Consider the following 55,842-nt stretch of genomic DNA (forward strand, 5'->3'; position numbering starts at 1 on the left):
TCAAGGCCTGAAGTATTGACCTCATATTATGTTTTCCTGGCGAGGATGGGCTGCTGCACACTACACACTAAAGATGAGATAGCACAACCTCTAAGATCCTATAAAACACTCTATAGTGTTCAAATATCAATAAACACACTTTGTGGGATGTTAACATCATCACTTCATCTAACAGCTGCATCGTCAGCAGCTTGTTTTCCAACATTTTAGTTGGTCTTTTGTTGACGTTGTGGTTGTGTAATAGTTTTTTTCATGGTTTCCTGGACAAAGGATGTGACTCACTCAGATATAGAAATGTGTTTAATAAGCAGAAGAACAGTTCTGTCTCTGTGATACAATCTAAGCTATGTGAACACAGCTTAATATTGACAAATGATCAGAAATAACACAACACAAGTCAGAGGATGGTGGGAAAGCCAGTTTGATATAAATCATTTAGATGTAAAATGGAATAAAACAAATGGTAGAGGTCAGTAAGTGTCCTTCAGGTTTCTGTACTTATATCCAGTATTGAATTAAATCTTTGATTTTCAGGAGGGATGGGGGGGGATGGAGGGATTCTTGGCATTAAAACCAATTTTTATCAATCCATATATCTGTGCACAGCTTTGGTCAGTCAGATGTTTTTGACAAGTGAGTGCAGTTAGAAGACGCATCGGCTCCTTTTTTTCCTCACAGACCAGATGGTACTGATACACAGTCTCTCTATCTCACACATCAGCGTATTCAACAGTTATTGTCTGCAGGTTTAGTTCATGTAGATTGTATGTTTCTGGCTGTGACTTCTCATGTAACATTCTTTCGACACAGAGTGGGTGGTAGCTATTCCCAGCAAACAGGTGCTGCCACCATCATCATGTGGCATCAGGTGTCCTTCCAAAAGGTTAAACAGAGAGAGGAGAGGGTGGCTTGTCCTAGATATGCAGTTAGTTAGATCAGAGACGCTCTCGGAGGGGCAGTCTGAGTTTGGTAGCTACTGACGGCGAGGACAGTGGTGCTGTAAATCTGGGATACAACCTGATTTGCTTATGAAATCAGGTTAGCTCATTGGGCGCCCACTACTGTCATGTTAAACAGGTCATGCAGGGCTCACAAAGGGATGCATGAAAGCAGAGCCACTATGAATTTATGTTATCTTATTACAAGTGTATTCAATTTTAAAAAAAGAAACATCAGCCTGTCTAAATTAACAACTGCACATTTGCAGGATGGGTGTCAAAAATATTTCCATTGTTTGGTTTCAATGGCAACTGTAGCCTCTGGATATTAATTACTGAAACAGCAAACAGGAACAGATAATCTATTTATGAAGCTAATTGATGAGCTGCATGTGATTAGTGAAAATGAGAGAAAACAAACAGCTTAATAGAGGCCTGTCTCCGTCTATGGTGATTGATCCACTTTTTACCGTTACTTAATACAGTAAAGTGGAGCCTCACTGTGTCGAAAAGCAACAAGCTTTATGGGAGGGGTAGGGCAGAAAAATAGGTCCAGCTGACCATCTGGCAGGAAAGGCCTTTCAGCTGATTCATAGCCCTCTGCCTTTTCCCATGTTCTTCCTCTATTTTCAGGAACTACAAAGTTCCTGCAGTCACTTTTAAATTATGAATTCATTATTGATATGACATCACAGACAATTTAAAATTGAGATGCCTAACAAGCATTATTTAAACCAAAAACAAGAGTCATCAATCATTCAACACAGATTTCACTGAGGTGTTGAAAAAGGAAACAGGCGTTCGTGCTCTCCCTGCTCACACCTGACTCTGACCAGTGTCTCCTTGGTGCTATAAAATCCAGAGTGAAAGGTTCAGAGGCTCATTTATGCCTCAACACATGCTGTGTGTTTTGTACTGATGAGAGAAATTCCATTGCTCTCTCTTGAGCCATTAAAACCTCATCTGCTTCATTATCTATGATGTTCCATGTGGTCATTTTGATTTAGACAGCCAGGCATTGTCTTTATTGCTGTTATTTTTTGGTGTGATTTGTTGTTGCTTTATGGTTTTTTTTATATGAGACATTGATCTGTCATTAGTGCTTTTAGCCCTAACAGGAAGAGCACTCCTCTTGTCTGCTTCCTACACAGAATCTTGTTCATTTCCTCCCACAGCTGTCTCAGAGATCAGTGTATAGGCATCATTCCACCAGCAGCACTCCCAGTCCTAGAAAATAGAGGCCATTACCATGATGCAGACTTCAAGCTTTCTGCATTTTCACTCCAACAATTGTACTGAGCAGGCTTGTAAAAAAAGAGCTGAATAACTCATCAAGGTTTATGATAGGACACAGACTTTTCAATCACTCAAAAGAAAGAGGTTGATGCCTGTCAGCCTATCACCAATCGTATATAATTCACTATCTTAGAAGTCGTTTGTACATTTTATTGCTAAGGACAAAAACCTCCAACATGTGTGTGGTTTTACAAATGGCTTTTGCAGAACTCTCAGACAGATGAGGAAAATGTACCCGCAGACAAGAACGACAACAGCTTGTTCCGGTCATGAAAGTCAAATGCTGACAGGAACAGATGATTTGCATAAACAGGGAACAGGAGTGATAAACTGACAGAGGATCAAATTAATCTAATCACTGCATAATATTTGACTGAAAACCACCAAGAATGTCCATTACAGGCATTTTAACTCAAATGCAATAAATAGATATGAATAATATAAAAGCTATAGCACTTCAACACTAATTAAAAAAAAGACCTAATATCTGATTGTGATAACATTTTTTTAGGAAATAGAGATGACAAAGACATCTCTGGTCTTTTTATTGCAAAGCTGAGACTTTTCTGGGGTTTTAACACATAGCAGGAAGACTTTGCAGTAATTTAAATGATTCCTTTGCAGGTTCCTCAATTCTATTCTATTCTATTCTATTCTATTCTATTCTCAATGAATCTGAGTTATTTAGTATAACTGAATAAATCAATAGCTAAGTGCTGCATATTACTGTAAGCTTAGGGCAAATTTAAAGAATTTATTTATTTGCTTAGCTCAGATGTTACACCTTACTCATTATTTTTTACACTCTAAAAGAGTTACAATCTGTATTTGGGTGCTTTGTTAACGATGGATCTGAAGACCAGGTTGCCAGGTTTTGAAAAATCCCTCTCACAGGTAACACTTGGACAATCCTTGTATTAAAACAGAACAAAAACACACAATACAAAACTATACAACAAGAGCCATCATCATTCTAAAACACAAATTCATAACAATAAACACAATTGTAGGAGCAAGACTGCTCCTGTGGTGCAAAACCATTTTTGGTTGTCATCAAGTCCCAGAAAGAGAAACTCACGCATATGTTCTGTTTTTAAGGACTGAAATATCGACCTCATCCACCCATTTTTCTGGTCTGGTGAAGACAGGCTGCACCTAACAGCATCATAAAGGGAAACTTTAGAAAGTGGACTTCACTGAACCAGCTCTCCCTTAATGTTAACACTTTGATTTTTGAGTGTATGGGATTCAAAAAAGGCTTCGTCTTTGTACATATTCCCAAGGGCTTCACCTGAAAGGAAATGACCTGTCATAGTACTGTTTTTCCACCAGGAAGTTCAAATATGTTCACATGAATACTGGTAAATTACTATTTGCCAATTAAAAAAAGCATTTATGTGTATAATTAATGTTTATGAGTGACATGGTGCTGTCATTCCTTACAGTTTTGTTCGGCCCAGTCTCAGCAGACACAGTGCATTCTGCAGTACAGATTCAGGTTTTCACTTAAAATGTTCCCAAAAAAAGTTTGTTGTTAAAGCTGAAGGTAGCTGCTCCCTGTCGCCTTTTTTTATTCTGTTCCAAGCAAATTAAAGCAACCTCTATGGAAACGGAGGCACTGTACTGAGGGAACAGTGTGTGAGCATTTTGATTTGATCCAACTTATTTTAACTGTTTCTGTTTCAACATGGCAACAAACACTGAAGAAGGACACCGAGTTCCACTATTCTGGCCGACCTGTGAAGTGGATTATACTAAAGCAAACAAGGTGAAATGTAAATGTTCAAATCCAGGTTGCAGAAGGCTGCAGCTATGTGTTAGACTGAATATTTCTGTAAGAAAAATGTATACATTCTCTTCTCTCTTTTGCTGCCTTTGTTGTGCTTTCTGTCTTCCAACCCTGAAACTTGACACGATCTGGGAAGGCTGAGCCTATAATGACAGAAACTCTATCTAATATCAGTTATAACCACACAAACAGACAAAAAAAACATTTATACATTATTATACCTGTATACAGAGCGTTTGTAAACACACACGTGTCTCTGGTTTCACAACGTGGTGTATAAATAATGACTATGTGATCTCACCACTTTCTTTTACACAACAAAGACACGTATGAAAGGCCAAGAAGGGAAAGTGTATGTTGGTTGTGAGTTACATGTGTGTGTGTGTGTGTGTGTGTGTGTGTGAAAGTGACATTGTTCCTGCAATGGTGGCAGCTGTCTGAATTATTCAACAAGCCAATCAATGATTAAAGGTCTGTTGGGTGTCACACCAGCTCACAGCACAAGACTGCTGTGAATATGGACGCAAGATGGAAACTTCCAGAAACAACAAAGATGCAACTGAAGCGCTCAGTTCACAACGTTTGATCACAAAATGTGTATATTATACTATAATGACAGATTCTTTCAAAGTTTTGTTCAATTTATGCCCATTCCCAGCAACCATCACTCCCGTGTTCTAATGGTACAGTGTGTTAAAAGGCTAATTGATGATTAGAAAACACTAGTGTACATATTGTAATTTTATATATTTTCCTCATGTAATATAACACTGCTGTTGTTGGTAATAGCACAAGTCTAATGCTTCCAGGAAGGAAGAACACACAGGAAGCATCCAGTGTGGTTTATTTAGGCTAATAAGACTAACAGATGTGTTTTCCTCTTTATGCTTTACATGAATAGTTGGAGCAGCATTTTAAACTCTTTTTAAAAAGTTATTTCTGGATAATATAATTCATGAGATGTTGTATTTTTCATTTTAATGAAGAAGAGGGGAAAAGATGAACCATGGTCACCTGAGCCCCTTCCAACTACACAGAAAGGACTGAACCCACCCATTCATACTGTACTGAGATAAGATAAGTGAAAATGGATACAGGCTCAGTCCTATTTTTGTGTAACAATATCTTACTGTACATTAAGCTTGGAATTCTGTAAAGAATTGTACTTTTGTAAAAAAAAAAATAAAACTGTAGGAAGTAAGATATTTGTAAGTTGTGGCGAAGCACTGCTTTTGTCGCTTAGCAGCCTTGACTCCTGCAGCTGATACCTACATTTGATAGTCTATTCTCTTCAATTACCAAAGCTCCATCTGTTGCCTATTGTCACCAACATCTTTGATAAGCATTTGAATGGAGGCATCTTCAAGTGCAGTCTTCAAAGAATGCAAATTTCAGTGTATCCAGGGACCTACTGAACAGTAATGTCTTTAGCAAAACCTTGAAATTATTGTTGGCTGTCATAACGCGTAACTGTCAAATAGTTTGTTATTATGGTAATAATTACAGAAGGTTTATCACTAGGGGCACTGAACAAGGACCCCACAACCCATCACATCATGTTGAATAAAAAAACAGTCAGATTTAATATTCATAAATTAAAGCAGTAATAGTCTTCATTTAAATTGGCTTAGCTGTTCCTGTTTGCCCCATATGTGGACAGTATGTACACAGCGGGGTGAGGCATGTGATGACTCCTGTCTTCTTAGGAAACAGGAAAGATTATTGTCTCATCTCTGGTTAGCAACAAGTCTATTTGTTGCCCATGTTACTTAAGAAAAACACAGTTTAATGGTTTCATGTATGCAAGTGACGCATTTATGCCCTATACAGATAATGAATGTAAGTGACTGGTTTGCCGCTTTACCTTTAGTGTTCTCTTTCTAAGCTTGAACGCGTTGTTGTTCTCAGGGTGAAGTACTGTTTTTTTTGTAATCCAATACATAAGAGGAACTAAAGTACCTTTGTGTTTTTGTTGAGAATGTACCATGGAGGTGTTACCCATGATGTTTTCTGCTGGATTACATTACATAATGTAAGGTTTGGTTGTATTGTGAGCTGTGTATGTTCATTATGGGTCAATGGCAACAATTCATATTTAAGCCATAATCGACTCATACTGATGCCAATATTAAGCTCATTCACATCCCATATGTGTTGGACTCTATTTACCACACACTGTAATATCATACCTACTGTTGTATGTTATACCACTGATGATATTTTTAGGAAGTACACCATATCGAGCTCTCTCTGTTGCTCTGTTGTCTGTTCAACAGGTTGTTCATCCTACTTTAAATGTTAAAAATGAGCTTTGAGCTGTAGTCCAGCAGAGATTTATTACATGTTTGTGTGTTGATCATTGAAATTATAGTGTTAACTGCATTCTGGAGGAGGTTAAAAAAAGAAAAGAAAAAACCTTAGTCGTTTATTGAGAACTCTCATTTATAGACCAGACTGTGCGGAGGATGGCAAATGGATGGATGGGGAGAAAAAAAGTGAGGGATGTTAAAATGGGGAGGGGAGGTGGAGGTTAATAGTGCAGAGAGGATTGAGAGACAATAGGCCAGGCTAATGAGTCATGCGGCCGGCTTTACTGGTGCTGAGGCATTTCCGAGCTACACGCCGCTCCTCTCTGCCATCAGGTGCTTTTCGCCTTTGTCTGAACTTGTATTTTTGTAAGAGTGGCAGTGAATAACACACAGTAAGATTAAAGAGCCCTCTAATTGCATTGTTACTAGTTAGAATAGACTAAAATAACTTCCTGCCTTTTCAATATAATAAAATAAATAAAAAATATTTTGTTCTATTTTTAGGTTAACTTTATCAGCTGATATTTTTCTATGCTCTCCAGCTGCTGCAGAATTAAGCACTGGGACATCTTGACAGCATCAAGTAACAGCCAAAACCTGTTCAACTGCCTAATCACATTAACACTGTGGTCCCTCGGAGGCTCTCTGAGCTCATCTGTATTCCTCCCATAACTCAAAACTTTAGGCTAATATAACAAGTTTCTGTTTGCTTTTAGTGTGGCTTCTCTCCTCCTTGTCATGTAACTATTCAAATATTGTTCACATCAAATTGTTTTTTTTAATTCTATTCAGTCTCTCAGTGCTGCTCTGGCACTAATCCAGATGAGATCTACTGTATGGGGGGGACATCAGGGACTGCTGAGTCCAGCTCTGGCCTGCAGCTCGGCAGCTGCCTGTCTAGACTGCCTGGCAGCTTAGTAATGATGAACACAGCATCACCACACCCTTTAATTCCACAGAAAGATGATCTTATGCACATTTGGAGGAGAGAAGATCATCATAACTTAAGAGACATAAATTCCACAGGAAGGATCATTGCCAATAAAGAGAAACGGAATCAAACATACAGTTTTAATCTTTCATAATTTATTGTACATTGTCATTTCTTCCATTATCTTATACATAACTAATAAACAGTACAACATTTCCATTTATACAAAATATAAACTATAAGGGGGGAATATAAATCTGTCAACCCCTCCCATAAGGTTATCACTTCCTGGGTCTTACCCATGGATGAAGGGGAGGAAATGTGTCAATCAAACCCTCATTGTAAAAGACCACAACTCTTTAAAAATCACAAGGCAAAACTGACACAAGTTCAGTGTGGCGACTTATTTGCTACATACATCTCAATGACATTTCTAGTAAAAAGACCCAAAGAGCCAAATTCCTCTTTTTTTCCCCCAAAAAAACCAAACTAAACATGTCATGTGGCTCACACTTTTGTTAAACCTTCTGCTGCATGTGCCAAACTTCACAGACAAAAAAAGCCATTCTGATATTGTTTGCCAGGTGGATTTGAAGTCACAAAAAAAGAACCTCTGTACACTCAAAGTGGTCCACATTTCAATCAAGACATGTGACATGACAACCGCAGCCCTGAGCATCTCCAAAATGTGATGGCGTGACCATGGAAACGCAAAGCCAAGAGGAAAGCTGGGTGCACCACCGTTCCTTTTGAATCCGTGCATAAGCCGGTAGGAGTCGAGGGAGGAGGAGGAGGAGAAGGGCGAGCTTGGTGATGGTCTCCAGCTGAAGACTAAGCTCCTTTTATTATAAGAAAGTCTTGAATTACATATTTTTTAGCATTACTTATGGAGGATGAAGAAGGTTGTGGAGTCCATCCATGTTTGTTGTCTCTGAGAGAGAACAGAGACTGCTGGACTGGGTGGGATGATTGGAGGTCGAGGTGAGGAGGAGGAGGCGGAACAAGAGGGAGGAGAAGGAGAAGAAGAAGAAAGGGGTCGGGGGGCGTGCTGTGGGCTTCAACAGTAGCGCTGCAGGAGAGAGGCTGCCGTGATGATGGGGATTAGGAAGGAGAAGGAGCCTGCGTGCAGCGAGACGCCTGCTCCAGTAGGGGAGGTGGAGTTGGCCGAACTGTAGGTGTCTGTGGCCATGGTGGTGGTGGTGGAGTTTGAGGTGGAGGTGGAGTTTGCCCCTGCTGTGGTAGCTGTGTTGTTCTGAGAGACCACCTGCTGGAGGAAGAAGAAGAAGAGGATGAAGAGATTAATAACTGACCATTGAAAGCTGATTAAAACTAAAACACCAGTCACAGTTTACCAAGTTTTAAAACATCACCACGCGTTTATTTCTGGCTTCCATTTGGCCAACAGGCTACACAACACCTGACATGATGAAAAGTGAAAAGTTTCCGCGCGTGCGTGTCAGGTTTCGTTTGGCACAAGGGACCGAGAAGAAACTTTAGATCCTTCCTTCAGCGCAGGTAGACAATACGCCGCACCTGAATCATTAATTCACTGGGGTGGATTGTAAACTGGACTATAAGTAGGCTGCAAAATCAAATGTGGGAATAAAAATAGTTTCAATTGGAGACACGCCGCCGACATGTTGGATTTGACTGCCTGGATTATGTTAATTTCCCAGGAGAAGTTCACATCTAGCCAGCTGTCATCCATCCAGACCTCTAGATGCATCATTAAAATCACTGAAACTCCTCACTAACAGTTCATTTACTCAATAAATAAAATACAATTTATGACTAACTACTAAACAGTTTGGCATAAAAAAATAGTCCTCAGAAAAAAAGCATAGAAATGTCATCTTACCTGTGTTGATAAACATATGGCGAACACAACCACTCCTAGCTGAACGATGGTCATTTTGGACATGTTGGTTTATTTGATGTGTTTTGCAGTAATTTGGCCAGATGGAGGAGAATACCCGCGGAAGCTGCTTCTCTCAAATGTGAACGGAGCATCAGACGGAGCTTTTTATACCAGCTCCGCTCTGTGACGTAGACCACAGGGGTCCTAACAGAAGCGGTGGAAGCAGAATACAGAAAACACAGCCTGATAAACGAAAAGGGGTTTAACCTCAATTTATGAAACGATATCACACTTTCAGAGCTACACTAACTAAATGATATGAGTTATTAAAACGTTTGGGCAGGCAGCTGAACGCGCATGCTCCGTGTTTTCACTTTCTTGGCAATAACCTATGTTTCCATGCTCAGTGGCACCACTCCCAGTTTAAATCCACCTTCATCACCACTGTAGGGGCCAGGTAGGTCACATCATCTGCCTGCACACGTGCTCCTATACTGTTATGTTGTCATGGTGATGGCATCACTTAGTAAAGTAATGTTTTTTTCAGCTACTCCCAGAAAACATCTGCTGCTTTATGGAGACTTTTGATCACCTGTTGACCAGTCTGTACTGCAATTTAAATAGGTGGGACAACAGCGACGCCTAGTGTTAGTCGACGGCTGGTGTTAAATGAATTTTGTAATGTAATCAGGGCTCAACAGCAACAGCTTATACTGAATATATGCAACTAATTAGATATCACATAGGCCTATTTATTATTGTATGTATGTATGTATCTATCTATATGTTTATCTTTTCTGTGCTACACGTCAGTTATGTGTCCTTGTCATAATGACAATATTTGCATGTAACCTGATGCAGGGAAAACACCGGGCTATATTGACTTGCACAGTTGTCCATCACTAATGGACAGATAACGCCCTCTATCGGTGTCACACCACTTTCCACCACTATTCCTTAATGCTGCACACAGCCACCTCCATTCTCATCTTAACTGCAGCCGTCATGTAATCTTGTACAATAAAGCAAGTAATCGTGCACAAACTGGCCAATTTCTCTGATTCAGTCCAGATGTTGAGGATTGTAACTTAAACCTGGTTCTCTGTCATTTGTGTAAGTGGATTTCTTGGGGGAATAAGTGAGACGGTCAAAGGGAACCTAAAGGGACAGCGCTCCCTGCAGAGGCACCAGATGTGCGCTGTTATGGAGAGTATAGAGAGGGGCCTTTTGTGAGGCATCAGATAAGCCCTGTTCCCAAAGCCGGGCCGGATTGTGTATCATCAGCGGGTCTACGAGGGGGCGAAACACTAGCCCTGTGCAGTGGATCGGGTTTCTGTTTACACGAGCGTGGTCCCTGGATTCTTCCAACTAGAGCAGACCGAGGCAGGCTGGAGACAGGGAGGAAGGAGGCTCTGAAACAGCCCTGCTGTCCCGCCTGTCTGTCTACCTGTCTGTCTCCCTGCATGGGGTTTGGCGACCTGTAAGTCACGCAATAGAGAGAGAGAGAGAGAGAGAGATGCGTAAAACTAATTTTCGGTGACCTTTTAAATTCTGTGTGAGTAACCAGATGTTGTTCAATAGAAATAAAATACAAATCGAACAAGAAAATAACACATTTGTTTATGCCCTAAATGTAATTAGACCATCGCAGTTTCATCACCAGCGCAGGAACATGATCTGGCAATAAATTCTGTGACCTTTACCATCAAGAATAACCATGGGACAAATATTTATGCTCAAAGCACTTGTTTGTGCACGGAGATATGAACACACGCCTCCCTCAAAATCCTGCTCTCAGGCATGTGCTGCTTTGGCTCAGGGGGGATGAAGACAAATCTGGACATTTCAGGTGTTTTTAGCACGGTGCACGCGCGCACACAGCCTGCACACACTGATCAAACAGATGCCATTTGATTTGAGAAAGCTCCAAACATTCATGGCCATGGTATCATTTCACTCGCAGCACTCTTTTCATCTCTTTATTTTAAGACAAGAGTATACAGACAGTGTTTGTACTGTGTCCCCGTAGATAAAACACAGTCTTTGCATTCCTTATGAAATGTATCTGTTGAGATTTGGGAGGGGTGGGCGCCAGGTGTTGGGTTACATCAAATCAGAGGGCCCTCCCTTTGGAGAAAGAACACGAATTAGACCGGTAGCCAGGCGCATGACCTTTCACAATAAAAGCGTCACAAGTGTCACATGTTAAGTGGCTGTATTGATGTAAGCCACAGTAGGCTATAGTGTGTGTGTGTGTGTGTGTGTGTGTGTGTGTGTGTGTGTGTGTGTGTGTGTGTGAAACTCAGAGGGCAAAAGAACAAGGCCGAAAACACCATTGAAGGATCATGTTCAGGACAAAAACATCAACACAATAATATTATTAATTATATGATTTTATTTATACAAATAGTCATTTGAAATTAGTTTTAATGTAAATTGGTGCACGTTAGCTCCACTAACTTTAAAGGTAGTTTAATAAACTATTGATTTATCTTTGTTTACTTGACTTTACTTGACAGGTTGTCATGGATATGAACCTTTACTTTGAAAGGCCCAACCGGAAAACGTTTCTAAGGTGTCTGTATCAGCTTTACAGCTGTAAAGAAGAGAGAGTGGGGATTGTTCAGCTGCGGATCCTGCAACCCGGAGTGCACGCATGTTCAGTGGACTCGACTGGTGCGAAGCCCCAAATGTGGGACTCAGACGTCCGGGAATGACAGCGGCTGTCACCGGGAGTGACAGCTTTCACTCTTAGTAACTCCGCTAAAACTACTCCCTGCTGACATCCAACACACTGATCCGGATCGGATCCAGCCCAGATCAGGACTATGCCAGAGATGGAGAAAGGGAGACCACCGGAAAATAAACGCAGCAGGAAACCCGCGCACCCCGTAAAGAGGGAGATCAACCAGGAGATGAAGGTGAGAGTTAAACCAGGTCTTTATCCAGCGCCTTTACGCGCACTGCGCAGGCGAGCCAACGTGCGTAAATCAGTGCTGAAAATAACCACTCTGTTTGTTTTTAATGAATGCTCCCTTTGTGGGTTTTGGGTAACTTCATCACATTAAAAAAGTCGCTGAGGTTTTTGTCAGGCAGCAAACTAATCCGAGTTTGAACCGAAAACCTCACAGAGGAAGTTTTAATTAGATGTTAGTAGTGAGGAAGAAGAGGCTGACCTTCTTGTGACGCCATGTCAGACCAGCTGTGGCCGGACGCTCTCACTGTAATGTCCAGCGGAGATCCAGATGTGCGTCACTTCTTCCCTGCTCCTGGTGCGCTCACTTGCTGCACCACAGAGGAAAAGGGGGGAGAGAGAGAAAGAGATTTATGTTCTTTAAATAAACTGAGAAAAGTCTCACATTGCAACTTTGCCCATTGATGACTTTTAAATGTTTCTCCTCAGTCAGTGCACATCCAGCAGTAAGTTAAATCACAGTCACAGGCATGATTCCCTCCCACCATTATGAGCCTATTGCTGCATGGAAACTAATCCATGGATTGTCTGCTTTGTTTGGGTTTGGACACTGGCTATTTGAGACTGTTGACTGTGGTGGAAAGGGATACACAGAGACTTCATCAGGCCCAAGTTGAGAAATCTAAAAAGACAAGCCGTGTTCTTGGGGGAGATTTCATGAGAGAGAGGAAATGTGCTCTTTTTTTGTGTGTGTAAGTGGTTTGGATTGTAACGTTTGATATCCAGGGGAGGTGTAGTGTTACATCTTAACTAATTTTAATCAAAACATGTGAAACAAAATCCCTGCTTGATGTAAGCCTGCCTGGGCTGAATCTCAGGGTCGGCCCCAGTTTGTTGCCTTTGGCTGCAACTCTTTCTGTGGTTTGGGATATGGCTTGTCACTCTCACAAAGCAGATGTTTGTCTAAACTGCCAAAAAGAAACAAAAACAACATTGTGGGAAGTGGAGGGGTGGGTGAATGAAAAAAACAAAAATTGCCAGTTAACGAGGGGAAAAAAATGGGTGAATCGCCATCTTTCTGGAGAATACCGCAATACCAAAATTAGGCATGATGGGTAAATTATGGAGTCAAGTCCCAAAGATGTGCACCTTTAAAATGAGTCCAATGATTAAAAAAAGGCAAAAGCATAACAGTGAGAGAACGACAGGCAGGAAAGCAGGGGAACAGATTTCTCTCTCAGCTGAGGTCCATCCCCAGTGTTGTCTCTGTAATACATCTGTTTCAACACCACATTCGGACCTACTCCCTCCACGTCAGACCAGAGCGCAGCACCAGACACCGGATACTTAACTTTAATCATCGTTAGGCATATTTAGCTGGATATGATACCAATGCTTGCACTCACCCACACACTCTCTCTCCCAGACACACACACAGAGCAGAAAAGTGAGCAAGCAAGGGAGAGATCCATTTCTTTGAGGCCCTGGTGCAGAGCAGAGGTCGGAGTGAGGAAAGCAGGGGAAAGAATGTGCAGTCAGTACTACAGCACTACAACACCACGGCCACAGCCACAGCAGACTGGCTGTGCTGGAAAAGGGTGAAACCTGAGAGGCAGCGCTGTGTCGGGTGTCAGGGCTGGAAGGTGCTGGGATAGTGGAGGAGGATGGTGAAGATGGGAGGTGGAGGGGGCAAGAGGCGAGAAAAAGAGGCAAGGGGTGGGACAGGGTAAAGCTGGAGATAGAGAGAGAGAGAGAGAGAGAGTGGTGGACATCGAAGAGGAAGAGAGAGGAGTGGGGCATTTCCGAGAACCGTGGGACCTCGCTGTGGTGTAGGGTGTCCCACTCTGATTTCTGCCCGTTCCGGATCAGGTTTCTCCTCCAATCCGGTTCTTCCAAAAGCCACAGAGTGAGGTGGGTGGATAAAGAGAGAGACCTTTGTGTTTTTTTTTTTCATCTGGTCGTAATAAAAAAAAAGGGAGACCACACATCCCATCTGTGGAGAACAGTTTTCTTTTCGCCCTCTTTTTTCCAATTAAAAGAGATAAACAAAGGATGATTCATTGATTTCACACTGGTGTTAGGTTTTAAACCTTTCCGTCTCAGATTTAGCAAGAGTAAACAACTTGAATACATCATGGAAAAAGCGTCATACTGTACTCCACTGTGCCCCTATTCATTTCTCCAACAGGGCTGGGGCTGAGAAAGAATCCCTCACATTGATTCAGAGAAGGGAGGTCTGATTATGTTTAACATAGGATAAAAAGTTCCACTAATAACCCTGAGATGTATGCTTACAAGATCCCATTTGCAGGATTATGACTCTGTTACCTTATCCATGTACACGGAAGATTAATTTGTGATTTTTTTTTCTGTTGCAGACGTTTGCAGAAAGCACCATGAACGAGCTCCTGGGATGGTATGGGTACGACAAGGTAGATCTCAGAGACTCCGAGGCCAACGAGATCAGAAACTACAGAGAGAGGCGGCAGCATGTGTCTGTGCTAAAAGGTGAGGGCAGGTGTCGACAGTTCACTGCTGGTACAGACGTCTTGCATTTACACAAACCAACAGGTTCTGCAGGTTCATTGGTGCAGACACTGAGTCACTGCACAAATTTGCTAAACATAATCTCCTGTAGTTGCAGCTTCTCACATTTCATTCACTCAAATACATCTGTTGTTTGCGCAGAAGTTATTACAGTATCGTGTCAGCTATATTGTGGATTTGTCTGATTGTGTTACACAACCAAACTGTATTTTTTTTGTACGTTAACAGAAAACTCTTTGCCAAAACCTAAAAGTCTGGACACCAAAGTCAGTCACACAGTCCTGGCCCTAAAGAGTGGAGAGAGAGAGCCTGCCAGCGTTCCTTCTTCATCACCCTCCTCCTCTACAAGTTCATCCCTGGCCACCCCGAAGGAGCACAAGAGCGCTGCGCCGGTCATTGTCCCCCTCATAAAGCCATCAGCAGGTAGTGAGCTTTTGGGAGAACACAGTATAATTTTGAATAATGGAATTGCTTCGTTTTCACACACACTCACACAATCCATGATTGCTATTATATTTATGTGCTAAGAGGTCAGAGCGTGGGGTCAGCTGCAGGCGGTGCAGCATGTATTAGTTTCAACTTTTTCCTCATGAGCTCATGAGATGTAATAGAAGATCTGTAAAAAGTAAACGTGGCATGTCTCCTTCTCCTCCAATTACTTGGTGCCATCATTTTACTTCAGTATCCTTTTGGGGATTATTAATGTCATATATGTTATTACTGCTGCAAGCCCTAAAATAATGCCTGAACATAAATTAGTCAGCCACTTTATGTTGTTGTAAAGCCAAAGCCTAAAGTTATACTGTAGTGTGTCATTTTGTTATTTTATTATTTTTAACATTAAAACAACATTTGTGGTTGAAAAGTGGTGCCTAACTCTAATCCTAATCCTAATCCTAGGTTAGGGCATGGACTTGGTTGAAACCCAAATGTATGTATATCTGAGCAAAGTTAGTTTGGATGAAAAATGTCCTCAAATAAAACTGATATGAGTCAAAACAAAAAATCATTATTCCTATGCTGCCATACTACACCATGACAGTCTAAAGCAGGCAGGGATCCAGCAGTATGACCCTGACACTGTTTTAGAGCACAGGAGGTTTGGAGCACCTCCAGTTATGGGCTCTTTAAACATTATTCTGATCAGTATCTACATGATCATATGATTTGCTAGAGGATAACTTAAGTTGACTCATGTCTTGGTGGAAATAAACACTTCTTACAAATACTAAGCTGTAGTTTCACTTTCTTCTAACCCCAAGAGTGACACACGCCTCTTTGACACTAATTTATACACTTTTACAAATTGCACTCTCTAATGGTCTTTTCTTCTCTTCTGATTGTTTTCCCTCGCAGTGGAAGATGTACAGAATGTGCAGATAGTCTGTGTTTGGTGCCAGAAGGAAGGTGTAAAACGCTACTCTCTGTGTATGGGCTCAGAGCTGAAGAGCTTCTGCAGTGAAAAGTGTTTTGCAGCCTGCAGACGGGCCTACTTTAAACGCAACAAGGTGAGTGGTGTGTACTTGTTGTTTTGTTTATCAAGATCAGTAGAAATGCACATACCCACATTTTTTATGTAAAAAACTGTTAGCTGCTTCAATCTCCACACACAGACTTCAAATAGTTTCGGGCAGGTACACAGTCATCAGAATCAGATACTCCTGATCTTGTGAGGTCATAACTGATGGATTTATTTACAGGGATTTAAAAGGCGAGGGCTCTCTAAGAACAAAATTCCTAGTTAGTGTGGAGCAGCCAGTTTAGGAATGGTGGGAGGGAGGTCAAAGTTTGTACAGGACACTTAGTATCAGTTTCTCGTTAATGGAGAAGGGTCCGGCCATTAAGTGGCTTTGGTTTAGAGGGCAGAAAAGCTGCAGCTACGGTAAACCGCTCTGATGCACATGGCTGTGATTTTTCACTGTCCATTACGACATGGATATACCTTCTTTAGTGGTGCAGGGTGACGAGCAGCTGTATCGACTTTCACCCTCGCTGTTGTTTATACTATGGTAGGTTTATTCACACAACAACAGGGACACAAAGGAGGGCTGAACAGACTGTGCGCAACAAGCCCTCTAGTTTTTCGGAGGTGGGGAGAAAAGCATTTCTGTTGGCTTGTTGCTGCTTGTCTGAGAGGAAGGCCAGGAGGCCTGGGGCGAGGTGTCCACTTTCAGTGCATACCTTACCTTCAGCTGCCTCATGTTTCGTAACTCAACACGACTCAGTGGGTCACAGAGATGGGGGAGCACTTAGATCCATAGCAGATCAGTTTACACGAATCAAGAGGAATTTCCTATATTAATACTGGCAGGGGCATTAATAATATGACAACACATCACCTGCATTATGTCTCTGCTGGTTGTAGAATCATATCTGTTTCACAACATTTTCCCCCCCTTCGATGCACTGTCACAGGTTTATTGCTATGCTCGAAGTTTAAACTACATCATGACAAGACAGTTAATTGGAGAGCATTTTAAACTTGTTATGTAAGACATCTGGTGACCAGTAACCACAGAATAATTCCAGTAAAGCGTGTGAGGATGAACTCTCACAAGTTGCCTCACAGACATGTCTGTCACATTGTGGTTTTCCCCTGTCAGGCCAGAGATGAAGACCTCCATGGTGAGAGATCCCCACAGCATCCACATACAGAGGACTCGCCCAGACTGGTGCTAAAGATAAACTCCAATGTCAGAGTAAGAGGACACTATCAATGTATCTTTTGTTTTTCATTGTACAGTATTAATACAAGTATGCTATGAAATCACTGTACAAGGTTTAACATGCATAGATAGTGAGTAGTCACCATGTTTGTACAAAGATCTTAAAGTTTTCTGGTAGAATCTGTCACTTCAATGACCCCCCACAGTCTCTCTCCCCTGTGCCACAGGTATGTGACTGGTGCAAGCATGTTCGTCACACTAAAGAATACCTGGACTTCGGGTCTGGTGAGGAACGACTCCAGTTCTGCAGCACCAAGTGTCTGAACCAGTACAAGATGGATGTCTTCTACCGAGAGGCCCGTGCAGCTCTCACCAGTACCAGTTCCAGCCCAAGCAGAACCAGTCAGGAAGGGAGGGTTGAGAGCGGTGTGGCTGGGCAAAAGCTGCTCACTCCAGAATCTTGGAACAGCAACAACAGTTCAGGGGAAGCCCGTAACAGAAACCTCTCCCCTAAAGGGCCAACATTAATTCATGGATCAGCAGAATCCTCCTCTATCTCCACCTCAGAAGCATCCTCCATCTCTACTTCTTCCAAAGTTCCAGTCTCTGGTCTTAGGACCCTGGAAAGATCCATCCAGCCTCCTCCACATCCCAATACTGTGGAAGTCTCACCCCACCCCACTCCCCATCCTCATCCACCTCCCCCTCGCCCCCACCTGGAACAAAAGCCAGTACCTCAAATCCCTATTCCCTTCATCAGACCCCCTCTTCATGCTCAAGGCCTCAAAAGCCCCCTTGCCAATCCTGCTAGACATCCAGGCCCCCCTTCTAGCCCTATCCACAGACCACCGCACTCTCCTCACCTGCAACCCCCTAGCTCTTCTTCTATGAATCCCCCTGTACTGATGCATCCCTTCCCAGGAGCTTATTTTCCTGGCTTGCACTCCCCTCCCCTGAACATGATGCCACGGGGTCCTGTCCCAATGCCACCCATAATGAACTTTGGTATTCCATCGTTTAGCCCTCTTCTTCCCCAGCCCACTGTCCTAGTGCCTTATCCCATTATCGTTCCCCTGCCCGTTCCCATCCCCATTCCTATCCCCATCCCAGTCCCTCCTAAAGCAGCCCCTGAAAATCCAGGTCACAGTGGAGTTATCCAGCCAGTGCCAGAGGGGGTAGATAGGGGAAGATCAAGGCCTGCTAGGCTACCATCTCCAGGAATCTCTGAAGGTGACAGCAGATTAGTTGCCAACAAAATGGGTGGATCCTTGTTACAAGGCCTCCCCTCACCAAGTGACTCCAGCACAAGGGATGTAGATTGGGTTAAAACAGAGAGGCCGTTTTTGTCTCCAGCATCAACACCCCAAAGTGGAGCATCCTCCCCCAGAGCGCTGTACAATGAATCCCCCTGCTCTCCTCCCGGGTCAGAGGGGCAGACAGACTATAAACAACAGCAGTCAGAGCGACAAGTCATCCAAAGAGTTCTTCAAAGGACCCAAGTGAAGCTGGAGCACAGTGCCAATGGGGTGATGGACCTGTCAGGGCTTGGGGACTCAGGAGCAGGACAGATTAACAGATCAGGGATGCACGACATCATCAGACCTACCCCTCCTCTACCACAGTCACCTTCACATGACACTGTGTACCAGCATCGGGACTCCCACACTCCACTGTCTCGAACCCCACCCAGTCCGATGGGGAGCGGGCACGATCCGGTGCCCTCTGCCCTGAAATCTCAGGACCATGGTCAAAATGGGATATCCTCCTCATCCACACCTGCCAGTCCGGACTCCTCTTTGCCCCAGACATTACCAGCACCACCCCCTGACCCTGCACTTAGTGAGCTAGAGGCTATAAAAGAAAACAAGTGCTCTGTTGTTAGCCCAGGGCGGGTAGAGGGCCCAGTTAATCAGTCAGACAACCCTGTAACAGTTACCGGCGACGTAGGAGAGGACTCCCATGTTCCTGATGAGGACCATGCCTACGCCCTGCCCACAGCACCAAAGACAGGTGGGACCACCACCCCACTGCTCTTGCCCAAACTCAGGGACAAGGGTAGCATGAGGAGCCCTGCTAATGTGTCCAGTGTAGGAGACATGGAGCCAGCTCTGAAGAGGCGATGCCTGCGAATCCGAGATCAGAATAAGTAGAACGTGGAGGTGAGAGATTCTCTTACAGATCGCATGGCTTTCAGTAACATTTATATATCTCAGTTTTACTGAGTTACAGATCTGCCTTGTCTTACTCATGCAGCTGCAGAGTCTTGTTGACTGTAACTGTATTTGCATAAACCTTCTACGGTATTCCACATTGGTTAAAATTAAAACCCAGCCTTTATTTTTAACCCCTATTTAACCAGGGATAGGAAAATGTGTGCACTCTCACATTCACACATACAGACTTAATCACAGGTCTCACAGTATGCGCGTGGTCACTAAACAGCATGGCGCCAAAGAGAGAGAATCCCAGTAACCTGGCACTCCTCTTTGCTCTAGGGTTACAACAGGGAAAGGAGGTGGAGGGCACAGGCAGTGAGAGTGACTTTGAAAGGCGATCACTTCACCACAACCTGACAGTCACAATGCTTTGTTTGCATGGCAGTCTATTCTGTAGGCTCAGATTTGCCCAGTTTTGTGATTGCAGGTCTTAATACTACATGATAAAATATTGCTCTCATCCGGAGCAGCTTGCAGTGTGTGCTAGGGTTCAAAGGTACGGCCGAAGAACAGCTTAATCAAGCTTTGACCTTGATGTTATGGGATAGCTTGTCCAAAATGAGACTAAAGACAGAGATAGATCAAGATTGGGTGTGACTCCAAAGTCTCTCTCATCTCATCTTCTTGAAGTGTGATCTCTAACAGAGACATCTTTCTGAGATCACTGTAGAGACAGAGGTGATTGTCAGGCAGACTACAAGGCGCTGTGAATATAAGAGCCAGCCGTCAGCTGCGATAGAGCTCTGGGGCTTCATTAGAAAACACACGGGCAGAACCAGAGTGATCCGATTACATGTGTCATAATGACACCCTACTCTGGCTTTCGCTTGCCTCTCTTCCATGTATAAGTTTTACTCTCCACTCTCCTGTCCCCTTTCACTCCGTTTTCCTTTTCTTCACTCACCACTGCTATCCGCTGCCAACCAGATGTTGTTGTTACAATGCAGCAGAAAAGCCTTCTTACTTCGGACCATTCAAAGGCCCCTCTGCATTTCACTTTCCCTGATCGGTAGTCCAAATGTCTGTAACACCAACCGTCATCCTCACCAGCTGGTATCGCACCATGACAAGATCATGTTTCCATTTTTTTGTATGCCATGAGATTAAGCCACTGATATTACAGAGATGGTTTGGATTTCAGCTGGCCTGTTTTTCTCTCCATATTGCACTCCAAGCCTCCAAAGGCCAGGGGTCACATTAATAATTGTGTTTAAAAATCAAATGAAAGCAAACCTTTATCTTGCGTCCCAGATGTGTGGTGCCTGAGTACAACAAGATTTCCTTTCACTAAATGAGTTCCCGCTTTACTCTTTGTCATTTGTTGTGGTTTCATGCATCGCCTTAGTAACCAATACATATGAAATCACAGCGTGCTGCTTGTGTCGTGCAGACGGATTTATGGCCTTGTGTTGTGTGTAATGGGAGCTGGCTGCCGTATGTGAATGACTTTAGCTTGCCACCTCTCTGCTCAGAGCTGAACATTGCTGTCCTGTTCTATTGTCTCCGTTGCTAAAAGTCTTAGAAAAAATCTCCCACACTGACAGAGTCAGCGGCCAACTGCAGGATTTCACCTCAGGAAACAGCCAGTTTTTTCGTCTCAGTTTTCCTTGCCTTTATTTGGGATATTTTATAGCCCCATGTAATTCGATCCCACCACATGGGTATTCGCTGAGCGTTTGAAACTAAAACGCAATGGGACAGAGGGAGTAGAGAACCCTGGTTTGGCCCTTACGTGTGTGTGTATGTGTGTGCACGTCTGTTTGTGTTTAATATGTGTGTTTGAATGAAAGTCTGTGAGAGAGAAAAGCGGCCAGATGTTCTTAGTTTGATTGTGCCCTGTGCAACGGTTATCTGAGTGTTGACATGACTAAAAGCCTCAGTGTTTATATAGAATGGGCGGATTAAAGAATGAGTGTCCAGCACAGGAGAGGGTGATATCAGATATGTTAGAAATGGAAATTATAACGTTTCTTCTTTCTTTCTCTCTCTCTCTCTCTCTCTCTCTCTCTGTCTCCCACTCCTTCCTGTTTTTTGCTCTCCCAACCTCTCCACCTAATGAACAGACTCCCTGTTTAACACTGTATGGCAGTGCCAGATTCAGTGCCACGCCCTCTTGTGGACTACACCAGTGCTAACACCCACCAGCCTGTCCCTCAGCCTGTCAGCCCACCAGAGTGTTGCTCTGACTGTAGACCAGCAGGATGCCAACCCAGGAAGCACTCCAGATGGCCAAAGTATCACAAGTCACCATGGGAGGAAGAACACAACAACACAGTCACACATTTTGTCTTGGACCAAAGAGCATCACTGGCTAGTGTGTTCGCCTGGAATGGAGCATCTCAGATCTTCTTCCTGTCTGACATTGCCCTAAAGTGTATGCACGAGCGAGTGTGGCTGCCCAGATGCGCTCCTCCTCCTCCTCCTCCTCCTCCTCCTTGCTCCACACAGCAGACAGGGCTCTGATCAGCCTTGTGTGGTCTTCTCAGATGGAGCCTGAACATGATCTCTTTCCAGGGGAAACGGTTTGTTTTCTCTGCCCGGCTTGCACAAAGAGCCGCATTGTTCCTCTCCCCATATCCCACGCTGACTCCCCACTCCAGGTTTTGGGTTACCTGGCTGACGGGGGCTCAGACTTCAGGAGCTTTTTTATTTTTTTGACCGACAGCCAGGAATATAGCATGCCCTTCTCTCCTCCACCAATCCACCCAATCTAAATACGGTACACACACACACTAGTCCTGAGGTTTAATCCCTCACAACTGATTGCTTGTGATTCTCTACTCTGCTCACTTGCTTCAATGGAGGAGGGAAATTCTGCTGAGATTATGACTTTATCCTTGGGCAGTTTTCTCACTGTATGGAGAGGCTGAGCTGTCAAAACAGACGACTGAGCAGTATAACTTGAGGAGAGTTCCCTCAGCCTCCTCTAAAATAATGTAAAACCACACCACACATATATATATATATATACATATATATATATATATATATATATATATATATATATATATATATATATATATATATATATCTATCTATGAGGGTACACCTTCTAAAACGCAGCAGCTGAGGTGGTCTGTGAACACTTTAGTCGTCTTGATGACGCTGGTACATAAATGTGTGATTTACAGATCTGTCCGCCTGATCTTTGATAGTAAATCAGAATTACTTTTAGCACTGAGTGCCATGCATGTTAATATTCATGGGCTATGACAGTTTAACTGATTTTTTTCTATATGTTATTGGCTCTAATCAGGGGAAAAAAATCTGGGAAAAAACACAGTCTTGTAATATTACCAAATGTGGTATTATACTCAAAAGCATCAAATGCTGTAGTATGCAGCGATCAGTATTACACTTCCCCGCTATCGGGGAAAGAGATTTGATCCAGCTAGAGGCTTGTCAACACTAGCCCATTGTCAGTTTTCTAGTTGAACTTTACACAGATACTATTTGATGTAACGTTAACTTATGGATGATGCATCTGTAGATTTTCACAAAAATTGCTTAATTTTGTTTTTCTGTTTGTATGCTGAAGCTCTTAAAGAGACAGTTCATGCTGAAATTAAATATTCATATTTTTCCTAGTCTTCAGTGCAGTTTAATGTAAGTTTAACATGAGTTGGAGAGTTTTAGAGATGCATCAGCTCTCAGAGTGTGGTGCACAATGCACCAAAAAATAATAGTTATAATAAGAATTTCATGTATGTTTTTAATTTTTAATTTTATTTTACACACCCAGCAAATGTTTTACAGTGTCTTAGGTAGTGAGCATTTATCTATGAGGCCACACACTGCAGGCCACAGGACAAAACAGCAGAATGTTTGATTATGGGGTGAACTGTCCCTTTAAATGTCTCCAGCCTTATATGTTTATATGCTGTATGTCCACTAGAGAGCAGTGTTTGCCTGTGTAATTTTGCACCCGCACCAAGAGGCTCACAGTCAGTCAGTCAGCTGAAACCCAGAGCACACTGCACTCAGTGCCACCTGACTGCTATCCAATGCCAAGCTTCTCCTTCTAGACTCAGACTCCACATGTTACAGCAGCAGTGTCATACGGATGCAGTCAGCCTCTTCTTAGTTCAACAGTCTGGGATTAAGAAGCCATCATGTGACCTATACCGCTGCCATCATTCCAAAAACGTTGCCTGTCCATTTTGTGTGTGTCTGTTTGTGTATGTGAGTGGCAACATGCCCCCCACCCCCCTCATTCCAGCCAGCATCCTCACCACAGGGCGTGCCATTATGTCAGTGTCATCCTCGGCTGGCAAGGGGACTTTCTGAACAGGTTGTATGACTCAGTGATGACATGAATCCATGCAAATAGCTGCAGTGTCAACAAGTGGTCCCTTCACTCCGACAGCAGACACTAAAACAAATATACACGATTAAGACTGCCATTCATTTTTTTCTTATCTGAAACAATATATGTGTTATCTCAGAGTTTTGGCTTTTTGTCAGTGGTTTTGTTGCTTATAGGTACTTTCAGACCTCCCCCTCCCCCCTCACAACATTTAGCCCACTGTCTGTTTGTATTGAGCTTTGGTGGAGACCTCTTTGTAAAGTAAAATAAATAAAAAGTTATTCTAAGAGCAAGTAAGTGCTTTTTTGTCTGTGGTGCTTTAGGCCTTTACATTAACCCGACTGGTATTTTGCTGTCTAGTTGCTGCTGCGCTCTCTGTAAATGTCTATTTTTAGTGGCAGCGTGTTTAAAAGGCAACGCATCAGCATTCCTAAAATACTGGAATACTTGGTCGAGTCTCTGGTGACGGTAAATCAGATGAATGAGATAAGACGGCAGGAATTCCGGCTTGGTGAGGGCTGGCCGGGAGCAGGAGCCTCACTGGAGGGTTTTAACGAGGATATTCCGGCCTGGGGTACAAACAAAAAAAAACAAAAAACGAAAGAACACGAAGGGGGAACAGCTGTGATTAAGCAGCACAAACCGGATGTGAGCTCCGCAAAATAAAAGCATATTTAATTATTGCATATTGAAGTTTTTTTCATTGTAAAAACATTATGTAAATGAGGACTACAGATTTTTAAAAAAATATTTATTCACATTAATTTCCCCCTCTGATAAGGATTTATTATGGTATTGATGTTTTTATTCTGATGTAGGCTATGATGCTATATAGTAATGCATGTTTATTCTTATTTTTAACTAATTTTCTCAGTATTATTCCTGTGGTTATATACAGTGTATGTGGCTCAGAATTCATGAATATTCTTCGGAAGCCCTTGGTGAGGTCTGCTCCATCAGGCCAGACCTTTATGTTGGTAGTCATACCCGGAAGTCGTGCTGCTGCTCTCTGCCTGGCTTGGCTGTGATCTGTCCTACAGGTTGGACACGTTATAGTCGGATCAGATTTTGTTTTACCTACCTGGCTCCTGAGCGTGCGCACCTGAGAGAAAGAGAGACGCCTGCTCCCAGACCTCCGCTCGGTTTTCACTTTCTAGTGAGATATTAATGAAAAGGGGGGAGTGAGACGTCTTTCCTTGGCCGTGGATAAATAATTAACCTGACAACTCAAAGATTTACAAAAGAGCTGACATGAGGAGCTGAGCCAAGCAGCAGCGCTGTGCGCCGCCTCCGCCGCCAGAAACCAACACACAGGTGTTGTTGTTGTTGTATTTTTCGTGTCTTTTGAAGTGGATACACGTTACTGTGACCATGCTGGGAGCGGAGAGCAGGCTGGAAAGCCGCCTGAAGAACCTGGAATCCCTGATGAGGAACCCACAGTCGATAATAAACTTGGCAACGTTAATGGTGAGTTTATGCCCCAAGGGTTTGACTTCACAGGTACAGACGTCAGAGTTACACATTTTTGTGTGTCATTATTCTGTCACTGTAATGACTAAACCAGAGCTTCATTACTTTGGAAACAGTTTAGCTCCACCTATACCTGGACCCTTGTGTGGGATACAAACTGCTGCTTGATGGGATTGTAATGCTCATCAGTCAGTCCTCCTCTCTGTCCTCCATCAGTGCCTGTCTGTGATTGACTCTGTTGGTGTGGTCTCCTCTGACATGGACTCCCTCTGACCTGCACTAAGAATGCATTCAAACAAACACTCTAAGCCAAACACCAAAAACTTCATTGTCTTCGTAGGTCATTCATTTCACCCTAAGGGTGACCAAACTCAGACGCTTCATTCAGGTTTGATATTAACCATTATTGCTTATTTGGGGCAAAAACATGCTTGTAGGGATATTTTCTGGGGTCAATAAGTAAACATTAGGACTACAGCTATTAGCTGTATACTGTAATATTTCCTGCCGGATAGAGTCACTGTGAGTCACAATTAAAGCCAGTGCCATTTGTTGTACTGTACAAGGCCGACCCATACACATTTCAGTTTGTGTCATCTGTCCATTCACACCCTAGCTGCCCTCACTGTAGATTTTTATCAACCACTCGGCTGTGGATGGGTTTTGAATCAGCTTAGTAGTGGGTCTAACAATGGCCGTCATGCTGCCTAATACAGGCAGCTACCACACAGGAAGCTGAAGTCACTTCCTGGAATTGAGAGGGAGATAACCTGCCCTGACCTCACATCACTGTTTTCCTGTTTGTCCATTTTCTTGTTTGTTTTTTTAAGCAGAAAAAAAAGTTTTCTTTTTTCTTTTTGCAGAACAAAGATTTTGTTCTGCAAAACAGAAGACATTGTTTTCGAGTTGCAGCAACTGAATGATTTGATCAGTTGAGCAGTGATTTTTTTTTTTCTTTTGAACAACTACTCTTCAGATTCTACAGTATCTTTGTGTATCTGTCAGAGACATCCATCCGGCAGATTTGTGCCTGTTGAAACAGGCACAATTTTTGTATGTGGTAAAAACACAGTTGTTTGCTACCAAAATAAAAGCATGTGCTGGACAATGTGCAACACTGTAAGAAAACTATGCGACAAATGATTTTTTAATGTGCCAGTCACTCTTACTCTCTGTTTACATCTACAAACCCCGGAGGCATTATGTAGTGAAAATGATCCAGCTACTTTCTTTTTCAGCTGTGATTGATGAGTTAGCATTTAGAGAAATATGAAACCTCCTCAGTAACAACAGATCAGGAGGGAATCTTAGAAGTATGAAGGAACAATGTGAGGCAGGCCTGTTTTCCAGCTAGTGGGCAGAGCATAGTTTAGATTTCAATACTGATTCTCCATTGTTGTTCAATGTCCTCCTTCACAGTGTCTGCTCGCTGTGGAGACGGTGGGAGGTGTCGTTTAAGGTGGTGAGGACACACAACTAAGTCTGGGATGCACAGGATCATGTTCAGATTTGTCCAGATTCCTGTCAAGTAAAAAGTTAAAGGTGTCTTTGGTTCAGGCTCATGTGAGTTAGAGGGAAAGAAGACATTTAAATATAACACACAGTGATCATACACAACCAAACTTTCTTTTGAGAATAGACCAGATCTCAATTTTTGTCTTTGTTTTTTAATAGCAAGGTGACCACTGAATGATCCCCTCCCCTTCTACATGCTGGAGTGTTAGAGCTTAACCTGAAGATGCCTTCAGTGGTTGTGTATTAATGAGACGCATTGTTTAATGATTGTAGGAAAGTGGCCCATAGAAGACATGTTGCCATTCATTACTCTCCAGACCTGGAAAGAATGAACCAACTTAAAAAATGTTGTGTCATTATGGTACGTACACGTCCGACAACATTACAGACGTATCTCAGTACCACATGGTTTTCTGGTTAAGTTGCGCTTTGATGGACAGAACATGTATTTTTAGAAACCTGTTTTCAGAGATGAGGATGCAGCAGCCTGAGCGATTTTAGTTACACATCAGTGCAAACAACAAACACACTCTTGATGCCTTCTTTGAATCTACTAAATTTAGACACCATTTACATATGATTGAAATATTAAAAAGTTCACCACCACTCGTGCTCTGTAAAACAGAGAAACCTCTATACCGCAGAAACCACATACACACACACAGATGGTGTAAAATGATCACAGATCTTCGAGTGCTCAGCCGGTATCAAGAGCTATAAGCTGTTTGTCCCACAATAGCTTCTGAGCCTTTAGGTCTATTTCCACCCGTCTGCGATGGGGGGGTGGGTATCTCTCCTCACTGCTGCTATTTAAAGGTGCTGAATTGTTCCATATGCCCCCGTCCACCCACTCACATGTCCCATGAACAAACACTAATACATACTGTCCAACTCTCTCGACACACAGACGGTGTGGATGACTCCACCTGACCCCTGTTTTTGGGGAACAGAGGGTCATACTACACCCTGACCCTCCTCACTCAACCCCCCCCTCACCCACCTGCCCAGCTGCCCTGCCAGCCTCATGTGTTTGGAGACATTTTGGTTCAACATGAAACCCAACACTGCCGATTTAAGCAGTGATGATACTGCTGAGGCCTTAAGTCTGATGCTGCCACTGCCCCTCTGTGTCGAGCTACAGGGAGTGGTTGTGTGTGTGGGTCCTGGTGGATTGTCTGTGTTTTTGGCGACTGTAAAAACAGTGTGTGACAGGTTTTTGTTGATGTTACATGAGTTGTTATGTCTGTGTATTCAGCCTCCATTGTCTCTTTTTGTGTTTGTTTTGCTGTGCTACACATTAGCAGTCCAGTTTGGGAGAACTCAGTTTATATAAATGTAACTGCTTCTTCCTTGTCTCACTGCTGCCTTCATTCATTTTTTTTCCAGGTTGGGGCAGCCAAACATGTTAGATAAAGATAAATGATTAAAATAAATAATAAATTCAGTAATAGACGGTGTTTTTGTTCCAACACTTCTATTTAAAAGATTAATTAAAAAAGATAAATTAATTTTTAATTAAGGCCTATTAAGACACTGGGGGTTATTGTTTGTGTTTATCTTAACAAATGCTTATTTATTATTTTAATTTCCTGTCTTTCAGGATTCCATAAATGCGTTGGCTCTTGATTTGAACTATCCTGTGCTGCGGAAAAACAAAAACATAGACGCTTTTCTAAACAGATGTAAGTGCTCCTGTGTGTTTGTGTGTAGCAAGAATGATTTTGTTGTACATTGACATACCTGTATTTGAATGTATTATGATTTTCCATCGGATTTACTGCTGTTTATATACAGAGACAAACTTACTCTGTGCCCAAGGTCACAGAAAATATAGTGTAAACATATCTGTTGTTTGATGGAGTGCTGTTTGGTCCTGCAAATTATACAGCCAAAACATAATAACCATTATTTACACAGGATAAAAACTCAAGGACATATATAATATATATATATATATATATATAATATTTAAAATGCTTTTTTCATATACGTATTTTTAAAAAATTTCTACTAGTTAGATGTGTGTATGTTCCCCCCTTAGTTCAGGGGATAAAAGGAGAGGCTGAAACATGATGAAACAAAAAGTTTACCATTAGGCACAAACTTTAAGACCAGAGGAATGATGATGATAGGTGTTCAAAAGTCAAGGAGGGAGCGTTTCTAGGATGCATCGTGATCTCCAATCTCAGGAGAAACCTTTGAATCATCAGAACTTTCAAGGATGTTAGTGTGCATATTCTCAGAATAGCACACTTGCTCTTCACTGTCTCAACATCCATAAACACACCTGTATTCTGACTGAAATGTGGCTGCACTGGCTGAACTTATACACAACCTACTTCTCTGTTGTCTTTCTTGCCATTTGTCACTGACTGTCTGTGTTGCTATGGTGACGTGTGTGTGTCTGTCCCGCAGATGAGAAGACGGTGAGTCAGCTGCGGGAGCTGCAGGTGAAGCTTGAAGACTTTGAAAAAGTGAAGTTGATTGGAAGAGGAGCGTATGGAGCAGTGCAGCTGGTGAGACGATTCTCCTTTTGTGTGATACGTGTGCGTCTGTGGCCAGTGTGTCTGTGGCCAGTGTGTCTGTGGCCAGTGTGTCTGTGTGGCCAGTGTGTCTGTGGCCAGTGTGTCTGTGGCCAGTGTGTCTGTGGCCAGTGTGTCTGTGTGGCCAGTGTGTCTGTGGCCAGTGTGTCTGTGGCCAGTGTGTCTGTGGCCAGTGTGTCTGTGGCCAGTGTGTCTGTGGCCAGTGTGTCTGTGGCTCTGTGGCCAGTGTGTCTGTGGCCAGTGTGTCTGTGGCCAGTGTGTCTGTGGCCAGTGTGTCTGTGGCCAGTGTGTCTGTGGCCAGTGTGTCTGTGGCCAGTGTGTCTGTGTGGCCTGTGTGTCTGTTGCCAGTGTGTCTGTTGCCAGTGTGTCTGTGGCCAGTGTGTCTGTGTGACCTGTGTGTCTGTGACCTGTGTGTCTGTGGCCTGTGTGTAGCGGTGCACTGCAGTGATACAAATGGAGGCTTTTGTCCAGTTGTTCCTGAACTCGGCTACAAAATACTAGAAATCTGCAAACCACTAGAGGGAGCAACACTCCCAACAAAAACAGTACAAAATAAGTACATGTTGTCTTTGTGTATTTCAGATGTAACTGCATTTTTTTTATTTAATTACTAATCTAAAGGCTGGCTGTAGCTTCTCACTGTCCCTGACTCCCAGTTTTTCCAGATGCCTGCCGCTCATGCTTTAGAATCTGGTAACAGAAACAAGTCTGGACAGGCTCAGTGTGTGTGGGAGATGAGTGTGATGTCTGGTGTGGAGGTGGGGTACGCAGTGTGTTTGTTCTTGGAATCTTGTGTAAACATGTCTTTCTGTGGGTGTGTGTGCTACAATTACGGCTTCTCTGTGTCTCTCATGTTTTTTTGTTGGTCATTGTGACATTCTTTCAGTCTACTTCTTGTTGTCCTTGAAGATAATATCACTGTTTACTTTCTAATATCTCTACTGGTTTCCGTCCACGCAGGTCCGCCACAAGGCCTCACAGAAGGTTTACGCCATGAAGCAGCTGAGCAAGTTTGAGATGATTAAGCGGTCAGATTCGGCCTTCTTCTGGGAGGAGAGACACATCATGGCCTTCTCAAATAGTCCCTGGATTGTCCAGGTGCACACACGTATTAAAATCCTCACTGCATACATTTTCCAAAAGTAGCACAAGGTAGAATAAGGTATAATAATAATCACTCTTTAGATTAGATTAGATGTTATTATTACCAAATGCACTGCATATTGCACCAGAACAATACAACACTGTGTATATATTATTATATGAATGAATAGAGTTATGGACTCTAAAGTAATGACAGACCCTGTAAATTCTATGAGTGTTAAATTTAAATGTCTTTATTTAATGAGTTATCATAAAATGATAAATCCTATGCAGCGTGCATTATGGGTAATAGTAACCTGGTGTCATAAAGTTGGCATGAAGTGGGAAATAATTTATGATCAGGTTTTACTGTTTGTCATATTAAAACACAGATCATTCACAGATAACACACACACACACACACACACACACACTGCTGGGGAATCCTTCCTGGAATGACATAAACTTGCTGTCTCCTAGCTCTGCTGTTCTTTCCAAGACGATCTCAATCTGTACATGGTGATGGAATTCATGCCCGGAGGAGACGTGGTCACGCTCACCATGAACTATGACATCCCAGAGAAGTGGGCTTGCTTCTACACTGCAGAAGTGGTGCTGGCGCTGGACGCCATCCACTCCATGGGCTTCATACACCGTGACATTAAACCTGACAACATGCTGCTGGATCAATACGGCCATCTCAAACTGGCTGATTTTGGCACATGCATGAAAATGGACTCGGTGGGTTCATAGGTTTCTTTTTTTCCCCCTGGGAATCAGTGGAAATGTGAGGGAGCTGCATGTCTGTTGTACCATCTGAGGGCCTTAGTGCACCACCAGGTGTTCAGAAGGAGAAGTGAAGCACAGTGCAGCACTCTTACAACAGGCTGTTTTGGAAGGAATGTTATTGTGCTAAACATCCAATCTAGAACGCGGTAGCGGTCCCGCCTCTGCTGTGGGGCAGGAAGGCCGTTTTTCAACCTTTTGTTGTCACCACAGCAATTTCTGAATAGTTGGTTCCACACATTATAGCTCTCAGAAAATCCACCAGCACACAAAGTGTGCCATATAATTTCCTCTCTTGTACACAGCATAAACAATCTGGGAGTATTTAAACTCCAAAGACGAGCCTCCAAATATACTTTTTTACAGCTTTTTATACACAGCAGATGAATGTTTTCTTCTGCTTGTTATTGTAAAAATAAATATTGAAACATTTGTGTTACTGTCAGTGCTCCACTCTCTCATGCACTGTGTATTTGTCTGTGTGCAGACAGGTATGGTGCACTGTGACACAGCTGTAGGCACACCAGACTACATATCCCCTGAGGTGCTCCAGTCTCAGGGTGGAGACGGTTACTACGGCCGGGAGTGTGACTGGTGGTCTGTAGGAGTATTTATCTATGAGTTGCTAGTTGGTAAGTGGCCAGCTGTTTATTATTAAGCAGCATAATTTGATAATTTAGCACCATTTACAGCCCAGGATGTTACATTTAACATTTAACATGAGTCCTGTTGTCACAGGTGAAACTCCTTTCTATGCCGAGTCCCTGGTTGGGACTTATGGGAAAATCATGAACCACCAGAACTCCCTCGTCTTCCCAGATGATGTAGAGATGTCTCGAGATGCCAAAGATCTTATCTGTGCCTTTCTCACTGACAGGTCTGTCCATCAAACTTGAACTGAATCCTGAATGTTTTACAATTTTCAGGCTGTGTTGCATGTGCAGACAGTTGGACCCAAGCCCAGGCTCTGCTCTGCTTTTCCCTGTGTGGTGAAGTGAGCAGAGCTTTGTCATTTTTGTTCAGTGTAGCAGGAGTAAACCCATTTAGTAATGTTAATTTTTTTAATTGTCAACAAATTCCATGAAAACAACAAAAAAGCGTAATCATAATGTCTGATGTTTCCACGGTAACAACCCATTTATGGCTTTTCTGCCCTAATCCTATTGGTTCCTACTGAAGATATAAAACAGTATACAGCAATCAGTCACTACATTTAAACCACCTGCCATATGAGGGGTGTGTGGTCTATAATTATTTAGGTAGGTGTTCACATAAATATTAGCTAAGGTTTCTCAGAGCATCACACTGCCTTTGTCCACTAACTGTCTTCCGAGTCCAGGAGTCCATCCTGCTGCCATCTCTTCCCTAGGTGTGCAGACTTTGCTGTCCACATGAATTAGATTTAAGATTTTAAAGAATCTCTATGATTCTTTAAAATCTGTAGTATCGGATATCATCTAAATACAACTTGTGTGTATTTTATGCATAATAACATTGATGTAAAAAGGCAAAAGTTTTGCTTTATCGATTATGTTCCTGCAGTGGCCCATCCTCCTGAAATAAACCACTTCCTGTTTACATTAGTAGCCCCGCCCCCAAGTGGGCTCAAACACCAACTCTGTATTGAAGCCCTTTCTGCTTCAATACAGAGGAGCCTTTCATTTTTGCAGTTTGTTTACCTTCTCACTCACTATTCTCTCACCACGGACAGAATCTCGCATGTGTGCACGGCTGCCCAACCACACACACACACATGCACACACATATTTTGAAGACCAATGAGTGCATTCACCACTTAACCCACATGCTCTGTCACTGTCTCACCATGTTGCTGAATCATTTGTGTAAGCACTGCCACCCTCTTTTTTTCTTCCCAAGGTTTTCATTTATATCTCCTCATTTTTAGCTTTCTTCTACCTTTTCTTGAGTCCTACCTTCCATTTCTCTGCTCTCAGCTTTGACCGTCTCCTGCAGTTCTCTGTGCTCTGAGTCTCAGCATGTGAGTCCAACATGGTCATGGGGGTTTAAAAGTCTGCCTTTTTCTGTTTCTTTCTTCCTCCCCACCCCTGCCCTCTCTTCCTCTTGGCTGGATCTGGAATGTCCCACACGTGGCAAGCCTAAACTGCCGCACCCCTTCAACCCTGTACCCAGAGGTGGAGGAGGGAGGAAAGGGGGACGAGGCGAGAGAGGGAGAAAGAGTGTAGAGGCTCATAGAAAGAGAGAGAGAGAGAGAGAGAGAGAGAGAGAAGAAAGTCAAGCAGTGGTGAAGAGTCAGTCAAAGCTGGTGCCTCCTGCTCTCCTGGATCTGTATTATCTCTAGTCCAGTCCACCAGTGGTCATGTGGCTGTCCATGCTGGTCAGTGTGTGGTCACTAAACTAGGCTCTGTGTGTTTGAGATGACATGTTGGTGATGGTGGGTGGATGGGAGGTCGGAGGAGGAGCGGGGTGTGTTTTGTGCTCGCGCTGACTGCTCACAGTCTTGACTGCTTGCTGCTGTCTCCGTGTGCAGGAAGGTTCGCCTGGGCCGCAGTGGAGTGGATGAGATCAAATGTCACCCCTTCTTCAAGAATGACCAGTGGACCTTTGAAAACATCCGTGACAGTAAGTGTGCGGACAGGCATGTTTCTGTTATACTGCACGCAGGTGCAGATTTCTCCTTTTCCATCTCTGGTAATGTTCTCCTTCTGCTGTGGCCGTCCCATTTTGCTTCTCTTATCATCTCCAGTTCATTCCTCCGCAAATCTGTTTTGTCTCAGTCTGTGTTCCAAGTTTATTTCCATCTCCTGAGCCATTAGGCCCGCATATACGGTACACATGCTGTCCATATGCTCCCAGCTCTTATCTCACATAATATGACAGGATGCTGTGCAGAGCAGGAGAGCACATGATGCACAAAACCTGCAGGATAATCAGCAACATGTGGGTGCTAACAACAATGATTTCATACTGTATGGGAGAGGGCATTGTTTAGACATGGTCTAAATACTTTTGATTACTCTAACCTTTAATGTCACACTGTATGAATATGGCATTTAGACAATAGTGCAGTCTGAAGTAAACTAAACCCAGGAGACAGTCTGATGGAGACACACTATGTTAACTTTTATTTTGAAAGGCACCAGTAAATAAAACTGTGTGAAATAACAGTTCCAGAGGACATTTTCTGTCTGATATATAATACACACACAGCAACATTTTGTCCTCTTTAAAAGTGCGCCTGCTCTTTACGTAGGTATATAGATGGGCCGATATGTGTTAGTGGTTTGTTTGTATGAGCTTGACGTGCTTATCAAGTTGGCTGGCTTCAGGTGGAACTTTTACAGAATATAGTCAGATTATGTTTTATCTGAATACATAATTCTAGGATAGCATAAAGAATATAGATTTTTTTTAATCATTTCACATAGTAAAATATTTAATTTAATTTATTGAAGGTTTTATTCAAGAGAAAAAGGAAGAAAACATCTGTCAATGCAAATTCATATACAGTCATATGTATATACATGTACAGTTTGTTGTAACTTACATGTGTAAAAGATCTGTATAAAAGACTATAAACACATTAACAGTAGGCTAATACAAAACTAAAGCCATTTGCAGCAGTGAAAGTGTTATGACTTCAGATGATGGTTTACATAGGAAGTAAAGGAGAAGTGTATATTCTGAATATGAACAGGACCCCTGTGTGTGTCTATAATTACATTCAGATTCTTTTTCTTTGCCTCTCCCTCTCTCTGCTTCACCTGGCTCTGATTAAGACAACAGACAGAACTTCTGATCAGAGCCTGGCAGTCTGGAACATGAAACCACTGCTGTGCCACTGCTGCGCTCCACAGACACACACTTGAAAACACACACTCCAAACATGTCCCAATCTGGCATCCCGCAGAGCTGCATGTACCTTCCCCTGGTCCTGTGTGTGTGTTTAGGAATGATATTACTCCCTGCTGTGTGTTGCCCTGACACCCGTGTGTGTTGTTTTGGGATTTATTTTCTCTCTGTTGTCATCATGTTTATTGAGCATTTGGGATGGTTGAGGGCAGAGAAGCCAGATCCATGGATGGATGGATGGATGAGACGCGAGGCAGCATCTCCCTTAGCGGAGGGCGGGGCAGGCTGTGCGGCCTGTGTGGACTGGTCTAATGAGAGGGGCGCCCCGGTTTGGAGGGTTGCTCCCGCTCTCTCACTCTCACTGTGGCTGCGGCTGCCTGTCATTAGTCGCCCGCTATCAGAGAGCATTCTGGGAAGTCGTGCCACAAGGGCCTCCACGGAGCGGCCTGTGTCTCTTTCTGTCTCGCCACATTTTGGCTTCTTTTTTTTTCTGCCTCTTCTTTTTTATTTCCCCCTCGTTTGTTTCATTCCTGTGCTTAATCTGTGAGTCACATTTGTCAAGCTGACGGGGGGGTGGTGTCCTGACCTAACAGTAATGAGCTCTTTGCTCAGAGCCAGAATTACACTGGTCTGAGGAACTTGATCCACAATGGCTGCCTCTTTTTTTTTCCTTAATTAGGAACTATTTATAGGCTAAAGGCGTAGCTTTGTTTTATCTGATTGGCTCTTTAACACTTTTTATGTCTGCATGTTGTACATGTAGGCTTTTTAAAAGGCTCCTGCTCCTGTGAGAAAGGAGCAAGAGGAGCGTTCACTCCTGGCGTGGTTAGGCTGCGTCTCTGAAAGGCGCTGTGTGTGGGGGCACAAAGCGAGCACTGTACGGGAAAAGGAGTGGTGTCAGGCTCACGCCAACCTGCAGAAAAACCTGCTACAAGTAGTGCCAAAGTTGGCACAGTGACTGCTGAAAAAATATTCAATGCTGAAAGGGTTTTGAAGAATCAATTTAAATACCTACAGCACAAGACCTTTAAGAGTGTTATTTAATGTAAAACAGCATCTTTCTCTTTACTCCTGGATTTTACCTTTCATTCCTCTTTTAGCTCCATGACTTTCTTTCTGTCTTCCAGCTGTGGCTCCAGTTGTGCCGGAGCTGAAAGGTGACATAGACACGAGCAACTTTGATGACATAGAGGATGATAAAGGAAATGCTGAGACTTTTCCTCCACCCAGAGCCTTTGTGGGGAACCAGCTACCATTTATTGGCTTCACCTACTTCAAGGAGGATCAGTGAGTGCAACTATTATTAATGACTCCGAGGTGTTATGTGGGGAAATATACCTTGAATATTTTTGCAAAGAAATAATCTTTAGTAGTTCTTTAGTGTGCCTGGAATATGAGATAAAATGACAGCTTCACGCCCATACCTTTAATACAGTCACCCAGTGCTCACACACAGTATGCCTGTTTAAGTTCCACACTGCAGCCTTGTTCTGACAAACCCCTTTAAATGCCCTCTCTGCTCAAGATAAATACTAGTTTCTAAACCTGCTTTTGTTCAGCAAAACAACAGCTATGTGTTGGATTTATCACCCCGCAGTGCTGTAATCAGCAGTGTATTGTTTGCCTCAGGGCATGATTCTACCTTTTAAGATGTGTGTGTTTTACAAAATTCCTATAATATAATTGCCTATAAGCTGCATCGACCTATGGGCAGTGAAAACTTTGTGGACACTTAGCATCCAGCATCCATCATAGAGTTGGATACATGGATACATGGATGTATGGAGAGCTGTATAAACCATCTCTTAAATTTCAGGATAAAAACGTTGTTTGTTTTTCTTAGCAGAGAGCGTACAAACATTTAGAATTTATTGTAGGAACCGTTTCCCAAACTAGCCTCATAAAAAGACTTCAGATTCTTTGGTCATTATGCAGCCATGTGCTTGAGCCATTTAATGATTCCCAGAATTTGCTTACCATTACAAGTCCACCAACATGGTTGGCAATAGACTGTGTGAGGGTAAAACCACTCAGATGTAAGAAGATGCCTGAACGTTTTTACCGCAGCGATGGTTCCAGGATTGTCTCTCCATGCCAGGATGTATAGGTTTTTCTAACTGGTAACCCTCTTTGGATGAACATGAATGACAAACCAGTTGGTGTCACAGATCTAGTTGGGGCAAAACACACCATCTGGGAGTAGAAATCTAAATCTGTGGACAGTTTGGGATGTTGTCAAGTGGCTCTGCCTTTTTCTCTCTCTCAGACTGCTAAAGGAAAATAACAGCAACTCTGTGGAGGATTCAGAGCACTGCAAGGAAAGGATATCTGAGGATAAGGAGAATCGTTCGGACAGTAAAAAAGAGGCGAGTGTCTTTGTGTGTTAAATTTATGTTGTAAATATAATGATTGCAACTATAAGATTTGTTTTAATGTGTCTGTATGAGCAGCTGCAACAAAAGCTTTATCAGCTGGAGGAGCAGCTCGACCATGAGATGCAGGCCAAAGATGAGCTGGAGCAGAAGTGCAAGTAGGACATGGCACACACACACACACACACACACACACACACACACACACACACACACACACACAGTCACACTCAAACAAAGCTTATATGATAATATTTACTGTACAAACAAATACATTGTGTTTAGCAAATAAAATTTGCTAGGTTAAAAAAAATTACAGGAAGAAAAAGTTATGCACTATTTTCTGTATGAATTTTAATCAACACTGTGCACATTATTGAATAAAATGTATTCATCTTTTTGTTTCTCCTCAGAAACGCTACAAACCGTTTAGACAAGCTGGTCAAAGAATTAGATAAGGAGGTAAGATTGCCATCGCACCTGATGTGATATAGCAGACCGCAGTGTGTTTCCACTCAGATTGTGTATGTGTGTGTGTCCCTCTCTTATCAGATGAACAGCAGGCAGAGAGTGGAGGCCTCGCTCAGGCAGCTGGAGAGAGAGCGAGCTCTGCTTCAGCACCAGAGCGCCGAGAGTCTGCGCAAGGTGGAGATTGAAAGTGACAGAAAACGCAGCCTGGAGAATGAATGTGAGCACCCAACAGTAAATCATAGTAAATATGATGCTTATAGCTCCTGAATAAACTCTTCTGTTTTCTTATCAGTGAACAACCTGAGGGACCAGCTGGAAGACCTGAGGAAGAGGAACCAGAACTCACAGATTTCCAATGAGAAGAACATCCAGCTGCAAAAACAAGTGAGGAGCAGCTTCATATGTCTCTACATAGCACTGTCCCTTCTTTATTTCTTTTTCATAGGTGCTTGTAATTTTAAAGAAAAAAAATCAAACACTAATTAGGTCAAATTGCATCACTAATTCTTTCACTCATAATTTCTTTTGGAACCTGTAGCTCGAGGAGACCAACGCTGTGCTGCAGGCTGAGCAGGAGGCAGCGGCCAGGCTGAAGAAGAGTCAGGCAGAGGCGCAGAAACAAGTCCAGAGCCTGGAGGTGAGCCTCAGGGAGATGCAGGAAAAGTGCAGCCAGCTGGAAAACGGCAAGATGGAGCTGGAGAAGCAGCTGAGGGGACTGCAGGCCGAGCTGGAGAAGGAGAGGAGAGACTGCAGCCTTGGGACAGAAACTATTAGTGACCTGCAGGGTGAGACATGGATCTCCTTATCTTTACACAAACAAATATTAAAATATACTAATATATACTAATGAGAGTTAGTTTTACTTACTCTACATTTTAAAATGTATAAAAACACATCACCAAGCTAGAGTTGGTACAACTGCTTGATGTGGCCTGACCTTTATGAAAACAATATCTGAGTGCCGGTGTTAATATTGACAATTTAGAGGCATTCCATGCAGGCACAGGGAAGTCATGCAAACACTACACAGAAGCCGACAGACAGGTTCAAATCAAGAAACTGCTTGCCTTGAAGCAACAGTGCAACACACTGCCAGCTGTGATGGTTCTTATCTCTTAGTTATGCAGATACACTCACAACAGTGACAGAGAGTGCTTCGGTATGTTCATTTTTTGCACTGCGTGTAAAATTACTCGTCACTCTGCATCTCCGTTTCCTGTCTTGTTGTTACCCTGTCCCCACCTTCCCTCTGCTCCTGAATGTGAACAGCCTTTCTTCATTAAAGTTTCTGTCCCTTCTTAGCCAAAACTGAGTACAGGTCCTCAGAAATCTGGATTTATTTCTTGGTTTCAGTCCTCCACATGGCCTGGGTTCTCTGGAAATGTCAGGTTGTTCCATTATCTGAAGACAGAAATATGATATACTTAAATGAGAACAGATTTATTGGAAATTTGGCTGTATTAAAACACAGTATTAGTGTTCACAGAGTGTAGGAGAGAAGGAAACAGATGTACAAGGCTGACACTGACCTCCCATTTTTTTTTATATATATATATATATATATATATATAAAGGATCCAGTGGGTGGAGTTACGCCCACTGGATCCAGTGGGTGGAGTTACGCCCTGAGCTGGGGGGTGAGGCTTTTTATAAACACAGGCTGCATGCAGATGCAGGGAATTAACAATGAGCAGAACAAAAATGTTGTTAAGATGTGGTTGTTAAATTTTATTTCAATAATTGCTCCTTTAATGTGCCTGTAAAAAAACACTAAAAGGTTAGCAGATGTAAAATTCACCAGTCAAAACAGTTAAATCACCCACAGGTAATCTGATGGATCCTTCAGGCTCCTTAAAAGCAGTAAACATCTCTGCAGTAGCCTGACAAAAAAAAAAAGCATTACACAACAAAGAGCTAGGGACAGGGTTTTGGATGTGAATTGTTTTTTGGACCGGTCTTTGGGAAATGTTTGATCATAGGTGGAAACATGTGCTCAAAGAGAAAGCGAGTGGAGCAAGAGGCTGTAAAAGCCAAAAACAAGACCGGGGCAGGAACAGAGGAGCCCTTTGGAAACTTTAACATGTTCAGACCGGGCAGGACGGCCAGTCACTGAGGTCAGAGAGGATGTATGGAAACAACAGCGCTACCTGTTTGCTGCTGTGCCTCAGGTTTTTAGGTGCAGGAAAACAAACATTTGGTGCAGTGTGTTTTTTTAAGGCAGAGACATTATGTAATGTCTGAATCCAAACAGCGGAGGTGCATTTATTTATTTATTTGCTACACATTTGTCTCATAAACAGTATGATTTGTAGCAGCTACCATGACACACCTTAATTCCTTCTCCCCTCCATCCTTATCTCTCCTCCTTTAGGACGTATCTCTGGACTGGAAGAAGAAGTGAAGGAGGTGAAATCATCTCTCTCTAAGGTCCAAGCTGAAAAGAAGGAGCTGCAGAGCAAACTCAACGACCTCGAGAAGGTAGGTTGTCAATTTGTTAATTTTGAAGACATGATCTTCACATCATCATTTCAACAATTTTGCCTCTGCAGGAAAAGAGCAACCAGGAGATCGACCTGACGTTTAAGCTGAAGTCGCTGCAGCAGAGTTTTGAGCAGGAGGAAGCAGAACACAAAGCCACCAAATCCAAGCTCGCTGACAAAAACACGATCTACCAGTCCATCGAGGAGGCAAAGTCTGAGGCCTTAAAAGGTGAGCAAGTAAAATGGCAGATGCTGAACTAGGAGCAGTGTGGAATGATAAAGACACTGAAGCAAGAGAATGAAAAGGTAGCTTCAGCTTTTCATGGAAGCCGGAGAGGGAATGAAAGTGAAGCAGTTATTGATGGAGCTGACCTTAGACAATCAGCTTTTGTTCCCAGCCATCTGACAAAAAACTATCACAGCCTGGCCTTCAGATACTTCGCCAGCTGTCCTTGTATTGCTGTCATTTATCTGCCGAGTTCATTGAAAAGAAGGGATGGTTTTGTCGATACAAAGGTATTGAACGCAGTGTAGATTAACCCCGCTGATGGCTTTTCCTTTGGTCCAGAGATGGAGTGCACCCTGCAGGAGGAGCACAGCTCCAAGCTGCAGCTGGAGGGAAAGCTGCTGCAGCTGGAGAAGCACCACTCTATGTTGGACTGTGACTACAAACAGGCGCAGCACAAGCTGGAAGAGCTGCAGGCACAGAAGGAGAAGCTTTATGAGGAGGTACGGCTTCATCTGCAGGCAACCTCATTCAGGCAACTTTTCACTGATAAATAAACTGCATAATAATCACATTACATTACACAACAGCACTTTCAGACAGAGCTGGGTGTCCCTTTTTGCAATGTTATTCAGATTAGTTTAGAAAATAATGGTGGTAAGTTTTTCCCTGTATGTTCAGTATAATGCCATCTTTGCGTGCGTGTCTGCAGGTGATGCACCTGACCTTACGTCTGGAGCAGGAGATGCACAAGCGCAGTTTGAGCCAGAACGATCTGAAGATGCAGAACCAGCAGGTGTCTGTGCTGCGCTCCTCCGAGAAGCAGCTCAAACAGGAGCTCAACCACCTGCTGGACATGAAGCAGATCCTGGAGAAACAGAACCAGGAGCTGCGCAGGTCAGACATACACACACACACACTAAGCAGCAGCATTTGTGTAATAGTGTTGGCAGTTACTTGTAATTCCATCTGAACCGAGGACGGTGTTTTGGCTCCGGTGTTCAGCTGGCCTGCAACAGTGATTGACAGAGTTTTGGTGCCGTTTCAGGGAAAAGCAGGAGGCTGACGGCCAGTTAAAGGAATTGAAGGACCAACTGGAGGCAGAGCAGTATTTCACAGTGAGTCTTTTTTTTGTGCACCCGCATGTGCATATTTGAAAGACCGAGCAGCTAAGGAGGAGTTTGAGACAGTACTCATCAACAGTGACTGACAGCAGTGAGCTCATGTTTATTGTCCAATGTGTGACTGAATCTACATATTGTCTTCTTCCCAGACCCTGTACAAGACGCAGATCCGGGAGCTGAAGGACGAGTGCGATGAGAGGAACAAGCTGTACAAAGAGGCGCAGCAACAACTGGCAGAATACCAGGAGGAGAGGTGACTGCTGGGACATGAGCTACAAGCACAAACCAGCTCACTAACTTTAGCAAAAAAGGAAATTATAGAAGAAAGGAACACATGTAGCACGACAAGTTCATATTATCTGTACTTTTAAGAATGTAGCAGACTTCCCAGATTAGCAATATCAGCCGCATGTGAATTCATCTCACAGCCAAACAGCAGGATATGGCCTTTAATGGAATGAATGAACCAGATTAGCAGCTGTCTGAGAAGAACTGCGGCCAAGGATAACTGTGGAAAAGTGGTTTAACTGATCCAGCCTAACTCTCTTGGACCATGCTTTCAAATCCTGCAATGAGAAAAAGGACATTGAAACATATTAATGTACAGTCACGGTTTCTAATAGCAGGGATTTGGTGATGCTCAGAGATTTATTCACTGCATTATAAAGGTTATAAAGATGCTAATGCTCTGTTTGCCTCTGCAGGGAATCGCTGATGACTCAGCTGGAATCCAGTTTGACCAAAGCCGACCAGGAGCAGCTGGCTCGATCCATCGCCGAGGAGCAGTACTCGGACCTGGAGAAAGAGAAGATCATGAAGGAGCTCGAGATCAAAGACATGATGGCGAGACACAAGCAAGAACTCGGCGACAAGGAGGCCACCATCAGCTCGGTGAGACCAGCTGTTTCAGTCCAGGAAGCATACATCACATTTCTTACAGTATTTTGTACAGCTGTTTGTGCAGCTCAATTCAAGGTTTGCATTCTTGGAGACAGATTGGGTCTCTAAAGCTACTGTATAGCACTCCTGGTGGTCATAAATGCACAGGGCAGCTTTAGTGGGCTATGTTCGCTCATCTTTCCTGAACATTAAAAAATATTATGTGATATTCAAGATGGAGCTTTTGTCCTTAAAAAATTGTGTATTTTAGAGAAGTCAAACTAACTTATGCCTAGCTGTATGTCCCATGTCTCCTTTGTCCATGGTGGTGTTACAGCACTCAGCAGAAGGCTTTGCTTGACCCACCAAGAAACCGCAGTGGTACAGTGAAGGCAATACAAAGTTCACTTTTGTTAAGTTGCTAAAACCAAGGACCATTGTCTTTGTGCTGTACTGTCTGGTTGACACCAGCTCTTTTTTTTTCTGCTCCTCTGACAGCTGGAAGAGTCCAATCGCACCCTGACGGTGGATGTTGCCAACCTGGCCAGTGAGAAAGAAGAGCTCAACAACCAGCTGAAAGAAATGCAGCAGAGTGAGTGTCATTTTAAATTAACAAGCACCGCATATCTCTTCAGAGAGGACATTCTCCCCAGTCTTCCTGGCAAATATGTTAAAAAGCCGTCACGATTTATGAGCGGAAAGCTGTAAAAATGTCACCAAAAAGTAGCGACTGATGTCTTCATCAGAGTAAAGTGTCAGGTGTAGAAGGGCAGGACTTCAAGCCTGTCCTGGAAGTTGAGGATTACTTGTCTAAAACTTGATTAAAAATGTATATTTTATGCCTGATTAATATTCATCTCTGCTATTTTTTATAGTGCTTCAGAAAGCCAAGGAGGAAGAGAAGACCATGAACTCTCTGAAACTGTCCTTTGAAAAGCAGCTGCAGAATGAAAGGACACTAAAAATTCAGGTGTGTGTCTAAGCACCTACACAGGTCTGGAAAGCCTGGAACATCCTCTAGACTTTCATATTTTCTTTTCCACAGACAGCTCTTATGTCACGTCATTTGTTGTTAAGAATAATTTCTGCTACAGGCTTGTGTTGAACTCTGAGATCTGAAATGTACCGCAGCAACATTGATATTCCTGCAGGCTTCCCCGTGTGTTTATCACCAATAGATCTTTTTAAAAAGCTCTTTGCTGCTGTTCTGCTCTCAGGCTGTGAACAAGCTGGCTGAGGTGATGAACAGGAGGGAGACGGTGCGGGGGGGCCACCGAGGCATCGACACCGAGGTACACAGGAAGGAGAAGGAGAACAGGAAGCTGCAGCTGGAGCTCAGAGCGGAGAAGGAGAAACTCAACAGCACCATCATCAAATACCAGAAGGAGCTGATGGACATGCAGGCGGTCAGTACGCCCACACTGCGGGAGAATACACAAAATACATGAAACGGGATGTAGGTGGAGACAAAAACGGGAAATAATAAGTTTATTAATCAATAGTCCTGCCTAGAGAGTCAGAAATAGAAGAATAAATCATCCCGTGGAGAAAAGAAATCTGCTCCTTTTCATCCTTAGAATACATCTTTTCACTTCCAGGCCTTCTTTGACAATAAAGTTGTGTGTCTGTTGTTCAGGTCATAGCAGAGGAGAACCAGGTCCGCCTGGAGCTTCAGATGGCTCTGGACAGCAAAGACAGCGACATCGAGCAGCTTCGTTGCCAGATCACATCCCTCAGCGTTCACTCTCTGGACTCCACCAGCATCAGCAGTGGCAACGACTTAGATGTGACTGACGGATATCCAGGTGAACGCCTCATCCTGTCACCTGATCTGACACACACAGAGCCGTGTGCATTTTCCTACATGTTCCTCTTTCTTTCTTTTTCTTCATGATACGTAATCATTTTTTTCCTCCCCTTCTACTTTATTTCACCTTCCATCTTTGGTCCGGTTCAGTGCGCATTACTCACTCTCACACCTCAGAATCAATGTCCTTCACATACCAGCGCACGCACAAATCTGTCCGTATCGACACGCGGCCCGACCTTCGCTCGGCCCGCTCCCTCTTTGACTCTGACTCTGACTCTGAGAGCGAAGAAGAATGTGACGGGCATGAGGAGCAGGGCCAGCGTCCCCTGGCTCTCACCTATAATCATCCCTCTGAGCCTGAACCTGGAGGTGACCTTTGCATGTAGTTTCAAACATGGCATTGAAATGACGAGTGACCATAAAGGGTGCTTTCTATTTGTTTTCACTCTAACTGGTTGAACCCTACAGCTAATCCCTGTTCTCTGTTGACTCTGTCTCTGCTGTGCTTTAATCCTTTTTAATGTTCACTGGACACGTGAATACTCACAGCTTGATGCTGGACGGCTTTGATGGAAAATAACTGGAGAGAGTGAAGTTTGTGGAGTTTTTCTGTAAACTAATGCAACCCTGTTTCTAGAAGAGGAAGAACACGATGTTAAATATAAATACAGACAAAATGTGTATATATGTTATTGAAACAAAGACAGTCTATCAAATACTAAAACTCTGAATTCCTTCAACATGGCTGAAGTGGACATCCTATAAGCCAGGACCTGTCAGCTCTTGCAAACAACCCCAGATTTTTTTCTGAAAGCAGGGTTGTAGTTAGTTTCCCACTTTGTACAGGCTATTCACTATAATTTCTGTTGTTTCCACAGAAGAGTGTGTTAGTGTTCGTTAAAGCACCGAGCTGCACTTCCTGCCTCTTGCCCTTTTGTTTTTAAGTGAGGAAGCATTTCCTCTCTGAGTAATGAGCGTGCACTTAAACAAAATGCCACCAAACCTTCAAAAATGTCAAGGTGTTCTTTTAAACGCTTTGCATGATTACAGGCAGTTTTACCTTTTGGTGTTAACACCTTCCTGTTTCCTCTGTCTCTCTCCGCTTGCTAGACTCCAGACTGGAAGGCTGGATTTCACTTCCAACTAAGAACACAAAGCGGTTTGGCTGGGACAAAAAGGTTTGTTCGTCATCTCACGTACCCATGTGTGTGTTTTCTGAGTAATTGTAGAAAAGTCATCATTTTTGTCTTGTTGTTTTTACAGTATGTGGTGGTGAGCAGTAAGAAGATCCTGTTCTATAACAGTGAGCAGGACCGAGAGCAGGCCAACCCTTTCATGACCCTGGACATTGAGTGAGTCACTGAAAGCAGCACTTGTGCAATTAAACAAGAGACAATCATCCAACAAAAAAATTCCAAACATTTAAATGACTCAACTGTCCTATTTATCTCCCTTCTGTAGCAAACTGTTTCATATCCGACCTGTCACTCAGACTGATGTGTACCGTGCTGATGCCAGAGAAATTCCCAGGATATTCCAGGTAATGGCCCACCGTATTTCCCCCCTTATCTCCTCCCTTTAATCTTAAATAAAATCACACACCCTGTTCTTTTCTCTCTCCAGATCCTGTACGCCAACGAAGGCGAGAGCAAACGTGACCAGGAAGTCGTAGTGGAGTCCACGCCATACAGCGAACGCCCCTCGTACATCAACCACAAGGGCCACGAGTTCATCCTCACCCTCTACCACTTCCCCTCCAGCTGTGAGGCCTGCACTCGGCCCCTGTGGCACGTCTTCAAGCCCCCGCCGGCCCTCGAGTGTCGCCGCTGCCACACCAAGTGCCACAAAGATCACCTGGACAGAAAAGAGGAAGTTATTGTACCCTGCAAGGGTCAGTATGCTCAGGGAGTTGGTGTTTATCCACAGAACCTTGTAGAGGCTCTTGACGAAGAATAATTTATTCTTTTTATTTTCCAATCTTCCAAACAGTGAACTATGACATGTCCACTGCCAAAGACCTGCTGCTGCTGACCAGCTCTCAGGAGGAGCAGCAGCGCTGGGTCAGCCACCTCCTCAAACGCATCCCGAGGAAGCACCCGACCATGAGTCCTCCCCCGGCAGTGCAGAACAGCTCTGCTGAATCAACATCGCGATCCTCTCCGCGGGTGTCCCCAAGACCCTCCCCGAGAAGCTCTCCACGCATGTCGGCCCACCGCGGGGCCGTCAAGATCCACTCCACCAGACACCAGCAGCAGCAGCAGCAGCAGCAGCAGCAGTCAGGAAAGCAGAGGTGAGGAAAAACTATTCACTCTGGCAGCACTTCAGAACTTTAGATTTAAAAAAAATAATATTAAAAAAAATACTTGCGAAAATCAATGATTCTACTATTAATTTAATTGGTGTTTTTTTAGCCGTCTGTTCACTTCCTGGTTATTTCCTTCTTTTCCTGAGCAGGAATCATCACAAGATAATTTGTTCACACTAAATGTGAGCTAAATTTACCAAACTTTTTTAACTAGAATTTGATGTAAGGATTTGTTTTATTTTATGTGTTGATCTTGTGTAGTGCAAAGCTGTGTCTAACTTGCTTTAATCATCTGCATAGCGCTGTGTGCAGCATTAATGCTCCAACATGGCACCTCACTCAGCGTCATTAGCCACCTAATTGAGTAGGAAAGGGCACCAATCCGTTGTTGTTTTCTGTGACTGTTCTGACACCAGTTACAGCCGCACCCTAACTTGCTTTCATTCTTCAGCTCTGGCCCCATGCTCCGCATCATCCTCCACTGACCTCCTCACCTCTGACACCATTCTAACGTCTCTCATGCTGGGAGACTGTAAGTAGCTGAGCTGGGTGAGCCTCCACCCCCCCTACCCTGCCCCACCCCGCCTCGCCCTTTGCATCACTGTGCTGCTGTGCCTATTAACCCTCTCAGCATAACCAGCAGCATTGTTTAAGCTCCATACTGCCCCCTGGTGAGCACAGTCTGTGTTACTCACGACTATAATTATTTAAGGCGTTTGACCCTACTGTTTCAGGCTGCTTGAGTTTGGACTAAAAGACTGGAGTTGGTCGTTGGATGATGTCGATAATGATGATGATGATGATATGTTCTTCTGAAGGAAAGAGGAGGGACGGAGGGTAACTGGACCTCTGCATGAGTTGTGTGTTTGCAGTGTGTGCTGCTGGTGGTGTATGTGTGATTTCCAGCATGCAAATCATAAACTCATTATTGTTACAAAGCATTTAAGGAAATGCTATAGTCACAAGAAGTAGACCAATTAGGAAACATGTTGGTCTTAGTTTACCATGAATATGGCATATACAAAGGGTGATTGATAAAATTGTAAAGATATCCTGCATCCTCTTATGTAGAAGTCACAATCGGCCTGCAGAAAGTGGTCCGCAGCAGGAATGACATCATCATCACTCTCAGAATGGTGACCACTGATATGATTTTTTCCTAATCAGGATGAGTTCAAGTCTACAGTCCTGGATGGGCATGTGTTGTCCTGGAGGAAGATAACTTCTCTTCATAGCCTTCTACTTTGCATCTTCTTGATTTTCTCAGAGGTCTGTGTGGTCAACCCCTGTGACCATTTTCCAGGTGGTCCACCAGAAGTAACTTCCTTGTTCATGTGGACATTGTTAATTTGGCTTTCTTGAGAGGTGAAGACTGATGATCCACCTCAGAAATGGCACATTGTATCTTCATATCCAAGAAGTTTATCCAAAAATAACTGTGTGGACACTGCTGTTCATTGATCTATCATCTCATGGATCTTGTCATTGGTGTCCTGTATGGGGATGTTGGTGTCCCCTCCCTGCCACATTTGCATTGTCCTTTTGGACCTCTTTGGGTTATAAGCACTGAGTTATGACAGCACAAAGACAAAGGATAGTGTTGTCCATTTTCTTAGACAGGCAGAGCTTTAGCAGAACCTCAAAAGATATTGAGGGTTGAACTGTGTGTGTGTGTCCTGTGTCGTCTGTGTGTCGGTTTGTGATGATTGCTGTATGACTCATGACTATCTTAGCCTGCAAAATTATCAATCATCCCTCATAATCTCCCATAAAAGCTTTCAGTGGAGGTACTGAAAGATTCTGTCAGGTTCAGATCAGCTGTTTTTTTTCTCTAATTCTCATGCTAAGCTTTATATTTAGCCTTCCATACAGCAAATGTTATTGTTCTACTATTTTACATCTTGCAGACATTCAGACCAAGATTATCCCTGTATCTGTCTGCTTTTAATGCATTTTACTCCTGCTTTGTGTGCAGAGTGAGTAGCTTCCTTGTTTAATATGTGTGGATTTTGTGTGGGCGTGCCTTTGAAAAACCTGCCATTCTGTTGGTAGCATCCCAGGTTTTTTTACATCATTTTGTTTACTTCTCTCTCTGTGTGTCTCTCTCTTCCTTCACAGTTAACCCTGGTTTATTTTCATCTATGTGGACTAACGGTGCTGGTCTGGATGCACGTTGCCTGCCATGCTGTACATTGTTCAGAGAAATGGGCACTAATCAGGGACAGAAACAGAAGCTGGCTGTCGTCATGAGAACCGGGGTTGTCTGTCAGTTTTAACAAGAGGACAATCAGCAGCGAGATGTCAAGCAAAGAGAAAGAACGATTAAAAACTGCCTTATTTTATAATCTGTCAGACTCTGATTTGTGAAATGTTAGTGTTGTTTGTGTGAACATTTGTACATAGGAGATCTGTCTGTAACAAAACAAATGTAGCTCATAGTATTGTTTTATTTTTATGGATATAACCCTGCACCATATCATATATGCTTGTCTTGTTAATGTATGAATACAGTTTTCTGAATGGAGGATTGAACATCTCTATGAGCCTTTATTTCTTGGACATTACACAACATACATCCACCACAATATAAATGGCACAAAACTGTGAACTGAACTATATATATATATATATATATATATATATATATATATAAACATTAAAAAAATAAAACAAAAAGGAAACCCGTTCCCTCAGTGGCTGCATTCTGTAATTTGAGCTGCCTTTTGAGGATAATATAGTCTGCATCATAAGCAGCAGTGATGTAACGTATGAAATATAAAAGCACAAAAGCGTTATTTTTCTTGTTCTATTTTTAAAGTGAGACAATCTGCAGTTTAAACAGTTTTTTTTCTGCCCACATCTTCTGTGTGTGTTAAAATCATTTAAAAAAAACTGTATAAAAGCTTATTTATAGGCTGTATAGTTATTCTAACCCACTAAATAGTACTGAAGATGTATTTAATTTATTGTCTTTGTACAGATGTACAATATTACATTTCTGATATTATTCAACTCAATTTGGCAACATACTTTCCCTCATTGCCGCACCCATCTCACCACATAAATGAAAACAGCAGGTGTGTGTTAACAAATTGCCAAGACAGAAGCACTTGTTGCTGCACATCAGTCTGGAAAGGCTTATCAAACCATTTCCAAACTATTTGTGGGGGCAGTGTTCTACAGTGAGAGAGTTTATATATTATAGTAGAAGGCATTCAAGACAGCTGTCACTCTTCCTAAAGAATGGACGTCTCAGCAAATTTTGGGGACAACACTTGTCTTCGTCTGAGGTTGTAAGACCGACTACAATCAGATGACTCTGTATTAAGTTTTACACTCTTAAAAGTCGGGGGTACTAACATTTGACCATGACTGGACCTAGTCGTGCTGTTTTAAAGTCTTTGTCTCTCCCTTTCAGACTGGTCCCCCCTCTCTTTGATGCCAAAACAAGCTTCCTCCAGCTACATATATGTAACACAAATAGATGAAGACTAACACTAACTGTAGTGTTAGTTAATGAGATGGCTTAATAAATTTGCAGCATTGTCAGAATGTGACCTGGCCATCATCGGCCAATACCCATGTTATCAGAGCGCCATTTAAAACAGAAGAATGTTGCTAACATAGTGATCTATCCCATTGAGGTGTTGTCTCTGACTCATGTGTATTTTAGGAGACTATTTGAACTACGCTAAAATAGGTCTCTATCTCACAACTGCATGTGGAGTGAGTGGGTTTGACTGAAATAAATCTTTCAGAACGGCCTAAAGCCAACTGGCTCTTGTCATACATAATGTAATGGTTCATCATGTTGCCCCATCTGCTATAATCATATTTTATGCTGCAGGTCTGATCCATTCTCTCTATCAGCTATGTGACTGTATGTTTAGGTTAAATTACCAATGCATGAAACCTGCTCTACCTGCCTGCTGTGGTCTCAGCTGGCATGCAGCTTCCTCCTCCTCCTCCTCCTCCTCCTCCTCTTCCTTGAAGTGTTTCTCCTCCTTTTCCTCATTCATTCATTTATCTGTCATTTACATTTCAAACATGTATCTTTCAACTTAAGTACACATGTTCCCCTTTTATCCTACTTCATATTTCAACTCCACTACAACTCAGAGAGAAATATTCAGCTTTATACTTGGCTATATTTATGCGAGGCAGGTAAAATTTCTCTGTATTTTTTTACCTCACAGACTTTACATGCAAACCTTTTGATCTGCAGCAGATACTGTTTTTTTGCTCTTTTTTTAACAGTATTTGGATGCAAAGCACAAGTTTGTAGTGTCCAGCCTACTGAGTATAAAGTCTGTGAAACTTCAATGGTGAAAATATAAATGTGAGAATATCCAGATCAGCACAAGCATGAGGAAGAGTTTCAAATATAGAAATTATGTCTTAAACAGAAAAGACAGAAGAAAGAGAATGAGGAAAAAGATAAGAGAGGAATGTATTTGCCTAGAAAAAGTTTTGCAGTGCTCTAAACCCATCGACCTGTGCCGTGCTGTCTGAAATCTGGGTGAGCTTGTAATGGACTACCCTCCAGCCAAAGTTTAAACTGTGTCCTCACTTCACATTTAACTCTCTGATCTCCTTTCACTGTCCTTTTTCAGGGTGTACTGCTTTGCTGGCTGGTAAGTGGATTTTTTTCCCTCTTTAGATAACTTTTTGGCAGTTAAAGTACAGCTTTAACAACATTGTTAACACTAATAATTCAATGATACACCAGGCTGTGTATCAAATATATATTCCCATCCTGCTTGTCATATAAGACTTTTCACATGTTCTTTCATTACTGCAGTGCCATCAAAGTGTTTGCAATGGAATATTATTTTGTGGTGTTTGTTTTTCATTATTATGAATGTCATTTCCAGCAAAACAAATCAAATCCACTTCCTTTCAAAATGATGATGCTGCTGTTTTACCTCCTCCTCCACCCTCTTTTCCTAATATTTATAAAATCCACAGTACAACACAGTGAAACTATGCAGCTTGCACTTTTTATTTTCACATTAACAAATTTACAGATTTGCATTTTTGAATCAGCAGTTTCAACATATTTGAGCAGTTTCCAGGTTTTGTACTCTCCCTGCAGGTGAGAGTCTGTTGACTCAGCCTGTCCTTGACGAATGACTGTGCACTGACTGCTGCTTGTTTGCACAATAAGTAATGATTAGATTGGGGGATTCTTCACTGCAAGTGACAGTAAATTGTAAGTGAGCACAGCTGAACCTGATATAAGAGGTGGTCTCTGGTACTTGTTCAACTAGAACAGCAGTAAGTGTTTTTTGTTACACCATTGCATGAAACAGCAAAGATATTTGTCACTGTTTTGTTGGAGGTCATTTTTTTCATTTTTAACTCGTTGTGTCCTCTTCTTCTTCTCTTGCAGTGATGAAGTCCTGGTGTGTTTTGGTTGTCCTGTGGTTGGTGTGTGTCTGCCGTGGCGCTCTGTCCTGTCCGCCTCTTTGCCAATGCTATCCCAGAAAAACAGAGGTGGTCTGTAATGAGGTACCCCTGACAGAGTACCCCTCAGAGGGGCTCCCGCAGAACACCACCTTGCTGACAATCCAGTTCACAAACATCACCTCCATCTCCGAACACCACCTGAATGCCACGCCCTTCCTGCAGGGCCTCCACCTGTACAGCAACCACCTGCACAGCCTTTCCTCTCACCTCCTCAGGGGCCTGCCTCACCTCACTACTTTAGACCTCACAGGGAACAAACTGAGCGATCTGCCCGCAGACGTCTTCAGCCACGCCCCGCTCCACAGCCTGGTGTTGAAGAACAATCAGATTAGAGCAGCTGATGCAAAGTGGCTTCCTGATAACAGCAGCCTCACATGGTTGGACATGTCTGGAAACCTTTTAACTAAGCTTCCAGCTACGCTGCTTCAGAAGATGCCCAACCTGGAGAATCTTGACCTTTCCAACAACCAGCTGGAGAAGATACCAGCAAATTCTCTGGACCGGCTGACCAAACTCGAGAGGCTGAACCTGCAGGGCAACAAGCTTGACACCCTGGATGCATCTGTATTTCAGAGCACCCAGAACCTCACCCATCTGTTCCTGAGTCGGAATAAGCTCAACACGCTCCCACAGAACATTTTTCAGACACTCACTCAGCTCAGGCACCTGAGTCTGGATGACAACCAACTAAACTACATATCTCAGGGTTCGCTGGACCAGCTGAACTCCCTGGATGAGGAAGGACTGGACATGACAGTTAACCCTTTGCTGTGTGATGAGAAGGTGGGGTACCTCTGGAGATGGCTACAGAAGAATAAGAAGAAGATTTTCCTGCCGGAGATGCTTGCATGTTCTAAACCTCAGTCTCTGGCAGGGCGCTCAGTGATGTCACTAACAGAAAGCGAACTAAACCTTCAGTCTTAATGTGTATCCAGTTCAGATGCTAACACTTCAGTCACTGAAACATTTTTCTCTGTGAGTGATTAAATATGATATACATCAACCTCTTAAGATGTTTGGTCTTACTTACACTTCATGGTTTATTAGGAGATATATTTTGTCCTTTTCTATCATTATAAAGACCTTTTATGTTAGATATTATAAACCACACCAAACTACCTTCAAAGACTTGTTGCTCATTTCAGGATATGCTTACTGGCTGTTAAGTTAGCCTAAGCTAGAGATACAGGAGAGAGGTATCCGTTCATAAACTATTCCTTTAACAAACTATTAATTAATAATGAACTTGCTACATAAATGTAATGGTTAAACATCTCAAGTGACACATTTTGTGGGTATATGTGCTGGAATGACAGAAAGAACATATTGATTTATGTGTGGTTAGAACATACAGAGCTGATGAGCTGGTTTGTTTGCCTGGTGTTGTTTGCCCCTTGCAACATTTTGTCCTGACTTGAACAAATATACTCAACATTGTATAAAAACACATCGACAACCAACAACAGAAACTCTGCTTTATCTTTCAGGTAGGAATGCTTTTAAGATTTTTATGATTTTATTTAAAATCATTGGTACTTATTGGTAAAATATGTTCTTCTTCTCAGTTCAGAGCTTTAAGGATGAACGTGTGGCTGCTCCTGATATTCACTGTGCTGGCTGAATGTGGTTACCAAAGAATAGGTGCCCACTCCTGCCCTGATCTGTGCTCATGCTCTTTCCCACCTTTGGGTGCAGAGGTGGTGTGCAGCCAAAGCTCGCTCACACATTTCCCTGCAGATAGTTTACCTAACAACACCACCAGTTTGTCCATCCAGTCCACCAACCTCAGGAACATCACAGCTAGTCACTTGAGTGCTGTGCCCCTTCTCAACAACCTCCAGCTCTATTACAGCAACCTGAGCAGCCTCCCTTCTGACCTGCTGGGTGCTGTCCCTCACTTGGACACATTGGATCTCACAGGTAATTGGCTGGATCGCCTTCCTCCACACATCTTCAGCCACACCTCACTGCACAGTCTGGTGTTGAAAAAGAATCTGTTCGAAAAAGCAGATGCAGACTGGTTTCCTGACAACAGCAGCCTCACCTGGCTGGATCTCTCTGGAAACCGCTTAACCAGCATTTCAGCTGCTCTGCTTCATCGGCTGCCACATCTGGAGAATCTAGACTTGAGTGATAACAATCTACAGGAGCTACAACCTGACACACTGCAGAGCCTGCAGCACCTGGAGATGCTGAACCTCGCTGGGAACAAATTAATCTCCCTGAAACCTACAACCTTTAGTCACAATCTTAAACTCTCCCAGCTGTTTCTGCAGGAGAATCGACTCCAGGAGCTGCCGGCAACGCTCCTCCAGGGTCTGCAGCACCTTGAACTGCTGCTGCTCAATCAGAATTACCTACGCTACCTCCCGTCAGGCCTTTTGGAGGAGAGGAAATCCTCTTTTCGGATAATCATTGCAGGAAACCCCTGGGTGTGTGATAGGAAGATAGAGCATCTGTGGAAGTGGCTCACAGTGCATCCTCAAAATGTCCTCCTTCTGGAGGAGGTGACTTGTGGTGCTCCTGAAGCTCTGAAAAATCAGCAAATAGTGTCTTTAACTGGCAGCCAGCTCAGTGTGTAGAATTTTTAGCACCACAAAATACTTCCTTGAAGAGGAAGAACTGATTTAGATCCAGATCCAAATATCTGTTTAAGTAAGTGCATTATATTGATTTTCACCTCATGTTATAGGCCCATAATCTGAAAGTAAATGAGTATAAATCTGCGATCAAGAAAATTAATGGAGCCCCGTGCAGGAAAAGAGCTTCTTTTTACGGCACATCTTCAAACCAACAGATCTGTCTCACTTGCTGTCGGTTGCATCACAGATTGCGGCATTGTTTTTAGTTTTGCCCTTTTGTTTTTAATGATGTTGAGTGTGTGGGTGTGTGTGTGTGTGGGCAGCGCAACAGCTCCGTCTTGCAGCTGACCTCTTCTGGATGTGTTTAAATATCTTTCTTTAGGTCTCTCCTTGTGTGTGTGTATCTTCTGTCCTCAAGCCTTGATCACAGTGAGTGCACCAGACTGTAATTTATTACTCTTATAAAATATAAAACATGGCCGACTCTACAGGCTGTTACTTATGAAAATTAAACCTTGTTCCTTATTGTTCCCAAAAGAGCAGAGGGAGAACTTGAGAGGTTTGATGTATGTCTTTCATTCCACCTCTCTGGATTGTGTCCTGGAGGTCAAAGGTTGAAGGCGTGGGATTGAATCTTATTTTAGTCCTCCCTGGTTGAGAACATCTGTTTTGTGGAAAGAGAACAAGCACGCTTCTCCTCTACTTTAACGATCGCTGCTGCTCTTTGAGCAAGACATTTAATCTCCATCTGCTCCTGTGTGTGTCCCCCGGCTGTGACGTGTGTGAGTGTACAGAGGTGGGCAGTGTGTTGTAAACAAGGATGGAGCCTGGCCTCCTCTGATCAGTATGGAGGAACGGAGTCCGCTCTCTGGCACGCTGCCTCACTCTGCTAATGATGACTGACTGACACTGAAATCTAAAAGGTCACAGTCAAGCAGCTCACACGCTTGAAAATAACTGTGGCCTTTCTGACTTGGCGTTGTAATAATGGAGACATGATCCTCTCTGATAGCTGCTCATTAGCACATAATGGAGCACTTATTACTGCACATTTTTGTCAAAATCAGCAGCACAGTAACTTAGTGATAAACTCACACAGTCTTTGCTTTCTTTAACTGTTCCTTTG

General features: G+C 43.1%; 3 protein-coding genes across 10 annotated transcripts; all 3 read left to right on the forward strand.

The window, feature by feature from the left end:
• Positions 1 to 11,712: 11,712 nt before the first annotated feature.
• Positions 11,713 to 24,067, forward strand: LOC114428733 (sine oculis-binding protein homolog). 2 transcript variants are annotated; one of them, XM_028397401.1, is made up of 7 exons: positions 11,713 to 12,042; positions 14,414 to 14,543; positions 14,811 to 15,005; positions 15,939 to 16,090; positions 17,186 to 17,281; positions 17,455 to 19,407; positions 21,528 to 24,067. In XM_028397401.1, the coding sequence occupies exons 1-6, from the start codon at positions 11,950 to 11,952 to the stop codon at positions 19,396 to 19,398; spliced, it is 2,610 nt and encodes an 869-aa protein (XP_028253202.1). In that variant the 5' UTR covers positions 11,713 to 11,949; the 3' UTR covers positions 19,399 to 19,407; positions 21,528 to 24,067. The 2 variants fall into 2 exon arrangements, with proteins under 2 accessions (XP_028253202.1, XP_028253203.1); XM_028397402.1 differs by having other exon boundaries at positions 17,476 to 19,407.
• Positions 24,068 to 24,771: 704 nt separating this feature from the next.
• LOC114428405 (rho-associated protein kinase 2-like) lies at positions 24,772 to 49,190 on the forward strand. Of its 7 annotated transcripts, none has more exons than XR_003669581.1 (34): positions 24,772 to 25,237; positions 28,356 to 28,437; positions 29,171 to 29,271; positions 30,259 to 30,396; positions 30,862 to 31,122; positions 31,655 to 31,799; positions 31,906 to 32,044; positions 33,677 to 33,768; positions 36,126 to 36,285; positions 37,265 to 37,364; positions 37,449 to 37,528; positions 37,784 to 37,832; positions 37,923 to 38,058; positions 38,134 to 38,225; positions 38,380 to 38,626; positions 40,213 to 40,319; positions 40,391 to 40,550; positions 40,890 to 41,050; positions 41,260 to 41,444; positions 41,596 to 41,665; positions 41,821 to 41,924; positions 42,376 to 42,562; positions 43,049 to 43,142; positions 43,426 to 43,520; positions 43,768 to 43,956; positions 44,187 to 44,355; positions 44,508 to 44,729; positions 45,471 to 45,538; positions 45,624 to 45,712; positions 45,822 to 45,900; positions 45,984 to 46,251; positions 46,350 to 46,650; positions 46,815 to 47,197; positions 48,784 to 49,190. XR_003669581.1 is itself a non-coding variant. In XM_028396774.1 (34 exons), exons 1-33 carry the CDS (start codon positions 25,142 to 25,144, stop codon positions 47,148 to 47,150), a joined length of 4,500 nt encoding a protein of 1,499 aa, XP_028252575.1. In that variant the 5' UTR covers positions 24,772 to 25,141; the 3' UTR covers positions 47,151 to 47,197; positions 48,784 to 49,190. The 7 variants fall into 7 exon arrangements, 6 of the variants coding, with proteins under 6 accessions (XP_028252575.1, XP_028252573.1, XP_028252577.1 ...); XM_028396774.1 differs by having other exon boundaries at positions 47,117 to 47,197; XM_028396772.1 differs by lacking the exon at positions 46,815 to 47,197 and adding an exon at positions 47,400 to 47,502.
• Positions 49,191 to 51,202: 2,012 nt separating this feature from the next.
• Positions 51,203 to 55,229, forward strand: LOC114429045 (leucine-rich repeat-containing G-protein coupled receptor 5-like). Its single transcript, XM_028397893.1, has 5 exons — positions 51,203 to 51,299; positions 51,761 to 51,942; positions 52,058 to 53,051; positions 53,480 to 53,501; positions 53,700 to 55,229. Coding segments are annotated over exons 2-5 (2,034 nt in total). The 5' UTR covers positions 51,203 to 51,299; positions 51,761 to 51,941; the 3' UTR covers positions 54,717 to 55,229.
• Positions 55,230 to 55,842: the final 613 nt, after the last annotated feature.

The sequence above is a fragment of the Parambassis ranga genome, chromosome 24, assembly GCF_900634625.1.
Source record: "Parambassis ranga chromosome 24, fParRan2.1, whole genome shotgun sequence".
Taxonomy (NCBI): Eukaryota; Metazoa; Chordata; class Actinopteri; family Ambassidae; genus Parambassis; species Parambassis ranga.

Excerpts from the sequence above, each read along its gene's own strand:
- LOC114428733 (XM_028397401.1), top strand. The coding sequence starts at position 11,950 with ATGCCAGAGATGGAGAAAGGGAGACCACCGGAAAATAAACGCAGCAGG. Across the intron at positions 12,043-14,413 it reads AGATCAACCAGGAGATGAAG|ACGTTTGCAGAAAGCACCAT; the intron begins GTGAGAGTTAAA and ends TTTCTGTTGCAG. Across the intron at positions 15,006-15,938 it reads CCTCATAAAGCCATCAGCAG|TGGAAGATGTACAGAATGTG; the intron begins GTAGTGAGCTTT and ends TTTCCCTCGCAG.
- LOC114428405 (XM_028396772.1), top strand. The coding sequence starts at position 25,142 with ATGCTGGGAGCGGAGAGCAGGCTGGAAAGCCGCCTGAAGAACCTGGAA. Across the intron at positions 38,627-40,212 it reads AACTATTAGTGACCTGCAGG|GACGTATCTCTGGACTGGAA; the intron begins GTGAGACATGGA and ends CTCCTCCTTTAG. Across the intron at positions 40,551-40,889 it reads AAAGTCTGAGGCCTTAAAAG|AGATGGAGTGCACCCTGCAG; the intron begins GTGAGCAAGTAA and ends CCTTTGGTCCAG.
- LOC114429045 (XM_028397893.1), top strand. Across the intron at positions 53,052-53,479 it reads GAAAGCGAACTAAACCTTCA|AACATACAGAGCTGATGAGC; the intron begins GTCTTAATGTGT and ends ATGTGTGGTTAG. Across the intron at positions 53,502-53,699 it reads CATACAGAGCTGATGAGCTG|TTCAGAGCTTTAAGGATGAA; the intron begins GTTTGTTTGCCT and ends TCTTCTTCTCAG.